General features: G+C 37.0%; 2 protein-coding genes and 1 pseudogene across 4 annotated transcripts; 2 read left to right on the top strand and 1 right to left on the bottom strand.

Annotated features, from left to right (window-relative positions):
- Window positions 1-36440: 36440 nt before the first annotated feature.
- Window positions 36441-60819, bottom strand: LOC105484325 (lysine demethylase 4D). 2 transcript variants are annotated; one of them, XM_011745841.3, is made up of 4 exons: window positions 60426-60819; window positions 58747-58841; window positions 39853-40002; window positions 36441-38929 (listed from the first exon to the last, which is right to left on the bottom strand). In XM_011745841.3, the coding sequence occupies exon 4, from the start codon at window positions 38581-38583 to the stop codon at window positions 37012-37014; it is 1572 nt and encodes a 523-aa protein (XP_011744143.1). In that variant the 5' UTR covers window positions 38584-38929; window positions 39853-40002; window positions 58747-58841; window positions 60426-60819; the 3' UTR covers window positions 36441-37011. The 2 variants fall into 2 exon arrangements, with proteins under 2 accessions (XP_011744143.1, XP_011744142.1); XM_011745840.2 differs by lacking the exon at window positions 39853-40002.
- On the top strand, window positions 39504-39655 carry LOC112427187 (U2 spliceosomal RNA; annotated as a pseudogene).
- Window positions 59706-71334, top strand: LOC105484324 (CWC15 spliceosome associated protein homolog). Of its 2 annotated transcripts, none has more exons than XM_071075486.1 (7): window positions 59706-59724; window positions 62329-62467; window positions 63355-63467; window positions 63777-63865; window positions 64738-64845; window positions 68430-68548; window positions 71165-71334. In XM_071075486.1, exons 2-7 carry the CDS (start codon window positions 62337-62339, stop codon window positions 71292-71294), a joined length of 690 nt encoding a protein of 229 aa, XP_070931587.1. In that variant the 5' UTR covers window positions 59706-59724; window positions 62329-62336; the 3' UTR covers window positions 71295-71334. The 2 variants fall into 2 exon arrangements, with proteins under 2 accessions (XP_070931587.1, XP_011744141.1); XM_011745839.3 differs by lacking the exon at window positions 59706-59724 and adding an exon at window positions 60853-60996.
- The last annotated feature ends 755 nt before the right edge of the window (window positions 71335-72089 follow it).

Raw genomic sequence — 72089 nt, 5'->3', positions numbered from 1 at the left:
GACCCTGGTCTTGGGGCACTGTGTACCAAGATAGGGTCTCCCTAAAGTGATGGTAGTTGATGTTATAAAGGTCCACATCTTCTGTGAGCTAAGAAAGGTGGTCTGCCACATGCCAAAGTACAAGTAGGGTGTGTTGACAGTTTCTTTGATGATAACCTTACATTCGTGCTCCAGAAAGTCCTAAATTCTTCCTATGTGTCCAGGATTCCATTGTTCACTGTTTTTATCAAATAGGGAGCTGAGGGTCTTCCAGTATTTTCTTCCCAAATCTTCAAACTTTGGGTGTGGTAGAGTCCAAAATACTTCAAAATATTGGAAAATAAATGTGTGATTAAACAAAATACTGAGGTAGCTTTAAGCCACCTTAGTAACTTCATTATGCCATGCAGGCTTCAACCACAGCTTCAACTGCACAAAGACCATTAGTTTTACCATCTAAGATGGACTGATTATGGCAAATTGCTATGGTGCGTTAATATCAGGATTTAAGGTCAAATCATAACATAGAGAAAGAGGAGTATCTAACTGAACTGAAAGAGAAAATCAGCAAGTTGAAAAAATGAATGAATTTAGCATTCAAATCAATAAACTGTACAAATTAAAAAGGAAAGAAAATATAGATATAAGCAGAAACAATTACAAAATAAAACATCCAGAGGCGTAATAACAAAAATAAAAAATCTGATTCTTTGAAAAGAGCTCTAGAAGTTAAAAATCACAGATGGAAACACAAAAGAGAGAAAGTGCAAATAAACTACATTGTGATAAAATAATAAAGCATGCAGCTAAAAACCTTGGACGGGTTTTTTAAAAATTGTAATTGAATCTTATGAAAAAACTTGGTATAATAATTTTCTCAAAAGTATAAATATCAGAAAGTAGTCCAACAGCACAATAAAATCTACTTTTCAAAAAAGGTTTCTAATTTTATTTTGGGAAAAGGTAACACCAAGAAAACATTTTAATTCAATGATAAAAACATGGTTACAGTAAAAAAAAATTCATACTCAAAAAGATGCACCGTAAGTTCTTACAAAGTTAAAACCATTTCTTCCATAACATTCTCCACATTTTAAGTTCTTATATATTGATTAGATTTGCCATTTATTAGAACAGGGAGGGAGAAAATGTGTGATTATCATCAGCTAGATGTGCTCACCGCATGCTCCATTGTTTACCTGCAAGGTTGTCAGGCATTTAACTGGACAGCCATTTGTTCTTCAGGACTGGGCTTCTTTCCCCAACAGCAATCAGAAGAGGAAACAGCTCAGCGCTCTGCATTACAACAGCCCACCTTAACAGCTAACCAGCATCACTCAGCTGCTATGCAGCCGGGCCTAGTGCACAAAAACAGAAGAAATTAGAACTGTGTTTGCCAAAAACCCAGTCTTTTCACCTGAAAAATCTTTACACATATTTGGATCATATTACCAGTTAGATTTAAAGGTAATAACATTACACATATACATTTATACCGCCTTTTGTAAGTTTCTAACTTTAAGTAATGAAGGCAATGTCGAGGCAATGTCGTGACAGCGTTGGGCTGTTTTTAGTGGCTGCACACATTTCTTAAGAGTCAGGTGGCCACAAATTAGGTTACCAACCTGTTCATTTCAAATAAAAAATGGCAGCACTATTGAATCAAATACAGGCCGGCGCAGGGGTTCACGCCTGCAATTGCAGCACTTTGGAAGGCCGCGGGGAGCAGATCACTTAAGCCCAGGAGTTCAAGACCAGCCTGGCCAACATGGCAAAACTCCGTCTGTACTAAAAATTCAAAAATTAGCCCGGCATGGTGGCGGACGCCGGTAATCCCAGCTACTTTGCGGGCTAAGGCAGGAGAATAGCTTGGACCCAGGAGGCGGAAGTTGCAGGAAGTGGAGATGGCGCCATTGCAGTCCAACCTGGGCAACAGAGCGAGACTTCATCTCAAAAACAACAACAAAAACACATATAAAATTTTCTCTCAAATATCCAAATCCAATCTAAAGTCTTTCACCTCATTAAATTACAAGAAAATGTGAATAACAACAAAATAGCACACAAAATGAATTTTGCCACCTGATGCAAAGCTTCAAACTGATAAAAAGGTAGACAAGTGTGACACAACCTTTTCCATAGGCAGTGCTACTTCCAGGGACTCTGCTTCTATGGACTGAGTATGTGGTCCTTTCCCCAAGTCCTCCATCACGTGTTAGCTGATGATCATTTTCCTAGGAGGACACTAGTCCTTGCCCTTCAGGAGACTTGGGAGGACTCTTGGATCGCGACCCGTACTTGGATTCCCTCTTGGATACTGGGGGAGGAGTCTTGGACGTGGGCGGGGACATGGACCGTGAGCGAGATCTGGAGACATTGGAGAACTTGGATCTTCGCGAGATCTCGATTTGGAGGTCGATGGAGAGCGAGAGCAAGTAGGGGACCCAGACTTGGAGTGAAGCTGGCCGTAGGGAGACCTGTTGCATGGAGACAAGCTGTAGGGAAATGGGCTGTAAGAAGATCGGATATAGCGAGATCAGCTGTAGCGAGATTACCTGTAGGGAGATCGGCTATAGCGAGATCGTCCGTGGGGAGGGCGTCTGTAGGGAGATCCCCTGTACTGAGACCAGCTGCCGGACCTGGAGCAGCTGGGACCCCAGGATCGGCTGCGGTGTAGCCGCCTGGGACTGCAGCTCTGCCGTCCATAGACGCCGCCCCGGACCTGCTGCGTGGCGCTCCCTGGCGGCTGCGGGGCAGGTCCCAGAGGCCATAGCTCACCACCTACACCCGCAGCTCCCGTCGGTCCAGCACCTCCCCATCCCTGGCGGTCTTGGCGTCTTGGGCTTAGCGCTGGTCGTGGAAGCGGACGAAGGCGAATAATTTTCAAAACAAACTTAACAACTGTGATCATTATAATCTGCAATAACCAATAACTAAATGGAAAATGCTTTTCAATATGTGGAACACAATTGCAAAAATTTCCCAGTGCAGGCCTACAAATAAATATCAATTAAAATTCCATAAGTTAATAAATTGAGCATAATCTTGACCTCACTGAAATAAAATTGAAGGTCAAAAATTTAAAAACTGAATCTGACCATATTTATTTGAAAATTAATATCCACATTTTCTAAAAATCTATTGTTTTTATGTTGAAATCCAGCAATTAGTAAAACAAAAAAAAAGCAAAAAACAAAAAAGGTAAAATGTTAATACAATGATAGAATTGTAAACAAACAAAAGGAAATCTAGACTAAGATGTTCAATAAAACTGCAATCTGATACTGTTAAAGAAAGTAAAGGAGTGGCAATACTGATAAAGAAATAAAGTTTCTAGACCTGTACAGGAAATATACACAAAGAGCCTAGAGCATCTTGGAGTGCTGGAAATTAAAGATATGGTAAGTACAAAACAAACAAAAGCAATGATAGGGTTATATCAGAGCACCGATGGGGTTATATTAGAAGAACACAAGAACCAATGAAAACAGCTCCCATTGGCCAAATCTTGAACAACAAAATGACTAAAGTACAATTGAATTATAATCCAAAGTATAAAATAAATACTTGTGAGTTCATGCTGTTATAAACAAATGACTAAATTTAACACATTGAAAAGAAGAGACAAAACCCTTCTGCAGAAGAATTCTAAGTAAATTTACTAAAATGTTGCTCATTTTGAAAATGTTATATAACCTTATATAAATAGAATTGTGCTTTATGCAACTTAATGGGTTTTTTAAATTTCCCTCATCTATGTTGTTCCATGTAGCTGTACTTAGTCCTGCTGCCTGCTGTAAGGTATCAATGGTATAAATGTTTGTGCTGTTGATGGACATTTGGGTTGTTTCAACTTTTGGCCTCTTAAACAGTGTTGCTCAGAACACGCTTGGACATGTATACTGGAACTCATGTGTCCTCTTATCTATGAATGGATCCCTTGTCATAGAATACAGGTAGCCTTCTGTAACCTCTGGGTTCAGCATCCGTGAATTCAACCAACTGTAGGTCAGAAATAGAAGAAAAGGAAAAAAAAACAACAACAAAAATAACAAAAAACAATACAGCAAACAACTATTTACATTGTATAGTATGTAATCTAGAGATGATTTAAAGTATATGGTAAGATATATACAGGTTAAATGCACACACCAGCCATTTTATATACAGGATTTGAAAATCCTCAGAATCCTCAGGGGTTTCTAAGAAACAAACCTCCTCTACCCCCAGGATATCAAGGGACAACTGTATGTAAATTCAAACGTTATCATGCCTGATTGTTTTTCAGCAGTTTTTACCAATTTACACACAGGACAGCTGTAAATGAGAGTGCTTAATGCTCTTCATTTTTGCAAATCTTTGGTGAATATCAGACTTTTTAGTTTTAGCCAATTAGGTGAGGGAGTTGTGGTGTTTCATTAAGATTTGCATTTCCTATGATTTGGTCCCCACACCACAGCCTGGGTGACACAGTGAGACCTTGTCACTTAAAACTTAAAAAAAAAAAAAAATCATTTCCTTGATTACAAATGAGAGTGGACAATTTTTTTATTTGTTTATTGGCCATTCAAATTTTCTCATTCATGAGGTGCCTATTATGTCTTTCATCCATTCCTCTACTGGGTTTGCAGTCTGTATACTTATATATGATGCATATTAGCTGTTTATTGCATATGAATAATACAATATCTCCTCACAATCCTTAGTTTCTTGCTTCCTTCTTTCTTCATATTTTTTGATGAACAGAAATCCCTCTTTATTTCTAACAGTAAGAATATTATTCTATTATTCAAGATAGCTGACATACATGGTGACTATCAAATGACAAACACTACTCAATTTATTCTGTTTAGAATAACTCATTTAATCTTCACAATATCCAGTAAGAGAAATCTTCACTCTACTTTTCAGATGACAAAACTGAGTCATGAGGACATTAAGTCATGTGATCAAGGTGATAGTCAGCGAGTGTTGGAGTCAGATATTCAAACAAGAATCTCCAAAGTGATTTCTTAAAAAAATTAAAAGAAAAATGACTTCTCCCCCGTCAAACCATGATGTTTGAGCTGAAATGAACAATACATCTAAGTACAGAATACAGAGACCAGACACAGATACAGGTACAGTTGACCCTTGAACAAAAAGGTGGTTGGGGTGCTGAACCCTTTTGCAGATGAAGCTCCTCATATAACTTTTGAATCCACACAAAACTTAACTAATAGCCCACTGTTGACTGGGAGACTTACCAATAACATAACTAGTTGATTAACATAGATTTCACATGTTACATGTATCATATAACCATATTCTTATAATAAAGTAAGCCAGAGGAAACAGAATGTTTTTAGAACATCATAAGAAAGAGAAAATGCATTTACAGTACTGTCCTGTACTTGTGGATTCCTTAAGTTTACTTCCTGCATTCACTAGATAAATAGTCTGTCTGAAATAGCAGGCAAGCATGCTATAGATCTCCATCTACAACATGCATCACGCAACTCAGGTTTTTCTCATCCTGCCATGACAATTTCTCTGCTTCTTGGGGACACTTCTAGCACCAGCAGTGGCATTTCCTATGCATCCTAAGGTGTTATTTAAGCTTTATGATATTGCACTAAACACGATGAAAAATACTCAAGAACCTGGAGAGTTCACTATTTACTACAATACACAACATACTGAAGAGAAAACTTGCTTATGTGGAGATTAGTGTCCCCCAGAGTTTTAAGTGGACACTGGCAACAGTTGAACTCACTGCAGTAGCAGCATGAGGTGGCTACAAAATTCTTAAGATAGTGCAGTGTGTACTAACATTAATTTATGTAGTTATGATTTAATACTGAATCTTTTTTTAATATTTATCTCAACTGTGAATGGCACCATGTATGGTCTCTGTGTGTGTAAGTGCTGATTAAGTTTTTACAACAGAGCTGTGTATATTTTATGGTAGTAAATGATAAAATACACTAGTATCTACATTTATCGTATGCATTCATAACATATCCTCATTTTTCTTAATTTTTCTATATTTCTAAGCCAAAAAATTCATCTGGGAGTTTTTTCAAATGGTTCTAAGTCTTTAGAAAATTTAGCAATATAGTTATGGGACAAAATCCATATATAAGTGGACCCATGTAGTTCAAACTTATGTTGTTTGAGGCTCAACTGTATATGTGGGAATCTGTACATAATGAACGTGGCATACCAATCCCATGAAAAGGAATTAACTATTCAATAAGGGATTTTGACAGTGAAACCCTTGGAAGAAAAAAGTAAAAATAGAGCGCTACCTCACACCACTTATGTGTGTAAGTAAACAATGAATTAAAGACGGAGTGTACAAAAGAGAACTTTAAGACTATTTGAGAATGTATTAAAGAATGCCTTTATGAGTTTAAGGTAGGAAAAAATGTCTTAAAGAAGAACCAAAGCACAAACAATGATGGAAATGTCTGATATATTTAACTGATTTCAATGTAATAATGACATAAACAATTAAGAGACAAGATACACCATAGAATAGTTTAATCATACTTAAAGAGATAAAGAATAAGTATCCTGGAAACTTGTACAGATCAATACAAAAATTAGTCAACCCAAAAGAAGTGGGCCAAACCTTAGAATAGGCAACTCAAAAAAAGGATATCCAAGTGGCTAATAAATATGAGGAGACATGCAAGATCATTAGTAACAGAGAAAATACAATAAGACATTTTTTATAAATTTAGGCAAAGTGAAAATGTCTCAGTATAAACATGCACCAAATATGGGGAAACCAGAACTGTCACACAGCTAATGAAGATAGAAATTGTAGGGCAATCTAACTGTTCCTAGAAAAAATGAAAATGAATATAGATATAACCAAGGAACTCTAGTTCTGTCTACACAGCTGTTCAATAAAGTGTTGTTTGAGGTAACAAAGATGTGGAAATAATCTACTTGTCCATCAGCAGGGGAATGAATGAAATGAAAAATTACACAGATCTGTTGACTGTTGTAGCCACTAGGATCTATATACATAACAATGTGTGTAGATCTCATAACATTTAGTTTATTTATTTATTTATTTATTTATTCATTTATTTATTGAGACAGAGTCTTGCTCTGTCACCCAGGCTGGATGGAGTGCAGTGGCACCATCTCGGCTTACTGCAACCTCCGCTTTTTGGGTTCAAGTGATTCTCCTGCTTCAGCCTCCCGAGTAGCTGGAATTACAGGCATCCACCACCACACCTGGCTAATTTTTGTATTTTTAGTTGAGACTGGAAATTTCACCGTGTTGGCCAGGCTGGTATTGAACTTCTGGCCTCAGGTGATCCGCCCGCCTTGGCCTCCCAAAGTGCTGGGATTACAGGCATGAGCCGCCACACTTGGCCAACATTGAGTTTTTAAATAGGTGTCAAGGGGAGGAGGATAATTTGATAAAACCACACCTGACATATTATCTTGGTTGTGTAGAATTCTCAATCTAAACTTGAAGAATATGCACTGAACCCATGATTGTTATTTCTTGAATTGAAGAGAAGCCTAGCAACAGAGGTCATGGGAGACCACAAAGATAGCTCTACACTTGACTTTGGAGAATTTTCATTATCAATGCTCCTTGACTTTCCAAAAGAGAGTACAGTGTACCAAAAGCTTTCACTGGATGTGGGCAAACAGCTGGATATCGGCACTTTTTACATAGAAGAGTGGTCCAAATTGACTGTGTCAAGTGAAGTAACATAGAATTCAAATTACAATTGAGGAAGCCTCCCACCACCACACGCAACTTCCTGAACATTCCAAAGACTGATTTAGAAAGAAGCTTAGCCAGACCATTGCTTGTCCTGATTTAGCAAGAATATGCAAAATATTGATGAAAGTAGCTGAGTAGAAAAAGGAGTGCAGTGGGAGCACTATTTTATGCAAATTATTTGTGTGCTTATGTTTCTTGCCTTTCACAACCCAAGATTTCTTTCTTTCTTTTTTTTTTTTTTTTAATTTTAAGTATCTCAGGAGGGTATCTATCTGCCTGGGAAGAGATTGTCATGTTGCTGAAGAATAGCAAGCAGAAATTCAGTTCTCACATTCTGAATTAGACTATGAGCCAAACTATCAGTCTTCAAAGGTTTTGTTGAAAACCTGTTGGAGAAGTGTAGTTCCTTGGGACAGCTCCTTCAAGTTTGCATCGGGATGCCTGCTTTCACCCACCCCAGTGAGACTTGCTCACTCTTATCTTCCAGGTAAGAATTGGCAATTCCTAAAATTCAGTGATGAGGTTGGATTGCAGATATGGAAGTGCAGAGAAATAAAGGAATTCTGGAAATCTCTGAATCATGGGTTCAGTGCATATTCTTCAAGTTTAGATTGAGAATTCTGCACAGCCAAGATAATATGTCAGGTGTGGTTTTATCAAATTATCCTCCTCCCTTTGATACCTATTTAAAAACTCAATGTTGGCTGGGTGTGGCGGCTCATGCCTGTAATCCTAGTACTTTGGGAGGCCAAGGCAGGCAGATCACCCTTTCTCCACATCTTCACCAGCATTTGTTACCTGGCTTTTGAATATAAGCCATTTTAATTGGGCTGAGATAATATCTCATTTAGGTTTGATTTGACTGTCTCTGATGATCTTGAGCATCTTCATATGCCTGTTTGCCATTTGTATGTCTTCCTCTGAGAAATGTCTGTTCAAATCTTTTGCCCATTTTGGATCAGATTATGAGATTTATTTCTATATTATTATTTGAGCTCCTTATATATTTTGGTTATTAATCTCTTGTCAGAAGGGTAGTTTGCAACTCTTCTCTCCCATTTTGTAGGTTGTCTCTTCACTTTGTTGATTGTTCCCTTTGCTGTACAGAAGCTTTTTAATGTGATGTGATTCTGTCTGTTTTTTTACTTCAGTTGCCTGTGGTTGTGGGGTGTTGCTCTAGAAATGTTTGCCTAGACCCATATCCTAGAGAGTTTCCCTCAGTGTTTTCCTGTAGTGCTTTCATAGTTTGAGGTCTCAGATTTATGTCTTTAAACCATTTTGATTTTTTCATATGGTGAGAGAATAGTAGAGTTTTATTCTTCTGTATATGGATATCCAGTTTTCCCAGCACCATTTATTGAAGAGACTGTCTTTTCCCAAAGACAGAGGTGTTCTTGGCACCTCTGTTGAAAATGAGTTCACTGTAGGTGTGTGGATTTGTTTTTGGGTTCTCTGGTCTGCTCCATTGGTCTATATATCTGTTCTTATGTTAGTACCTGCTCTTTTGGTTACAATAGCTCTGTTGTATAATTTGAAGTCAGGTAATGTGATTCCTCCAGTATTGCTGTTTTGCTTAAGACAGCTTTAGCTGGGTCTCTTGTGATTCCATATAAATTTAAGTATTGTTTTTTTCTATTTCTGTGAAGAATGTCACTGGTATTTTGATAGGAATTACATTGAATCTATAGATTTCATTGGATAATATAGGCATTTGAACAAAAATGATTTCTTCCAATCCATGAACTTGGAATATCTTTGCAGTTTTGCGTGTGTGTGTCCTCTTCAGTTTCTTTCACCGGTATTTTCTGGTTTTTATTATGGAGATCTTTCACTTCTTTGGTTAATTCCTAGGTATTTAATTTTATCTGTGGCTATTGTGAGTGGGATTACTTTTGTGATTTCTTTTTTAGATTGTTCACTGTTGGCATATAAAAATGCTACTACTTATTTTTGTATGTGAGTATTGTATCCTGCAACATTACTTAATTTGTTTATCAGTTCCAATAGTCTTTTGGTGGAGTCTTTAGTTTTATCCAAGTGTAAGATTATGTCATCTGCAAACCAGGATAATTTGACTTCTTTCCAGTTTGGATGCCCTTTATTTCTCTTGGGTGATTGCTCTAGCTAGGACTTCCACTACTATGTTGCATAAGAGTAGTGAAAGTGGCATCCTTGTCATGTTTCAGATCTTACAGGAAAGCCTTTCAGTTCTTTCCATTCAGTATGACACTAGCTTAGGGTCTGTCATCTATGGCCTTCACTATGTTGAGGTATGCTCTTTCTATACCCAGGTTTTAAATAGTTTTTATCATGAAAGGATGTTGAATTTTATTAAATGCTTTTTCATCATTAGTTGAGATGATCAAAAGGTTTTTATTCTTCATTCTATTGATATGATGTATCACATTGATTGATTTACATATGTTGAACCATCCTTGCATCCCAGGGATAAATCCTACTTGGTCATGATTAATGATCTTTCTAATGGATTCTTGAATTCTGTTTCCTACTACTTTGTTAAGGATTTTTGCATGAATATTCATCAGAGATATTGGGCTGCAGTTTTCTTTTTTGATGTGTCTTTGTCTGGTTTTGGTAGCAAGTTAATACTGTCCTCATAGAATGAGTTTGGAAATAATTCCTCTTCCTCTACTTTTCAGAATAGCTTTAGTAGGTTTAGTATGACTTCCTCAAATGTTTGGTGGAATTCAGCAGTGAAGCCATCGAGTCCTCACCCTTACTTTACTGGGAGATCTTTTATTACAGCTTCGATCTCATTATTTGTTATTGGTCTACTCAGATTTTGGATTTCCTCCTGGTTCAATCTTGGTAGTCTGTATGTGTCTAGTGACCTATGCATTCCTTCTAGCTTTTCCAATTTATTGCCACATAGTTGCTCATAGTAATTACTAATGATACTTTGAGTTTCTGCAGTATCTGTTGCAATGTCTCCCTTTTCTGATTTTCTTAATTTGGATCTTCTTTTTTTTTCTTAGTCTGACTAAAGGTTTGTCCATTTCATTTAACTTTTGATACCACAACTTTTTGTTTCATTGATCTTTTGCATTGTTTTACTCATTTCAATTTCATTAATGTCTGCTGTGATCTTTATTATTTCTATTCTTCTACTAATTTTGGATTATATTTGTTCTTGCCTTTTTACTTCTATAAAATGCATCATTAGGTTGTTTATTTGAAGTTTTTTCTGTTTTTTATGTAGGCACTTATAGCTCTAAAATTCCATCTTAGTACTGCTTTTACTGTATCCTATAGGTTTTAGTATATGGTGTTTCCATTATGATTTATTTCAGGAAATTCTTCAGTTTTCTTCTTAATTTCTTCACTAACCCACTGGACATTAAGGAGCATATTGGTTCATTTCCATGTGTTTGTATAATTTCCAAAATTCCTCTGGTTATTGATTTCTAGTTTTGTTCCACTGTGGCCAGAGAAGATGGTTGGTATTATTTGAATTTTTTGTATGTTTTCGGATGAATTTTCTGACCTAATATATGGTCTGGTCTTGAGAATGATCCATATGCTGAGGAAAAGAATGTGCATTTTACAGCTGTTGGTTGAAATGTCCTGTTAATATCTATTTGGTAATAAGGCAGACTAAATCTGATGTAGAACCTTATATTATACCATCTTGCTCTGCCAATTCCTCCAGTTTAAACAATTACATACACCCATGTAATCATCACTCTAAATGAGATGCAGAACATTCCCATATGCCCTGACATTCTCTCATGCCTGGAACTTTCCAGTCAATTCTTACTCGTACTAGAGACAACCATGATCTAAGTTCTATGACCACAGCTTAGTTTGGCCTTTTTTTTTTTTTTTTTGGAGTGAATATAAAATGAATCATTCCTTTTCCGGTTCATTCCTTTTTATAACTGAATATTATTTTAATAAGCTATAGTTTTTCCACTCATCTGTTCAGACATGTGGATTATTTACAGTTCCTGATTTTTTATTGATTGGGTAAATACCTAGGAAGAAAAATAGCTATGGATAGATGAGAGCTCAAGTTTACAGAACATTGACAAACAGCTTTTCAAAGGAGCTATATAATGTTACATTCCCACAAGCAATGTATGTGAGGGTAATTTGCTCTGAACATGGTACAGTTCACTAGAACCAGAGTACATCATCCTAAGAAGTCCAGCAGTAAAACAGAATGGTCCATCATGCTAATGTCAACATGTTTGCTTCTTGCCCTTGTGACTTCTGGTATTCAAAGGGACATGTTTTCACCAGGGGTCACAACAATAATTCCATAAAATAAAAGCTGAAATTCTCATGTGGCCATTTCTATCTCCTCACATCTCTAAATAACCAAAGAAAAACTATAATTTCAGCAGGGGAAAACAGTGTTTATTTTCTCAAGGAAATTATGTTTTCAAAACACAATGAAACCTGAAATAAAGTTGCAGGTCAGGCTTGTTATGGAACAGACTCTGAGACTTCCGTATCAAGATCTTTCTTAATGAGTGTGCTTGGGTTCCATATCTGAGAAAAGGAGAGGAAGGAAGCATGTTTGAGCATAGGGAAAATTGGAGCTGTGGATTAGCCCGAAGATACTTTCAGTGGATCCTGCAGGGAGATCTGGAGCTCAAATGGCCCTTTAGTGATGTCCTAAGTTGAGCAGAAATGGCCAAGCTTTATGCTCCAGTAGTGAGCAATCATGGGATGTGGACCAAATTGGGAAGAGGCATGGCCTTGGGTGAGGCAGCTCTCTGCAACTGAAGGCTGTCTGCTTGCTGAATTCCAGGGCCAATGAGGCTTTTACCTATCACATAAAAGTTTCTTCCTTGCTCATGCAAGATGTACTGAGGGTCCAGCAGTTCTCTTGGGCTACTCCCTTCTAGTGAATGCAGTGTGCTTTCATCTTTGGTTCCACCATGTCACTATTAGCTTAAACCCCTTTTCAGCCAGGCATCTCAGTCCATCCTCCTGTATGCCTGGAGACCCTATGTTGTCCGTCAGCTTGAATTTTCCAAAGAATAAACTTCTTGTTATGTTAAGAAAGACAAAGTTGCCTGAATGAATGGGAGAGACAGGATGATAAGAGTTTTTCTGCTCTTTATTGAGAACTTTAGATAAGCATCAGTTTTGATTACTCATGCTTCAAAATGTACAGCCTTCCTGAAATTCTGGATGGGAGTGGGGAAGTTAAGGAAGGGTGGTACTAAGGTGGGCAGTGGTTTGCTTCTCTGAATGTTTTCTTCTTCATCCAAACTGTCATTTTCAATGTTAAAAATATATTCTGAATTTTTCCATTTCTGTGCATTTGCAATACTAACATTTAGGTGTAAGCAACTGTCACTCTCACTTGTATTATAAATAGTCTAATTGCTTCTCCTACTCACACATTCTCCACAGAACAACTAAGCTGATTACTTAAATGTGTCGTTCACATCTTTTCCACTGCTGTTTTAATGCCTTCTCATTTCAAGTTGAAGGAACACCACATAATGCACCTGACATGAGACACAAGGCCCTCCATGCTCTGCCCCCTGCCTCTCTCCCTTCCTCTCTATGTCCCAAACACAAATAAGCTTCTTTTGTATTCCTGGAAACACAAACTCACCAAGTTCTATGTTAGGTCTGTTGTACTTGCTGGTCCCTGCAAGCAGGGAATTATTCTCCAGACCTCCCCGTTTTATAATTGGGTCCCCAAAGTCTCCTGCTCAGTGAATCCTTCTGAGACCGGCCACTCAGCCAGTCCCAGCTCATTCTGCTTTGTTGTCCAATCCTTCCTTAGTTTCTATACAGCACACATTCCTGATTGAAACCTTGTTCACTTATTTGGGAACAATATTGGGTTGAGTGAATGAGTTACCAGTGTGAAATATACAAATAACTTTGAAAAGGCAGTGGAGCCTGGGAGAGAAGATAGTCAGATGGCCCCTTCAGCCTAGGGCTGCTCATCTTTTCCAGCAATTTGGGTCCTGCTACTTAGCTGAGAACCAGGCTGGGCCTAAGGCCAGCCTCAAAGCATGACTGCAACCCAATGCTCCCACCTGGCCAGACAGCCAGAACCCCAAAACCATGCGCTGAGCTCAGCATCACCACACAATGTAACCAGCCCATAAAATACATTTTGCCTTAAAAGTTTTCAACTAATTATGAAGAAAAATGCATGGAGAATAACCTCCTTTCCAAGTTGTTTGAAACTACAATATTAGAAGAAAGTCAGATGTTACGTTTTAGTGACTTTTAATTCATTTGTGAACAAATACTGGTGACATCACATTTTGAATACCTCAATGACTCAGAAAGATAATACTTTTTCTCTAACTCTGTTGACCTAATTGGTCATAAGAGGCTAGTTTTGCTAGAAAGGGAGAGTTAGGGCAGGGGTAGGTAAGGGAAGAAGATTGAAGGGGAACCACATTGTGAATTCTTCAGAAGTGCAGCAGCCTCCATAGTTGTTCCAGCAATTGGGACGCTGGGATAGATGAGTTCCCAGCAAACCCAGGAAGACCTCGTTCTCAGAGACACTCATGTCCAATGGAAGAAATCTCAGCTGGTGACGCAGAAGTAGAAGTGTCAAGGTATTGAAAGGTCTGGGAGGATAAAAAATATATGGTGAATTTGGTAACGACCTTGGACTCCGCAGCACCCAGAATCCTCACCAGAGGGGCTAGCTCAGCACCAGGAGGCTCTTTAACTGTAACAGTCTGCAAATTTGCCCAAAGTTGTGAGATGTAAATTTGAGCAATATCAAGAAGCCATCACCGAGCAAAACAGCGACATATAAAAGCTGACCATGGGCTCAGGGGCAGGGTTCAGCAGCTCCTGGAATCCTTGGCAGGATGCTGGATCCTGGGCTCAGTAGTGCAGGCCTGTCCATCAATGCTCCATCTGTGGGCAGGGGCTGAGGCTCAGGGCCTGATACGTAGGGCCTGAAGCTATGTGCACTGTGACCATCAAGAGGCACCCCCTGGACAGAGCCTGGAGTATTGACTTTTTAGACCCTAGTTACAGACAGCAATGACAACCATATCTGTCAGTTGAGGGGTTCAGACCAGGCTGACAGAGCTAGGGTGAGCAGTGGGTCCAGGCTAAAATCCTGGGCTGGGAAGTATCACTGCATGCTATATGGACCATGGGAACACCCGGCACAAGGGCGAGGCAATGGGTATCACAGCAGGAGGCCATAGGCTAAATGGGTCACGGTCCTGGTGATCTGGGTGGTGTCTCAGGCTAGGGTAGTCCTCTTGGGCACTTGGATCTTCCACCAGGTGGGCCTCTCCAGGCTGGCATGTGCCCTGGACTCCATGGGGTCTGCAAATGCCCCAGCTTGCCTGTGTTTCTACATCTCATAGCACTTGGGTTATAGGATGCCCACAATGGCTTGCCTGCCACTGCACTGAGACATCACTTTGTCTGAACTGATCTATCAATGGTAGCAAAATTCATGACCTCCTAGAAGTTGAAGCCGTGGTTGAAGCCAGCATGGTGGCCATAAAGAAACCATTTTAGAAGTTTAGCCTCCTCCTTGAATTTTCCCCACATTCAGCCTTATCAACTGTAACCACAACAAAATAAATTTTGTCCCTTCCCTTCCATTAATTATACTTCTAAAAATATTTTCAGTGGTTAATTGGGCTAATTCCATAAATTATTGGCTGAAGTGCCTCAGATACCTCACATGAATGAAAATGGTGGCTTGGAGTTAAAGTATCTCACTATTAGATAGATTATATTTGTATTTTGTTTATTTATTTTTATTTTATTTATTTATGTATTTATGTATGTATGTATGTATGTATTTATTTATTTATTTTGAGATGGTGTCTTGCTCTGTTACCCAGGTTGGAGTGCAGTGGCATGATCTGGGTTCACTACAACCTCCTCTTCCCAGGTTCAAGCGATTCTTCTGCCTCAGCCTTTCGAGTAGCTGGGATTACAGGCATGTGCCACCATGCCTGGGTAATTTTTGTATTTTTAGTAGAGATGGGGTTTTGCCATGTTGGTCAGGCTGGTCTTGAACTCCTGACCTCAGGTGATCCACTCGCCTGAGCCTCCCAAAGTGCTAGGATTACAGGCATGAGCCACCATGCCCAGCCTTGTATTTTATTTTAAGAAAGAATCCATTGCGGCCGGGCGTGGTGGCTCAAGCCTGTAATCCCAGCACTTTAGGAGGCCGAGACGGGCGGATCATGAGGTCAGGAGATCGAGACCATCCTGACCATCCTGGCTAACACGGTGAAACCCCGTCTCTACTAAAAAATAAATAAATAAATAAATAAATAAATAAAATAAAATAAAATAAAATAAAATAAACTAGCCGGGCGAGGTGGCGGGCACCTGTAGTTCCAGCTACTCGGGAGGCTGAGGCAGGAGAATGGCGTGAACGTGGGAGGCGGAGCTTGCAGTGAGCTGAGATCCGGCCACTGCACTCCAGCCCGGGCTACAGAGCAAGACTCCGTCTCAAAAAAAAAAAAAAAAAAAAAAAGAATCCATTGCTTCCTTGTGGGTGTGTGTAAAACAAGACTGATTTGAATTTTATCAAATGGCTATCACCATTTATAAATGTGATCATATAACTTTTCTTCTGGATATATTTACTGGATAATTTATATTCCTAGATTTTCTTATTTTAAGCAATCCTTACCTTCCCGCAATAAACCCCATGTACTCATCATATGTTATTCTTCTAATATACTTAGATTCTCTTAGCTAATATTTAAGTTAAAATTTTTACATTGATGTTCATAAATAAGTTTTGTCCATCATTTCCTCTCATTTCCTCTCATTCTGCATGCAGTTCATCAGGATTTTCTATCAATAATGTGCTTACTTTAAAACATGAAATTTTTCTCATTTTAAAGGCCTACGTATGCTTAAACTGGAGATGTCACACAGTTCCTCTTTGAAATTGTCTAATCCTTGTCATTTTTGAATAGGTAGATCTTCTGCCATCTTTCCATATTTCATACACAGAAACATATATATCTTAAATGTTCTATTTAGTAATATATAGAAATGTATGTCTTAAATGTTCTATTTAGTAAGTTAATTTTTCAAAAAAATTCATATCATTGGAGCTTTTTGTTGACTTAGTATATTATTTTACAGTTAATCTGACTCATTAATTTCTGTGTATATGTATATCAATTCCTTCCTGCTACTTTCAGACTATCCTTTCCTAACTTGTACATCAGAAGCTTAATCCAGTTAATTTCATTCTTTGAATGTGATGCAGAAAATAATTAAGGCTGGAAATTTTTCTCAGCACTATTGTAAATGAATCTCATCTATTCCTTTATGTATTTTATTAAATTTTAGATCTAAAAACACTCCAGTAATGCTATTGTGTCCCAAGCATTGGTATTCACAAATTGCATTTATTAACTCATAGAACTGTCAACTAAACACACGAGGTACATAATATCTCCATTTTACATTGAGGAAACCAGTCATAAAGTTAAGTAATTTTCAGGGTCACACAAGCTGGTAAGAGAAGCTGGAAATCAAAATCAGGCTGTCTTCCTCCAGAGTTTATTATGCATGTAATAGATATTTACTGTTTCATGGAAGTTTGGCTTTTTTGGTTTGTATTTCCCTCAAATCTGAGGTTCATTCAATAAAAAATGTTTAACCTACTAGGAAAAGGACCTGTACATTTTCTGACTCTAAAAATATTTCTAGTCTGAATGCATGATAATTCAGAATGCTTCATTTTAAAATTATTTTTTAAAGAAAATATTGATATTTTCTATTCACCCTAATATATGGTCATATTTTGTGATTCATTCTTTGGCACCTGAAGAGAGGGAGCATTTTCTATCATCGGGCATACCAATTCTACCTTATTGTTAATGTAGTTTAAGTTTTCCATATCCTTAGATTTCTCCATTTTTTTCTCTTTGGATGAGAAAGGTGACTGTAATAGTCCATCCTCACATTGCTCACATAAAGAAATACCTGAGACTGGATAACTTAAAAACAAAATAGGTTTAATTGGCTCCCAGTTCTGCAGGCTGTACAGGAAGCACAGGAGCTTCTGCTTCAGGGCAGGCCTCAGGAAACTTACAATCATGGCAAAAGGTAAAGGGAAAGCAGGCACATCTTACCTGGTTGGAGCAGGAGAATTACAGAGAGGGTGCAGGTGCTGCACAGTTTTAAACAACCAGATCTTCTGGGAACTCTACCACAACAACAGCACTGGGAGAATAGTGCTTAACTATTCATAAGAAACACCCCTGTGATCCAACCATCTGGAAAATAAGGGTGTGGTAAATACAAAACAAATAATAGCATTGATGGGATTATGTTAGAGGGGCACAGAAACCAATGCAAACAGTTCCCGGTGGCCAAATATCAAAGAAATTGAGCAACAAAATAACCGAAGTAGAATTGAATTATAATCCAAAGTATAAAATAAATATAAGTTCATGATGTTATAGCTAAATGATTAAATAAATTAACAAATTGAGGAGAAGAGACAAAACTCCTCTGCAAAATTCTAAATAAATTAATTAAAATGTTTCTCATTTTGAAAGTGTTATATAAACTTATATAAATAGAATAATGCTTTTTTGTATTTTAATGTATTTTCATGTATTATTTCCCTCATCTATATTGTTCCGTGTACTGTACTTGGTCTTGTTGCCTTGCCATAATGTGTTCAATGGTATAAATGTTTCTGCTGTTGATGGGCATTTGGATTGTTTTCTCTTGGGCCTTTTAAAAACAGCGTTACTCAGAACATGCTCAGACATGTATACTGGAGCTCATGTGTCCTCTTATCTATAAATGGATACCTTGTTGTACAATACAGTCAGCCCTCTGTAACCTCTGTGTTCAGCATCAGTGAATTCAACCAACTGTGGGTTGAAAATATTCAGAAAATGAGGAAAAAAACAATAAAAATAACAAATAAAAAACATTTCAGTGAACAACTACATAATATTTGCATTGTAATAAGAATTATAAGTAATCTAGAGATGATTTAAAGTCTATGGGAGGACATGCATAGGTTACATGCACATACTAAGTTATTTTATATAAGGGACTTGTACATCCTGAGAACACTTAGGAGGACCTAAAATTCACCCCCTTCACCCCCCAGAATATCAAGGGACAACTGTATGTGAATTCAAACTTTACAATGGCAAATTGTTTTTCAACAGTTGTTACCAATTTACACACTTGCTAGCTGTGTATGAGGGTACTCATTGCTCTTCACTTTTGCAAATCTTTGGCAAATATCAGACTTTTTAGTTATAGCCAGTCAGGTGAGATTGTGGTGATGTCTCATTAAATTTGTATTTACTATCATTATACCCCTGAATTCCAGCCTGGGCGACAGAGTGAGACCCTGTAACTTTTTTTTTAAAAATGGTGACTCACACCTGTAATCCCAACATTTCAGGAGGTCATGATGGCCAGATTACTTGAGCCCAGTAGTTGGAGACCAACCTAGGCAACATGCAAAACCTCATCTCTATATAAAATAGAAAAGTCAGCTGGGTGTGGTAGTGCACGTCTGTAGTCCCAGCTACTTGGGAGGCTGAGGTGAGAGGATCACCTGAATCCAGAAGGTCGAGGTACAGTGAGCTGTGATCCTGATACTGCAGCCCAGCCTGGGCTGAGACCCAGAAAGAAAGAAAGAGAGAAAGGAAAGGAAAGGGAAAGGGAAAGGGAAAGAAAGAGAGAAAAGGAGAGAAGGAAGGAAGGAAGGAAGGAAGGAAGGAAGGAAGGAAGGAAGGAAGGAAGGAAGGGAGGGAGGGAGGGAGGGAGGGAGGGAGGGAGGAAGGAAAAGAAAGAGAAAGAGAAAGAAAGAAAGAGAGAGAGAGAGAAAGAAAAAAGAGAGAAGGAGAGAAGGAAGGAAGAAAGGAAGGGAAAGAAAGAGAAAGAGAGAGAGACAGAGAGAAAGAGAGAGAGAAAGAAAGAAAAAAGAGAGGGAAGGAGAGAAGGAAGGAAGGAAGGAAAGAAGGAAGGAAGGAAGGAAGGAAGGATTTCATTTTCCTGATTACAAATGAGAGTGAGCATTTTTTTCATATGTTTATTGGCCAGTGGGATATTCTCACTCATGAAGTGACTATTATGTATTTGTCCATTTCTCTACTGGGTTTGCTGTCTCTGTGCTAGCTCTTTATGTATACTGGATATTAGCTCTTTATTAGATATGAGTAATACAATATCTGTTCACACTCCTTGGTTGGTGTTTTCTCTCCTTCTCCATATGTTTTGATGAACAGAAATCCCTCTTAATCTCTAATAACAAAACTGTTCTTTAAAATAGCTAACATACACGGTGGCTATAAAATGCCAAACACTGTTCAATTTACTCTGCACAGAATAACTCATTTAATCTTCATAATAACCTATAAGAAAAATGTTATCTCTGTTTTTCAGATGACAAAACCCAGTCATGGGGACATTAAGCAGTTTGTTCAAGGTGATAAAGCTAGCGAGTGTTAGAGTCAGAGATTTAAGCAAGAATCTCCAAAATGATACCTAAAAAAAGGACAAATGACTTCTCCCTTACCAAACTGTGATAGTTGAGCTGAAATTAACAATACATCTAAGTACAGAACACAGAGGCCAGACATATGTGCATGTGCAGTTGACCCTTGAACAAGGAGAGGGTTAGGGACATTGAACTTCTGTGTAGTTGAAACTTCTTGAGTAACTTTTGACTTCCCTAAAAACTTAACTACTAATAGCCTATTGTTGACTGTAAGCCTTACTGATAATATAAATAGTTGATTAACACATATTTTGTATGTTACATGTATTATATACTGTATTTTTACAATAAAGTAAGCTAGAGAAAAGAAAATGTTTTTAAGAAAATCATAAGGAAGAGAAAATGCATTTAAAGTACTGTACTGTATTTCTGGATACCTTCAATTTACTTCATCTGTTTAGAAGATGAACAGTCTGTCTGAAATGGCTGGTAACGTCACTGCAGCCTCAGTCTACACTATGCATCAAGCAATGCAACTTTTTGTAATGTCATGACTTTTCTCTGCCTCTTGGGAATACTTCCAGGATCACTAGTGGTACTTCGTATGGGTTTCACGGTGTTATTCAAACTTTATGATATTGTACTAAATATGAAAAATGCTCAGGAACCTGCAATTGACTGAGTATATTTGCTCATGTGTAGATTATTAGCGTCCCACAGCGTTTTAAGAGGATACGCGCAACACCGGAGCTCTCCTCGATAGTGACAGGATGTGGCTACAAAATTCTTACAGTAGTACAAGGGGTACTACAGTTAATTCTATGCAGTTATGATTTAATACTAAATCTTTACATTTGTTTACATTTATCTCACCTGAAATTGGCACCATGTATGATCTGTGTGTAAGTAAGTTTTGATAAATTTTAACTTTTAAAAACAGATTTGTGTATGTTTTACAGTAATAAATGATAACATACACATTATATACATGTATTTAATGCATTCATAACATACATAATTACTTTCATTTTTCAATAGTTCTAAACCACAAGATTTGTCTCACAGATTTTTCAAATTGTTCTGAATGTCCAAGATATTTACCAATATAGTTATTGAAAAAAAATCCACGTATGAGTAGACACATGCAGTTCAAACCTATGTTGTTCAAGGCTCAACTGTGCAGGTGGGAATCTGTATATAATGAAAGTGCCATACCAATCCTGTGAAGAGGAATTAATTATTCAATAGGTGAAATGATAGTGGCCTTTTTGGGGGGAATAATAGAGCTCTACCTCACACTACTTAGATAAGTAAATTACTGATAGATTAAACACATGCTGTACAAAGGAAAACTTCAAGACTATTTGAAAATATATTGAAGAATGTGTTATCCATTCAAGGTAGGATAAAATGCCCTAAAGAAGAACCAAAAGCACAAACAATGATGGAAATGTCTGATATACTTAACCAATTTCGGTGTAATAATGACACAAAAAAATTAAGAGACAAGACACAGCATAGAATAGTTTTATCATACATAAAATATACAATAAATGAGTTTCCTGAAAACTTCTAGAGATCAATAAACAAAACAAGAGTCAACCCAAAAGAAGTGAGCAAAGGCTTAGAACAGGCAACCTGAACAAAGGAAATCCAAATGGCCAGTAAATATGAGGACATGTACAAGATCACTAGTAATTGAGAAAATGCAGTGATACTTTAAAAAGAAATCAATTTATATAAGAAAAAGGTGAAAGGATCTGACAATATAAAAATGGGCCAACATATGGGAAAACCAGAATGGTCACACTGCTCTAATGGAGATAGAAATTGTACACCAATATAGCTGTTCCTACAAAAATTGAAAATGAGTAGAAATATAACCAAGGAACTCAATTCTATGTACACAGCTGTTCAATAAAGCATTAAGGTAAGAAAGATGTGGAAATAATCTACTTATCCATCAGCAGGGAAATAAAATGAAAAATTACACAGATCGATTGACTCAGCTGGAGTCACTAGGATCTATATATATAGCAATGTATTCAGAACTTGTAACATTAAGTTTTTAAATGGGGGGCGGGGAGGAGGAGAAGTTGGTAAAGCCACACCTGACATATTATCTTGGCTGTGTAAAATTATGTGTATAAACGTGAAGAATGTTCAGAGAACACAAGATTATTATTTCTCAGAAATGAAGTGAAGCCTAGCAATGGAGGTCACGGGAGAGGGCAAAGATGACTCTACACTTGCCTTTAGTTTTCATTATCAATGTTTCTTGATTTTCCAAAATAGAATACAGCATGGCAAAAGGTTAATATTGAACATGGGCAAACAGCTGAATATGGGCACCATCTGTCAAGAAGAGCAGTCCAAACTGAATGTGTCAAAATAAAGTAACATAGAATTCTAACTACAATTGCTTGAAGAAGCCCTCCACAACCACAAGCAACTTCCTGAATTTTCTAAAGGCTAATTTAGGAACTACTTTAGCTGTACCATTGCTTGCTTTTGTTTGGCAAAATAATGCAAAATACTGACAAAGTAGCTGAGTAGAAACAGGAGTGCAATAGGAGCAATATTTTCTAAAAATTCTCTACGTGCCTATGTTTCTTGTCTTCACAACTCAATATATATTTTTTAAATTTTAGGTGTCCCAGGGCATCTATCTGCCTGGAAAGAGACTGAGATATCATTGAAGGATAACAAGCAGATGTTCAATTCTAACATTCCAAATTAGAATGTGAGCTAAGCTATCAATCATCTGAGATTTTTCAGAACTTCTTTATTTCTCTCCATTTCCTTAGCCACAACCCAACATTATCACCTAATTTTAATTGCCAATTATTCACCTCAATATAAGAGTGAGAAAGTCTCACTTTCCACTGGGGTGGGTGGAAGCAGGCATCCAGATGCTAACTTGATGGAGCTGACCCAAGAAACTGACACTTCTCCAACAGATTTCCAGCCCAACCTCTGTTTAGCCTCACTTTTATTCCCAACTCCAGGAGTACCTGGTGTCACAAAATCTTCATTCCTTTTGGTTCTGCACTGGGGATTATGTTGCTCTCCAGCTTTTTTTCCCTGCCAACCTAGAATTTAGCTTTCCAGAGTTTCTTAAGATGGTTCCCACTTTTCCAGCTCCCCTATGTTGGCTCCTATTCAGTTTTCTCCAGTTTAAAACACATGCAATAAAACTTATAGATCTTAGATCTCCACATCGGTGAGTTTTAACAATTATATAAACCCATGTAATCATTACCCAAAACAAGATGTAGGTCATTCCCACAGCCTGGAACTTTCCAGTTAATTCCCACCGTAGGTAATCATGTTCTAAATTCTATGACCACAGCTTAGGTTGGCTTATTTTTTAAATGAATATAAATGCAATTGTACAGTATGTTTTCCATTCGATCTGGTTTTTCTTTTTCCCAAATCATATGTTTGTAAGATCCATCTATCCTGTTGCATGTGCCAGAGTTCATTACTTTTTACTGCTGAATAATATTTTAATACGCTACAGTTTTTCTATTTACCTGTTCAAAGACATATGCATTTTTCATAGTTCTTGATTCTTATGAATTGGGTAGATAATTAGGGGAAGACCTTCTAGGCATAGATGTCTGCTTAGGTTTATGGAAGACTGACACACAGTTTTCAAAGCAGCTGTATGATGTCACATTTCCAGTCGCAATGCATGTGAGAGCCCATTGCTCTGGACGTAGGGCCGTTCCTCTCAGAGCCAGAGAGCGTGGTTCCAGTAAATCTGGGTGAAAAACTGGGAATGATCCATCATGCCTGCCAAAGGCAAAATGTTTGCTTTTTGTCTTTGTGACTTCGGGTGTTCAAAGGGACATATTTTCATTGGCAGCGGGGGAGGGTCACAGCAATAATTCCATAAATTGGAAGTTGAGATTCTCATGTGGCCATTTCTATCTCTTCACATCACTGAATAACCATGCAAAGAAGAACTATAATTTCAGCAGGGGGCATTGATCTTTATTCTCTCATGGAAATTATGTTCTTTGAAACACAAACAAACCTAAAGTACAGTTGCAGTCAGGTTCACTACAGAGCACACTCTAAGACTTCAGCACAAAGATCTTTCTTAAAGAGTGCCCTTAGGATCCATATCTGAGAAAGAAAGAGGAAGGAAGCAGTTTTGAGCTCAGGGAAAAGTTTATCTGTGGCTCAGGGCCAAAGATAGTCTCAGCGGATCCTGCAGGCAGCTCTGGAGCTCAAATGGCCCTTCCGGGGCGTCCTGAATTCAGCAGAGTTGGCCAAGCTTTATGCTGCAGCGCTGAGCAGTCACTGGATGTGGGCCAAACTGGGAAGAGGCATGGCCTTGAGTGAGGCAGCTCTCTGCAGCTGTAGGCTGCCTGCCTACTGCAGTACAGGGACAATGAGGCTTTTACCTATCGCATAAAAGTTTATTCCTTGGTCATGCAAGATGTACTGTGGGTGGAGCAGCTCTCTAGGGCTACTCCCTTCCACTGAATGCAGTGTGCCCTCATCTTGTGTTTGTTTCCACCATCTCAGTATTAGCTGAGTATTATTCCCCTTTTCAGCCAGGCCGCTCACTCTCATCCTCATTTGTGCCTGGAGTCCCTGAGTTCAGGCTCTCAGCTTCAATTTTCCTAAGAATAAACTTCCATCTCTTGTTACACTGGGAATGACAAAGCCACCTAACTGAATGAGAGAGACAGAAAGATGTGGGTTTTTCTGTTCTTTATTAAAAACTTTAGATAAGCACCAATTTTTTTTTATTACTTTGGCCTTCAAATTTACAGGTGCTTCAAAATTGAGAGCCTTACTAAAAGTCTGTGGGGAGCAATTAAGGAAGGCTAGTATTAAGGGGAGAGATGGCTTGCTGTAATTTTAATTTACAAAATATATGTGAGTTTGTCCATTTCTGTGCATTTTCTTTTTTTGTTTTTTCTGAGACAGAGTCTTGCTCTGTCGCCCAGGTTGGAGTGCAGTGGCGTGATCTCAGCATGGCCATATTCATTTCTTTAACTGATACTTGACTATTTAGTATGTGTAACATCCTACCAGGGCCAGGGAAGTAATGGTAAACAAGGTAGATGTAGTTTCTTCCATCATGCAGTGTCACAGAAGATCTAGATGTACACATGTATGCAGTACACGTCAGAATATTAATAATTTTTAAGTGCTATGAAGAAAAGGATTATTCATTCCCTGTGTTCTGTGTTAGTATCGGCAAATAGATGAATGGTTGAATTGAACTCATGTCAGCCATTTTTGTTGTCATTTATCTGGTACCAGACATAGTGCTAGTATCACAGGTTAATGTTTGAAAATGGATAAATTCTGCTAGTGATACATCTTTTTATATGATATAAAGAAGCTAAGTATATCGGGGTATTAATAAACATGAAAGGGATTGCATTATGAGGAAACATGTTTCTAAAATTATGAAATGGGCTTCATTTACAAAATGCTGATATAAAACAGTTCAAAATTGCTCACTTTGGTGGGATATGATGGCTTATATCTGTAATCCCTGAATTTGGGGAGGCTGATGCAGGAGGATTGCTACATAGTGAGACTCCATTTCTACAAATTTTAAAAATTAGCTGGGTGTGATGGGAGTAGTCCCAGCTACTCAGGAGGCTGAGGTGGGAGGATCACTTGAGCCCAGGAAGTTGAGGCTACAGTGAGCTATGATTGTGTCACTGTACTCTAGCCTGGGTTGACAGAGCAAGATGCCCCCCCCAAAAAAAAGAAAGAAAGAAAAAAATAAAAAACAACTCACTAAGTTGTCACTAGAAACTAAAGTTACTAAGAGTTAAAATTCTGATTAACGTTGGGAAGCCAAGGCGGGTGGAGCACTTGAGGTCAGGAGTTCAAGACCAGCCTGGCCAACATGGTGAAACCCTGTCTCTATTAAGAATACAGAAAAAAAAAAAATTAGCTGGGCATGGTGGCACATGCCTGTAATCCCAGCTACTTGGGCAGCTGAGGCAGGAAAATCGCTTGAACTCAGGAGGCGGAGGTTGCAGTGAGCCGAAACTGCATCACTGCACTCCAGCCTGGGTGAGAGAGTGAGATTCTGTCTCAAAAAAAAAAAAAAATATATATATATATATAAATTATATATATATAAATATATATATAAATTATATATATATAAATATATATATATAAATTATATATATATAAATATATATATATAAATTATATATATATAAATATATATATATAAACTAACATATGGTAATTAGAACTAGAAATAATAATTCCTTATTTGAAGAAAGTAAGACATGTTTTTGGTAAGTGAAGCTATAAGTCATAAAAGATGTGTTCTTGTCAAGGAAAAGAGTAATTATGTCTAGTTTGGAAGTTGTTTAAAGCTGATTTCAGAATGAATAAAGGAAGGAAGGAAAGATATAGATAAAATTGATGCATAAGAAAGCTGGAGAAGATGAATCTTGTGAAAGGAATTTTATAAGTAATCAAGCTGGCTACAATTAGAAGGGAATTATTTATAAGTTTTTCTAATAATTGAGCATTATCATCAAAAGTACATCAGTGAAAAACTGGAATTTGGTCCCTGTGTTAAAGTTTTCATCAGCATATTGAGCTGCTCTAAATAAAAAATTGTGAGAGGTTTCATTTACATTTTGGGAAACTGGCCTAGGTAAACAAAAATTCTACGTTTACCAAGATAATTTCTTCTGATTCATGTTATTTGGTTTTCAGTCACTTAAGAAGACAGTTTTCTTTTAACAGAGCTGAGATTTTTCTGTGACTGTATAGCCTTCTGTATTTGTCTTTGAAATATTTTGTAATTTTTGTTAAAAAAATGACTAGTATTATTCACAGTGACCTGTGTCTTCATTTTTATCAAGTGTTTTAAACTTTGATATTTTTGACAAACTTTCCAAAATTAAATTTTTAATTATAAGTCTTTCGACTTTGAATTGACTTTGTTGCATTCCAGAAGGGCCCCTGAAATATCTGAAAGGGATATATTAAACTAATTAGGATTATTTGATATATTAAACTGTATGGAAAGCATTTTCAAATAGTAAGTGATGCTAGACCTTCTTTGAGCTATATTTGTATGGATGTGTTATTCATATGTATTTCAGAAATAGTATAAAATTTATATAAATCTGATCATCCTGGTGTAATGCTGTCCATCATAATTCCAGTTATTATCTTAAGATGTTGTATACAACAGAAGTAATGGAATTTCCATGTCAATTGCATCATGATTGTAATGAACTCTCATCAGATCTTTATGGACATTTCAAGTCTTGTCATGCACAAATGGTTACTTATTTACTATGGCCTGAAGTGTTTCATCTTCAGGGAATTTTGTGGAAAGAATTCTGACAAGTACAGAATTCCGGTAACTTCGAAAATATGCCATGGCACTAGGTAAGAATTCCAGGAACTTTTATGAACAAACTAAGTGTTTCATAAGATTGCTAGTCGAATACGAGGCAGAACAGAAGTTGATTGAAACCAGGGAAATACTTTAACAGATTTTCATGCTGGGTCAGCCAGTGCTGAAATTATAAAGATATGCAATTTGAATGAACTTCTTAAGACAGATTCAAATCAAATTGCCTATAGTAGCCTGTTTAATGGACAGTGCTATGTACCTGAGTTGGAGGAACAAGACTGATATTTGAAGGGAAGTAAAATCAATGTAAATTCAATGTGTATGGACTCATGGAGGGCCTGGACAGCCACCTGGTCTTTCCCAGGTCTTTAAAGTTTCCATTGCTGAAGGTTCTGCCCTCCATAACCCATCATGGAGCAGACAAAATAATACAAATTTTTAAAAGTATTGGCATGGTGACTCTTCTAAAATTGCTAAAATTGTTTATAACCAGTGTTTGGTTGTCAAGCCCATAATCCTAGGGAGACAATCAAAACTTCAGGTGGCATACTCCTGCTATCTGATGAACCACTTGAACATTTACAGAGAAATTTTGATTGCTAGTTTTAATGAAATATGAATATGTTCTTCCAGTAGTCTGTGTTCCAGTTTTGTAGAAGTTTCCGTATGCAGAAGGGCGAATACTAGAGCAGTAGGTGAAAGGTCATTTAAAAATGTGTTTCCTGGCCAGGTGCAGTGGCTCATGCCTATAATCTCAGCAATTTAGGAGACCCAGGCAAGCGGATCACGAGGTCAGGAGATAGAGACCATCTTGGCTGACACAGTGAAACCCTGTCTCTACTAAAAATACAGAAAATCAGCCAGGCATGGTGGCACACACCTGTAATCCAGCTACTTGGGAGCCTGAGAGGAGAATCGCTTGAACCCAGGAGGCGGAGGTTGCAGTGAGCCGAGATCATGCCACTGCACTCCAGCCTGGGTGACAGAGCAAGACTCTGTCTCAAAAAAAAAAAAAAAAAAAAAAAAATGTATTTACTTTATGTGGCATTCTTGGAGGGGTCTCCAGTGATGGAGGTGTTTGTTTTACTGGACAAAAGTTGTGGGACGGTTAAATAAGGTATTACAAACATAATGGCAGTTAAGAGAATCAACTGATGAAGTTAACTGAATCAATGGAAGTTAACTGAATCAGTTGACTGAATCAATTGGATTACTTTGGCCAAAGGCACTCTTATTGGCTTTAATAGCGATCAGACCCACTCCACTGGAAAGCATGGATTGGTCCTTTGTGGAATGGTTGCTGGAGGGCCTATGCACTAGTGATGAAACTTCACTTCATATATCTTCAATTCTCTTAAACTCTCATATGAATAAATACTGCAAGGTTTCAATGCATTGTCCCAAAGAATATTTTCACCAGGTAAAGCAAGCCCTTCATGACTTATCAACTGAAGATAATTAGATCTTTCATGATCTAGAAATCTGATTACTGGGTCTTCTGGAAATGATATCAGAAAAGGACTTCTTTTGAACCACATTGGAGGGAATTATGCCAGATTCTTCTCATTGCCCACACTACTGTGGATCTTTGTTGCCTCAAGTCTTTGGTCTTCATCTCACAACTCAGGAGAATCCTTCCAGACTTCTTGAACTGTATACTTGTTGGAGACTTTAAGGTAAAGCTGACTAGGGACAAGCTTCCCCAGAAGTAGACAGCATCTTAGATGTGAACAGCCTTTCCCAAAATGCAAGAACAAGACTAATCATAATGAGACTCTTACCTTTCTTATCTTTGCTATGGCTACCTCTTTCCCTGCATAGGATAATACTGTAATCAGACTTCGAGACTCACTTGTTCTCATTCTGTTTTAATTTAACCAAGACATGGGATGCTAGAATACCTACTAGCTGAACAAGGAGGATTTTAACTAGTCACTAATACTTTTTGTTGCATGTGAATAAATACATTGAGCATTGTAGGGACTCAGTTACCAAAATTATCAATGAACAGGCTATTAAGCTAAAATGAATAGACTAATCTGGTTCACTCTTTGGGTAATCCATTTGAATTGACTTGGTTCATGAGGACCCTGGCTAAGGCGCATACTTCAAATTCTTGGTATTATTCTCCTAAAAGTCATAATAGTCTCCCTCATGAACGGTATTTTCTCAAAAAGTCTCAAATGTCTACACGCAGCCATCTGATGAATGCTAAATGGTTTCCCTTCAGCCTGAAATGACAAAAACTTAAATAAATGTATGATTATGGGGACACCATAACCTATGAATGACATGTTGAGACCAGAAACCCAACACAATGGTGACTGAGAGTAGCACCAATTTCCCTAATTTTGGTCACACTTTAGTTGCTAAGAGCATGACCAAAAGAGGGTAATTGTTAAGCAAAATTGTAAAAGGCCATTGATTTAGACTTGGCTCCTGCACTCAGCTCAACACTCCAAAGCAATATAGAGTTTAATCATAGTCGCTGTACTTCAATTAATTGCAGGAGGTTCTGTAACCAATAAACCAATGAAGCTGTGACTAATTAAGTTGTCCCTAGACCTCAATACCATTTTTTATAAATGCTGCTGGATCACCTTGTTGGATAGAGTACCCTGAACCTGTTTTGGCTCTGGGGACTGCCTGACTCAAGGGTTGTTTTTTGCTTTGTTCAAATAAACTATGTTAAATTTAAAAGTCTAAGGCTTTTTCCTTTTAACACCTGGTAGTGGGATTGCTGGCAGTTCTATTTATTAAAATTTTTTATCTATATTTAAGATATACAACATGCTTCTACAGAACATATAGGTAGCAAAAAGGTTACGACAGTGAAGCAAATCAACATATCCATCATCTCACATGCCCATTGTTTCATTGTTTTGTGTCTTTGTGACTAGAGTAGTTGAAATATATTCATTTAGCATTAATCTAGTACTATTTATTTATTTATTTTGCAGGGAGGGGAGCTCAATTATGTTGCCCAAGCAGGTCTTGAACTCCTGGGCTCAAACGATCCTTCTGCCTTGACCTCCCAAAGTGCTGGGATTACAGGCATGTGCAACCACATCTGGCAAGACAATTTTATTACCTATAATCTTCATGTGGTACATGAAATCTCTCAACCTGTTCATCCTATATCTATGTTATCTTTTATCCTCTGACCATTTCCTCATTTTTCCTCCATCCCACACTCCTGCTGTTGGTAACCACTATTCTATTCTCTATCTCTGTATATTTGAATTTTTCTCTTTTCTTTTTTTAACATTCCACAAATGAGATCATGCAATATTTTTCTTTCTGTGTCTGGCTTATGTCACTTAGTATAACATCCTCCAGGCTCATCCACATTGTGGCAAATGGCAAGATTTTATTCATTTTTAGGACTCAAAAATATTCCATTGTGTATATGTATCAGGATTTCTTGGCTGAGCATGTGGCTCACACCTGTAACCCCAGCACTTTGGTAGGCTGAGGCAGGCCGATCACTTGAGGTCAGAAGTTCCAGACCAGCCTGGCCAACATGGTGAAACCCCGTCTCTACTAAAAATAGAAAAATTAACTGGGCATGGTGGCACATGCCTATAATCCCAGCTACTCAGGAGGCTGAGGCTGGAGGATCCCTTGAGCATGGGAAGCAGAGGTTGCAGTGAGCTGAGATGGTGACACTGCACTCCAGCCAGGGTGACAGAGCGAGACTCCATCTCAAAAAAAAAATAAATAAAAATTTAAAAAACTTTATCCATTCATCAGTTGACAGACAGGCTGTTTCTGTATCTTGGCTACTGTGAATAGTACTGCAATGAACATAGAAATGCAGATATCTTTACAAGGTGATGATTTCATTTACCTTGGGTATATGCCCAGGAGAGGGATTCATGGGTCATATGATAGGTTTATTTTTAATTTCTTTTGGAAATCTTCATACTTTTTGTGTAATGACTGTACCAATCTATATTCCCACCAACAGTGTATAAGAGTTCCCTTTTCTCCATACCGTTGTCAACATTTGCTGTCTTTTTTGACTTTTTGATAATAGCCATCCTAACAGGTGTGAAGTGGTATCTCAAAGTAGTTTGATTTGCATTTCCCTGATTAATGATGCTGGGCACCTTTTAATATACTTGTTGGCTATTTTAATGTTTTCTTTGAACAAACATCTATTCAGGTCTTACATGTGCACATTTATAGCAGCACAAATTGCAGTTGCAATGTGGAACCAACCCAAATGCCCATCAATCAATAAGTGGATAAACAAATGGTGGTATATATATACATAACGGAATACTACTCACCCATAAAAAGGAATGAGTTAACAGCATTCACAACAACCTGGATGGGATTAGAGACTATTATTCTAAGTGAATAACTCAGGAATGGGAAACCAAGCATCATATGTTCTCACTCATAAGTGAGAGCTAAGCTGTGAGAATGCAAAGGCACAAGAATGACACAATGGATGTTGGGGACTCAAGGGGAAAGGGTGGGAAGGGGGTGAGGAATAAAAGACTACAAATTGGGTGCAGTGTATACTGCTTGAGTGATGGGTGCACCAAAATCTCACAAATCACCACTAAAGAACTTACTCATGTAACCAACCACCACCTGTTCCCCAATTACCTATGGAAATTAAAAATTTAAAAATATAAATAAATCAAATAAAAAATCTGTACCACACCAAAAAAGGACGTTTTTTCCCTGTTTTCTTCTAGTAGTTTTACAGCTTCTGGTATTATGTTTTAATTCTTTTAACTATTTAGGGTTGATATTTGTATATGGTGTGAGATGAGGATTTAATTTCATTCTTCCCCATGTGGATTATCCAGTTTTCCTAGAATCATTTACTGAAGAGATTGTCCTTTCCCCATTGTGTGTTCTTGGTATCTTTAACAAAGATCAAGTGACCATAAATGCATGGGTTTACTTCTTGGCTCATTATGCTGTTCCACTGGTCTATGTGTCTGTTTATATGCCACTGCCATGCTGTTTTGATACTACAGATTTGTAGTAGACTTTGCAGTAAGGTACTGTGATGCCTCCAGCTTTGTGTTTTTTGGCTCCAGATTTCTTTGGCTATTTAGAGTCTTTTGTGTTTCCATGCAAATGTAAAGATGTATTTCTCTATTTCTATAAAAAATGCCACTGTAATTTTGATAGGGATTGCATTGAATCCATAGATTACTTGGTTAATATAGAACTTTTAACAATATTAATTTTTCTAACATATGAAAACAGGATACATTTCCATTAATTTGTGTTCTTTAATTTCTTCAATGTTTTACAGTTTTCACTGTCTAGATCTTTTTCCTCCTTAAATTTATTCCTAGTTATGTTTTAGTCTTTAATGCTATTATAAATGAAATTGTTTCTTTTTTTGCATTGTTGGTTCTAAGTGTGTAGAAATGCTACTGATTTTTGTATGTTGATTTTGGTAAGATCCAACAGATACAATTTCATTACTTCCTTTCCAGTCTGGATGCCTTTTCTTTCTTTTTTAACTAAGAATTGGTAAGAGTGGGAATCCTTGTCTTGTTCCTTATCTTATAGAAAAAGCTTTTAGCTTTTCACCTTTGAGTATGATATGAGCTTGGACTTATCATATATTATTAACTGTAATGGATTAAATTCCCCAATGAATAGACACTGAGTGGCTAAATAGGTTTTAAACAAATGGGATCCAATTATATGCTGCCTACAAGAGACTCACTTTACCTTTAAGGATCTACATAGGCTGAAAGTGCAGAGGCTTTACCTTTAAGGATCTACATAGGCTGAAAGTGCAGAGATGAAGAAAAGATACTCCATGCAAGCAGTAACTAAAAGAGAGCAGAGGTAGCTACACTTACATCAGATAAAATAGAACTTAAGAAAACTATCACAAGAGACAAAGAAGGTCATTATATAATGACAAAGTAGTCAATTCATCAGGAAAATATAACAATTGTAAATACATGTGTGCCCAATATCAGAGCACCTACTTTATATATATATACATATATAAAGCAAATATTAACAGAACTGAGGGATATAACAATTGTACATATATATGCACCCAACATCAGAGCACCTACTTTATATATATAAAGCAAATATATGTATATATGCATATATATAGCAACACAATAATATATATATCCCACAGTTCTTTTAATATTTACTATTTATACATACATATGTGTATATACATGTATATAGCAATACAATAATAATATTAGGGGACTTAATTACCCCAATTTCAACCAAAGATATATCACCCAAACATAATCAATAAGGAAGCAGAGGACCTGAACAGCACTATAGACCAAATGGACCTGTCAAACATATACAAAACATTTCATCTAACAGCAAGGAACATTTTCCAGGATAGATCACGTTAGGCCACATAACAAATCTTAACAAATGTAAGAAGATTAAATCATGTCAAGCATCTTTTCTGACCACAATGATATAAACTTAGAAAGAAGTAACAGAAAGAAAATTGGAAATTTTAAAATTATGTGAAAATTAAACAACACAGTCTTGAACAGGTCAAAGAATAAATCAAAGGAAATTCAAAAAATATCTTGAGAGAAATGAAAATGAACATATAACATACAAAACTTAGGAGTTACAGCAAAAGCAGTTCTAAGAGAGAAGGTTAATTGATAAACACCTACATTAGGAAAAGTGCAAGATCTCTAATAATCTAATGTTATACCTCAAGGAACTAGGAAAAAAAAACTAAGCTTAAAGTCATCAGATTAAAAAACTAATAAAGATCAGAGCAGAAGTAAATGAAATAAAGACTAGAAAATCAATAGAAAAGATCAATGAAATTAAGAGCTGGTTTTTTTAAAAGACAACACAATTGACAAACCTTCAGCCAGATACAGAAAAAAAGAGAGAAGAGGCAAAAATGAAATTATAAATAAGGGTCATTACAACTGACACCACAGAAATACAAAGGATAATAAACTACCATGAACAATTATATAACAAATTGGGTAACTTAGAAGAAATGCATAAATTCCTAGAAACATACAACCTATTAAAACTGAATCATGAAGACACAAAATATGTGAACAGACCAATAACTAATAAGTAAATTAAATGAGTAATAAAAAAGTTTCCTATTGAATAAAAGCATATTACCTAATGTCTTCAATGATAACTTCTTCCTAAGTTTTAAAGAATAATTAAGAAAAATTCTCCTCAAACACTTCCAAACAATTTAAGAGAATACTTTCAAACTCATTTTACAAGACCAGCACCACCACGATATCAAAGCCAGACAAGGATGCAACAAGAAAAGAAAATCACAGGCTAATATTCCTGATGAACATAGATGCAATAATGCCAAACTGAATTTCACAGAACATTAAATGAATCAACATACGCAAATCAATGTGATATACTATATGTTAATTGATACACTATATGATACACAGTGTGCTACACTATATATTATATTGGGATCATATGATCACAATACATGCAGAAAAAGCATTTGACAAAATTCAACACTTTTTCATGATTAAAAACTGTCAACATATTAGGTATTAAAAAAGCACCTCAATGTGATAAAAGCCATTTACAAGTTAACTTGTGTACATTTTCAATATGGAAACAGAAGTCTAAGTAACCATCACTGTCACTTGTATTATTACTTAGATGGCCTAACTGCTTCTCTTGTCTATACATTCTCCACAGAACTAAGCTGATTATTTAATGTGTAAGTCACATTTTATCAACTGCTGTTTTAAACTTCCAGTGCCTTCTCAAGTTGAAGAATATCAAATAATGTATTTAACGTGAGACACAAGGCCCTACATGCTTTGCCCCCGCCTCTCTCCTTCCTCTCTATGCCCCAGAAACAAATGAGCTTATCTTGCATTCCTGGAAAAACAAGACCCCCAAGTTCCAAGGTAGGTCTATTGCACTTACTGTTCCCTACAGGTGGAAAACTCTGCTCTGGATCTTCTCATTTTGTCAATTGGGTCTCAGAAAGGTCTCCACCTCTGTGAAGCCTTCTGGGACCAGCAACTGGGCCAGCACCTACTCATTCTGCTCTGCCATTCAATTCTGCTTTAATTTCTACACAGTACACATTACTAGTTGAAATGGTCTTGTTCACTTGTTTGGAGACTTGTTTACTGGGCTGAGTAGGTGAGTTACCAGTGTGAAATATACACACAGCTTTGAAAAGGCAGTGGAGCCTGTGAGAAAAACTAGTTAGATAATGGTACTTTTATCTTAGGGCTGCTCATCTTTCCCAGAAACTTGGGTCCTGCTATTTAGCTAAGCACCAGGTTGACCCTATCAAGCCATCTTACATGGTTTGGGTTTGTGTCCCAACAAAATCACATGTCAAATTGTAATCCCCAGTGCTGGAGGTGAGGCCTGGTTGGAGGTACATGGATCATGGGATTGGGTTTCTCATGAATGGTTTAGCATCATCCCTCTTGGTACTATCCTTGCAATAGTGAGTGAGGTCTCATGAGATCTGGTCATTTAAAGTGTGTGGCACCATCCCCCTCTCTCTTTCTCCTGCTCCAACCACATGAAATGCCTGCTTCCCCTTCACCCATGATTCTAAGTTTCCTAAGGCTTCCCTAGAAGCTGAGCAGATGCCAGCATCATGCTTCCTGTATAGCCTGTGAAACTGTGAGGGAATTAAACCTCTTTTATTTATAAATTACCCAGTTTCAGGTGTTCCTTTATAGCAATGCAAGAACGGACTAATCCACCATCCTTGAAGCATGAATGCAAACCAGCCCCGCTACTCAGCTGGACAGCCATAATGCGACAACCATCCCCTGAGCTCATTCACCACCACACAATGACATGTCTTCAAATAATCATGAAGTACATAAAGAATTATCTACACACACACACACGTACACACACAGGTTGAAAACACGATATTTGAAATAAAATCAGATTTTAACATTTTGATTACCTTTAATATATTTGGGAACAAATACTGGTGACAACATATTTTAAGTACATAAATAACTCAGAAAAGTCATATCTTTTATTCTGGAACTCTACTGACCTTATCTGTAAAAAGAACCTAGTTTTATAAGGAAAAGGGGGTAGGGGAGGGGAAGAGACAAATGGGTAGACTGAAAAGGAATCAAAGCTCAGGATTCTTCACAAGTGCAGCAGCTTCCACTGTTGGCCCAGAGGATGGTAGTTGCATATACCAGGTTATGCTAACCTCAACAAGATCTAGTTCTCAGACACAAATGTGTCCAGTGGATAAAACCTCAGCTGCAGAAATAGATTTTAGCAATATCCAAACACATTCCAGGGTCCAGTAGGAAGAACAAAGTATTGCAAAATTGAAAACTATCATGGACTTGGCAGCATCCAAGGGCATCACCAGAGGGGCTCTTTCATGCATGACCAGAGTCCTGCAAACTCAAAGTTTTGGGATGTAAATGTAACCAGTTTCATCAAACTGCCACACAGCAGGGCAGTGGGATATAAAGGCAGCCCGTGGGCTTAGGGCACAGGGGCCCAGCTGCACCTAGAAGCCTTTACAGGATGCTGGAGCCCTGGATTCAGTGGTACAGGCTTGTCCATCAAAGCCCCACCCTCAGGTAGGGGCTCAGGTTCTGGGCCTGAAACTGTGCATGTTGTGCCCGCTAAGAGGAGCCTCTTGGCTGGAGTCTGGAGGGTCAGCTCCTGAGCTCTCAGTTTCTGAGGACGGCGACCACGTCCACGTCTGCCATTTGATGGGTGGATAATCTGTGCAGATGGACCAGGGGTGGATGATGGAGTTGAGCTGGGCTTCCTAGAGCTGTGGACGGCAGCAGCCCGGGGCTGCGTAGCAGTGCCACTAACTGCAGATCGGCGTGGGAGTGAAGAGTACACAAGGGTGTGGCAGCGCGTCCCACTGCGGGCAGCCAGAGGCCAAGGGGAATGCCGGGCCCAGTGAGGAGGGAGTTGTCTCAGGCCCAGCGCTGCTCTCCTGGGCAACTGGACCTCCTTCTGGGTGCTCAGCTCTTGGCTGGCTGGTACCCTGGGCTCCATGTGGTCCACAACTGCCCGGTCTTGCCCACGTTTCCACAGCTCATAGCGCTCAGGTTGCAGGATGCGCACGAAGGCGTCCATGGAAAAGGTCACCCTGGCCTCCCCACAGCTACACTGGGAGGCCATTTTGCCATAATCAATCCATCGTGGAGTGGCAAAATTGATGGCCTCCGCACAGTTGAAACCATGGTTGAAGCCAGCATGGTAGCCATAGGGAAAGGTCACCATAAACTCTCCAGCCTCCTGAGTTATGCGATTGAAGGGAATCCCATTTTCCTTGAGAACTGTAGGCGAGATGAGGGCCACCTTGTGCCGCAGGAAGGCCCCACAGCCCCGGGAACTGCCTGGGAAGAGCTCCCTGGCCAGGCGTTCCAGGCGCTGGCCATGCTCTGGGGGCACCACATACCAAGTTTTGGGCTCCCCAAGGTGCAGGTAGTTGATGCTGTAAAGGTCCATGTCCTCCGTGTGCCAAGCAAATGTGGTCTTCCACATGCCAAAGTACAAGTAGGGTGTGTTAACGCCTTCTATGACAACCCCACATTCCTTTTCCAACAGGTCCTGAATTGTTCCCAGGTGCCCAAGATTCCACTGTTTAGTGTTTTCATCAAACAAGGAGCCACTGATGTCAGCACCATAAATTGGTGAATTATAGATGCGGTTCTTCCAGTATTTTCGCTCCAAATCTTCGAAATTCTGGTGTGGTGGAGTTTGATATTTTTTACTGTTTGCCAAGTGGCGATACTCCCCCACGGTCATGGCTTTCTTTTTTTTATGGTATTGAGTAAACACCCCTGCCCGCCCAGAGGCCACCTGTTGGAGGGGAGTGGCTATTAAGATTTCACTGATGTTATCATAGGTCTCTCTGGCTTTCCATTCTTTGGGTGGAACTATCTTAGCCAAGCCAGCTCTGTGTGCACCTTGGGATTCCATGTAAGCAATATATTTATCAAAATCATTAAACTCTTCTTTGGTTGGATGAAATATCATTATGTTACAATTTGGATTCTGGCCATAGTTGGCCTTAGACTTCATAGTTTCCATTTAATAAGCAGTAAACTCCCAGTGTTTAGGTATGTTCCAGATAGTTGACAATGTAGGAAAATGCTACTTTTAAAAAAATTGGGTTGGTGTATCTATGAGGTAGGAGGGTCTACCAGCCTACTTTTTTTTGCAAATGAGATGATAATTTTTCTCGGGCTTGTTTATTCACTAGTGAGATTCCACTCTGGGCAACAGCTTTGCCCAGGCATTAATGTTAGCTGACCCTGCAACTCTGTTATGTTTCAGTTGCTGCCGGGCTCTGTCTTCTTAAAGTCTATTAAATTACTTAGAGCTGGGGGTGTGACCCAAATGTAGCAGAGTATGTCTTCAGTGTTTAGAACGAAATCTAAAAGAAAGAATACACAGAGATTAAAAATTTATATTTGGAAAAAAGTATTAGGCACCCACAAATTAAATACCCAAATAGAATACTAATATTAAAAAGAGAGGCTAAAATTTTATAAGATTGATAAATCAAGTGGTGGTGTGGATGTGGAACAGTGGGAATTGTCATACCCTACTACAGAGAATATGAAGCACTATAATCACTTTGGAAAACTGTTTGAACAGTATCTTCTAAAACTGAACGTACACATGTGCTGTGATCCAACTGTTCCACATGCTTAGGAAATGTGTATGGTTGTGAGCTGAAAGTCACATCCAATAATATTCATAACAACATTGTTTTTGGTAGCCAAACAGTGTAAACAATCCAAATGTCCATCAGCATGGAATGAATAGGTAGACTGCAGTATATTCACACAACAGAATACCATCTAGCAATGAAGATAAACAAAAGTCACATGAAAATGCAGTTTTAAAGATCAATATTGAGTAAAATTATCAAGACTCAAAAGAATACCTATTACATAATTCCATTTATATAAAGATGAAAAGGAGGCAAAGTAATCTGTGTTTGAATTGCTTCTTGGCCTTTTGGCTAAGATCAAGTGTAGTAATCTATATTTCTTAAAATTTCCTATTTATGTTCAGGGCTTCCGTTAGTACCACGCAGTTTCCCTTTAAACATGTTATTTATTGTCATAGCTTTCTCCAGTAACTGACTCTCTCCTAAGCTTCTGCTTTCCTTCTCCATCTTGGATGGCCCACTGAGCCCATGAAAGTCAACTGGTTTAATACAAATTGATGATCTTTCTCCTGAAACTAAGTTACTCCTTTATATGTCTTTATTTCTACCAAGGGCAATATTGTGCTACATAGTCACCATTGAATATAACATCTCCCTTTTCCCAGACATATGGTCAGTACCTGTCAGAGGGTCCAATGATAGTCTACAGTGAAGCCCCAAGGACATCTAGACACCACAGGGTGTGCTCTCTTTATCTTCCTTATAGAAGAACCCAAGGATCCAGCTTGTCTTCCTCTCCTACTTAAAGTTGTCACTACTCAAGCGAGACACTGAGGATGTACAAGTGACAAGATTACCTGTATCATATGATAGTCTCCCAATCTCATCCCAATTTTTTTTTTTTTTTTTTTGAGACGGAGTCTCGCTCTGTCGCCCAGGCTAGAGTGCAGTGGCGCGATCTGGGCTCACTGCAAGCTCCACCTCCCGCGTTCCCGCCATTCTCCTGCCTCAGCCTCCCGAGTAGCTGGGACTACAGGCGCCCGCCACCTCACCCGGCTAGTTTTTTGTATTTTTTGGTAGAGACGGGGTTTCACCAGGTAGCCAGGATGGTCTCGATCTTTGGACCTCGTGATCCACCCGCCTCAGCCTCCCAAAGTGCTGGGATTACAGGCTTGAGCCACCGCACCCGGCCCCAATTTTTTAATCTTAAAAATTATTCGACAATGATTTTATTATGAATTCTTTATATTTTTGGAATATAAAATAAAATATTTCATTCTTTCTATTAGAAAACTTGCTCTAAAGAAATGAAAAGAGAAAAGTGAGACAATGTAGAAGGATAATTAAATATCAGAAACTTAAATACCATGCTGAGGGTCTCTCCCTCAAGAAATAACAAAATGCTGACTATGAAAAATCACACAAATCCGTATTTCTTTTTGAATATACAAGTAAAATAAGCTTTGGATCGAGCACTTTGTATCTGTTTTATAAACTACATTATTTCTTTTCTACATTTCTAAGGATTCTAGGAAGAATGATGCAATGTCTTCTTATACATAGAGTCTTCAGATGTTGCATATCAAAAGGAAATACTACAATGTGTAAGTGTGACTGTGCTCCAAAAAAAAAAATAACTGCTTAGAATTTGCCGGGTACAATGACAGAGTGATCCTTCAGTGTTCTAGCCAAATGAGTCACTTCTCTATGAGTCTTCAGTGGTTGCTTTTGTTGTGAGACTACTTCTTGCTTCTTTCAACTGGAGCCATAGCTACCAGTAGAGAATAATTACACTGTCACTTGATACTCTTCCATTTTGCCCTTACCCACAGTAATCACAATAAGGCAGAATTCATCATCTAAGAAAACTTGACAGTTCTGACAACCAAAGAAAAGTATTTTCTTCTTATCAGAATAATTTAAAAAATAATACTTGATCCCTTAAAATTAATGGATTTCTGGAAATTAGAAAGTCTTTCTTTGGGTCTTTTGGAAATAATGCCTCCTAAGCTTCTTGCTGTGTGTGTGTGTTGGGGGGTGTTAAACTGGGGAAGTTAAGAAGTGAAGCTGAGTAAGTTTAAAGTCCTTTTCACTACAGCCCTTTCCCAAACTGTAGGACAATAGGAGAGCCTGTTTGTCTTTCTTGCTGCTTATGTATTTCAAATCTATTACTTCAAGTGGGGGATTGTTGACCAAATGCCTCAGATATCAGCCATTGTTTCTTCTGATAGTCAATATCTAAATGCTATGTTTAATCGAATTTTTGTCTCAGTTAGAAAATCTACTACTTATTTAAAATAATTTATAAGCATAATATATTTGATAACTGAAAACATTCTACTCTATATAGACAAGTGATTAAACTTTTCCTCTATTATTGGACAGCTATTTTGTTTTCACTTTTCCACGATTATTACGAATCACTTTTACTTAAATATGTAGTCCGTATTTCAGTATCTAAAACATAAAAATTTGGAGAAATGAAAAAGACAAAGAGAAAAGAAGTTTAGAAATTCATTTCTCCTGTAAAATATTGGTTGAATGAAATTTCTTAGATTAAGATACTTAAAAATGAAATTACCTTATTATAAAATTTAAATATTTTAAGATCTTTAATACATGTTGCCAAAACTTTAAAGAAAAAACATATTTTACATCCTGAACACTGGCCAACTTTACTTAGAAAAAATATATATTTTACTAATTTTGGTAGTTAAAAAGTTAGATCAACTTTTAATTTACATTCCTTGGACTACCACTAAGGTTGATTTTGATTTTTTTCATAAATATTAGTCTTTTGGATTTCATCTTATGTATTGGTTCACAACCTTTGACCGTTTTTTTCTAATCGGGTCCCAGGGTATTTTCTTACCTACTTATATAAACATTTTACATATTAATTACATCAATATTTTACATATTAAACCCTTTTGTTAGATATGTTATTTTTTGCCAGTTTGTCATTTAACTTGTATTTCTTTAAATTTATTTAACAAAAATGTTTTTGACATACAATGTTTCATTTCCCTTTGTAATATTTTTCGTGCTTTTCATGTTTAGAAAGTTATAATATTCCTTCATCTAGATGGAGATATTATCATAGTTTTTTTCTTTGTATATGCTAATTGCACCTTTAATTCTGACTTTAATTATACTTTTAATCTGTATTTTGGAGAGAATAGTTATTAACTTTTGAAATTATTGTGTGGGTATTGGTGTGAGCATGAGTATGAAGAGGATATGAATATGATTCTTGGTTCTTTACAGATGACCTGTTCATTGTGTGTGTTGTTTATTTTAGGTTGTTTCTCTCTCTCTATCAACGTTTATAGAAGCTTTTTTTGAACCCATATTCTTAAATTTTATCAGTCTCAAAAATGAAGTTCTTTAATTTCAGGATTTTTTTTTTTTTTTTTAGTTCTTTCTTTGATTTCCTCTACTCCTTTTCATCTGTATATTAACTCCTCTTATTTGGATATTGAACCTCTCATGAATTAGACCTTTAATTTTTACTTCTTTGTTTTCCCCTCCCCGAAATTTTCTATTGCTTTATCACTGCATTTTATTTTCTAAAAAATTTCTTCATCTGTATCTCTAAACTTCCTTTCTCTTTGTCTTTTTCATTTCTCCAAATTTTTAATTTCCAGAGATCATTTCTGTTACCTGAGAGTTTCTGCATGTATGTACATTCCTTTCTTTCTTACTGTCTTATTCTTGCTTCATGGGAGCATTTCTTCTTTTATCTCTCAATACTAAAATCTCAATGGTTTTTGAAATTCTATTTTGTTTTTCTCCCTGCATGGTCTGTTTCTTTGAAATTGCCTTTTGTCCATTTTATCTTTCTTTTTTTTGCTTTCACCTAAGGCTTTCCTCAATGTCTGCTGACCTTTAGTAATTGCCTTATATATAAAAGTACAGCACAAAAAAAGGCAGATTAGAAGCTCAGGGTACATGAATGGTTTTATTGATTATGCTTCCCTGCATGATATTCTAACTGGGCTGTTTCCTAGGTGAACTCATAACACTGGTATTTCTAGAGCTGGTCATACTCAACACAAAAGATGCTTCAATCTTTCTCCTGGAGGGTACAGGTCTGACTTTCCTACCAAATGGCAAAAGAGGCTACACATTTCTAAAAGTACCCTACTTGTACAGTTCACTTTATCAACTTATTTTCCCTATGACAACCACACTCTCAAAAGTATCTGGAAATTCCCACTCCAGAGGCCACCTTTTTTTCCTACTCTAGAAAATGAAGCTCAGTCTTCTGCCAGGGTGTAAGAGACACAGTTTATCCAGCTGCTTAGAGGAGGGTGGGAACCTAGGGCTCTATTTTGTTAGACAGACTTTCAACAAATTCTCCTTAGCCTCATTTTAACTGTCACTCCCAGAGGTACCCAATGCCATGACATCCTAAGCCTTTTGGATTCTGTAGAGACAATTGTGTTGTTTCTTGGCTTTCCTCGTTGCCAATTTAGGACTCAACTTTCTGGTGTTTGATAAATCAGTTTATACTTGTCCATCTGCTTTCCAATTTCCAAAACTGGCCACTACCTGTTTTCCTTTACCATTTTCTGTCTTTGTAAGTTCACTTCTTAAAACAAAAACCCTGTTACTGTCACTTTAGTGAGGTTTGGAAAGGAACAAAGTAAATGATTGTGTTTAAACCACATCTTTATTGCTTCTTGTTTCCCAAATTTATCTCAATTTTCTTATAGAAACTTAGTTCTAATCAAATACTCCTAATCCTTGTTCTTGACTCTATGCTTTTCTTCCCTTGCTTCACTTATCTCTTCCTTCTCTTTTCTAAGTTATAAACTCTGCCTTCCAGACCAATCTGAGGCTCTCCACATCAGGGATCTTTCTATACCAACCTCAGACCTTGGTGAGAATTCTATCTTCTATACTCCACGAGTGCTACATTTATTTGGTGCTTAATACAAGCTGTTGAGGTGGCAGCTCTCCAGAATGTGTCTTACTTGACAAGCAGCTGTCATCTCTAATGGGCACTTGTCTTTAGGGAATAAGTCTCTTCCATGAGATGTGCTTGCTTCTCTCTCCAAAATATCTATATGTCTCTGACTCAAATGCTTTGATAGACCCTTCTTGATAAGCTGCATGAGAAAAGGAAGGTAAAGGTGGGCGTGGTAGCTCACGCCTGTAATCCCAGCACTTTGGGAGGCCAAGGTGGGCAGGATACCTGAGGTGAGGAGTTCAAGATCAGTCTGGCCAACATGGTGAAATCCTGTCTACTTAAAATACAAAAATTAGCCAGACGTGGTGGTGGCCTGTAATCCCAGCTACTCGGGAGGCTGAGGCAGGAGAATCACTTGAACCTGGGAGGTAGAGGCTGCAGTGAGCCGAGATCGCACCATTGCACTCCAGCCTGGGCAAGAAGAGTGAAACTCAGTCCAAAAAAAAAAAAAAGGAAGAAAGGGAAGGAAGGAAGGGAGGGAGGGAGTGAAGGAGGGAGGGAGGAAAAGGAGAGGAAAGGAAGAAAAAGATGGTTAAAGGCAACTTTCCCTATACCTTTTGTGCCTACAAATGCCAGTATTTGGTGTGGACTTCTTTTTATGAACATCTAGAGGAGTCTGGATATAAAGGAGAAAGACACACGGCAGCAAGTATCAGGCACGGACTGCATAGATTAAATTGTGACCTAAAACCCAAAGTTTGGGACTTGGCCTTTAAATCCAGTATCTTAAGGGCAGCTTTATTATTTCATTGTGACATATAATAAATTGAACATGGGATTATTAGCCTCATTCAGATCATCTTTATTTTCATCTATTGCATGGATACTGCAGCAGTAACAGTGCTATCTGGCAGCAGAGAGAGGCAGGAGCCAGAAGTCTTCCTGAATCCATCTACAAGGACACACCACTCTATTGAGTTTTAAGGATTATCTAATATATGCTTCTTTGGACTGTCAATACATTTTAAATACATGTCTTGAGTAGCATGTAAGTTTGGACTTACATGGACTCTCCCAGAGATTCTGTAAACTAGTCAGTAACTTTTTTAACTTTTTAAAAAAACCCCCTTTGGCTTAAAGTGAATTCTATATATGTGTATAAATTTTTATTTATCCAGTAGTTAATAATTGTCTCATTCTTTCATTTGCTTGGCTTTACACTTTATATTAATTCATTCCCAGATTCATTTCCAGAAAGGTAAATCTCTTCTAAATGCATAAAATACATCTGGTACTGAATCAGATTTCTTTTCTCAGAAATATTCTTACTGGAGCCCTCAGATGCTTACTTCAGTCTAGGCTGATTCTTGTCTTCAGGTTGTTGCATGACCTGCATCTTGAGGTTTCTAGTCATTGTAATCCTAGGGGTTCCCTTTCCCTCTCTATTATGTTAAATCCTGACTCCCCCCATCTCAAGTCTCCTTTCTGGTTTACTCCTTTGTGTTGGTAAAGCATATCTACCAGAAGGATCCTTAGAAGCTTCATTAGAGATTATTAAGTAGCTCACAGAATCTTCAGCAGGACCAGAGACTAAGGATTGGAGCCTGTGTATCCAGGAACAATATCCAGATTACTCAACAAACAATAGTTAGGCATTCCTATACATCCTCTGGTCAAAGGCACCAAAGACTCTGGGCAAGGGACATTTCCAATTAGAGTCTAAGCTACTGCTGCCTCTGAAAGGTCACCGTCTGTCACTACCCTTCTCCAGGAACAGATCTGTCATGAAATCTACTTCCTCATATTTCTTTACATTATAGTCCTCCATGGGAATGTCTGATTGGAAGAGTCTAGGTCATATCTCTATGTCTTCACTGCAATAGATTCTGGATAATTGAGTTCTGGCTCTGACCTTGGTGAGGCAGGGATCATAAAGTTGGAGGTTTACCGAAAAATAAAAAGGGAATTTAAAGTTATTGGATGGCCACAAATATCACATATCTCTCCCAAAGTATGCATGTCTGAGTCTGAAAATGTCTTTGTTCTATCCTCGTGCTTTTCTTTCAGGATTTTCAAGACATTGTTCTGCTGAATTCCACCTTCCAAAAATCCAAAACCTGTTTTCTGTTCCTTTTTGTAATCTGTCTTTACTCTCTGAACACTATTAGGGTATTCTTCTGTTCCTTGTTTTCTAAGATTTCATTAAGATATAATTGGTAAGTCTTCTTTGTCAATTATTGTGCTATAATTTTCAATATAGAAACTCATGTTGTTCCTTGATGTGAAATTGTCTTACATCATTCCTTTGACATTCCTTTCTACATTTTCACTTTTCTTCTTCTCTGGAAATACCATTAGACAGCAAATACCGTTAGACAGCAACCTCTCAATTGATTCTCTAATTTTCTTTACCCTCCATTTCCTAATGCTTTTTCTTTTGTTATTATCTTCCAAACCTTCTGAAAATTATTTTTAATTTCCAGTAATTTTTTTTGTTCTCTGAATATTCCTTTCATTATATATTTCTGAAAATTTCCATGGCTGCAGATTTTCTCTTCTCTAAGTATTATAAGAATTTTTAAGTTTTATTTGCTCTCTACATTGTGTCTGTTTCCTCTGAGTTCACCCTTCCACGATGTCTTGGTTTCTGTCTTTCATGTTAAACGTTTTCCTCGTATGTCTAGTTATTCTTGGCTTGTATTTGAGTCAGGTACTAAAGAGTTGCGTTTGCTACATATGACTGGTAGGCATCACTGAGAGTGCTCCGACAAGAACCTATTCATTTCCTTTGAAAATGGGGGCACCTGTCAGTAGTTGAACGTAAGACTATAATGAAAAGACTCTACATTTATATGTTCATCTCCTTTCATATTGGGGCCTGAATTTGTGGTGTCTGAGTTTTTGTTTTGAGAAACAAAAACCTGCATTCCAACCAGCCAGAACTGAAACCTTAATATTTTATCAAATTTGCTTCAAGTAGTTTTTAAACAACTTTATTGAGATATAATTTACACAACACGAAATTCATCAATTTTAAGTGTACACTTCAATGGTTTTTAGTATATTTACAGTGCTGTGTGACCATAACCAAAACCTAGTTTTAGAATACTTCTATCACTTCAAAAACAAACCTTGTTCCATTTGCAGTCACAGCCCATTTCCACCCCTAACTCCAGGCAACCACTAATCTACTTTCTATCTATATAGATTTGCCCACTCTGGACATTTAATATAAATGGAATATAACATGCAATATTTTGTGTCTGGCTTCTTTCATGCAACATGTTTTTGAGGTTCAACCATGCTGTAGTATGTATCAGTATTTTGTTTCTTATGACCAAATAATAATCTATGGTATGGATATACTGCATTTTACTTATCCATTCATCATTTGATGGATAATTGGGTTGTTTTCATTTGGGGACTATTATGAATAATACTATCATGAACATTCATGTACAAGTTTATGTGTGAATGTGTTTTTATCTTGGGTAGATACCTAGGAGTATAATTGCTGAACCATGTGATAACTGCATATTTCACGTTTTAAGAAGTTGCTACACAGTTTTTCAAAGTAAATGTAACATTTATAACCAGCAATATATGAGGGTTCCAATTTCTGAACATCCACATCAATACTTACGTCTTTTTCATTATAGCAATTCTAGCAGGTAAAAAGTAGTAATTTTGTGGATTTTAATTTTTAGTTTTTTAAGACAGGGTCTCACTCTGTTGCCCAGGTTGGAGTGCAGTGGCATGATCACAGCTCACTGCAGCCTCAACCTCCTAGGTTCAGGTAATCCTCCTGCCTCAGTTTCCCAACTGGCTGGAACTAACAGGCACACATCACCATGCCTAACTTTTTATTAATTTTTTTGTGGAGACAGGGTCTCACTATGTTACCCAGGCTGCTCTTGAACTCCTGGGCTTAAGCAATCCTCTCACCTTGGCCTCCCAAAATGTTGGGATTACAGGTGCGAGCCACCATGCCTGGCCTCATTGTGGTTTTCATTTGCCTTTCCTTAATGACTCATGATATTGCACATCTTTTCTTAAGCTTATTGGCCATTCATATATCTATTTGGAGAAATTTCTATTCAAATCCTTTGCTTATTCTTTATTTGTTTTCTTATTACTGAGTTGCAAGAGTTCATTATGTGTTCTGGTTACAAGTCCTTTATTGAATATATGATTTGAAAATGTGGTCTCCAGGTCTGTAGGTTTTCTTTTCACTTTCTTGACTATGTCTTTCAAAGTGCACAGGTATTGAATTTTGATGAAGCCCATCTTATCAATTTTTGTTGTTGTTTGTGCTTTTGGCTTTGTGTCTAAGAAATTATTGCCCAGTGAAAGATCACAAAGATTTATCCTGTTTTCTTCTAGGTGTTTTACAGTTTTAGCTCATATTCAGGCTCACGATCAATCTTAATTTTTGTGTATGCTGAGAGGTAGGAATCCTAGTTCATTCTTTTGTATGGGGATATCGAGTTGTTCCAGCACCATTTGTTATTCTTTCTCCATTGAACTGTCTTGAAACTTTTGTTGAAAATCAACTAACCATAAACCTAAGAGTTTAGTTTGGACTTTCAATTCTATTCCATTGAAGCATGTTTATCCTTATAGCAATGTCTATTAGAGCTCTGTAGTAAGGTCTGAAACAGAAAAGTGTGAGCCCTCCAAATTCTTTTTTTTTTTTTCAAGATTGTCTTGGCTATACTGGTTCCTTTATATTTCTATATGAATTTTAGGATCGATTTTTAATTTCTGGAGGAAAAAAGCCAGCAGGAATTATGGTAGGATTGCATCAATCTGGAGTTCAATTTGTAGAGCATTACCGTCTTAAAAATATTAAGTTTTCTGATCCATTGACATGGAATGTCTTTCCATTTAGCTTAACAATATTTTCCAGTTCCCAGTATATGTCTTGCACTTCTTTTGTTAAAATTATTCCTAAGTATTTTAATCTTTTTGACACTATTGTGAATGGAACTGTTTTCTAAATTTTGTTTTCATATTGTTCACTGCTAATGCACAGAAATCAATTTATGTATATTCATCTTGTATCCTGCAACCTTGCTGGACTTCTTTTTCAGTTTTAGTGCTTTTTAGCAAGTTACCTAGGACTTTCTATATATAAGATCATGCAATCTGTCAATAAAGATAGTTTTAGTTCTTCCTTTTCAATCTGAATATCTTCTTTTTCTTGCCTAATTACCCTGGCAGTGTAATGCTGAATAAAGTAGTAACAACAGATATCCCTTAAAAATCTTGCTCCCGCTTCAAGTATTTTTAAGTAGAATAAATATTTCAGATGAAGTGGGATTCCCTCTCTGATCCAAATCTTAAATCCTGTTATCTCTACCCCTGCCTATAAGCAACTAGTCATGAATTGGCTACCCATCTTTGGGTATCTTTTTGTGTGTATATGTGTTGTGTATCCATCAATAATACTGTTTTGTATATCTGCTATTTTTTTCTTTTTTTGAGACGGAGTCTTGCCGTGTTGCCCAGGCTGGAGTGCAATGGCATGATCTCAGATCACTGCAACCTCCGCCTCCTGGGTTCAAGTGATTCTCCTGCCTCAACTTTCCGAGTAGCTGGGATTACAGGTGCCTGCCATCAAACCTGGCTAATTATTTTTTTATTTTTTTAGTAGAGATGGGGTTTCACCATGTTGGTCAGGCTGGTCTCGAACTCCTGACCTCAGGTGATCTGCCCGCCTTGGCTTCCCAAAGTGCTGGGATTAGAGGTGTGAGCCACCATGTCTGGCCTGCTATTTTTATTTTATATAAATAATTTTATGCTAAATATGCTCATTTTCTACAATTTTTATTTTTATTCATTAATTCTGAGAAAGGAACTGGTTCTGTTGCCCAGGGTGGAGTGCAGTGGTGCAGTCTTGGCTCACCACAACCTCAGTGTGCAGTGGTGCAGTCTTGGCTCACTGCAACCTCCCTTTCCAAGGCTCAAGCCACCCTCCCACCTCAGCCTCTTGAGTAGCTTGGACCATAGACGCAGGCTACCATGCCCAGTTAATTTTTCTATTTTTTGTAGAGACAGGGATTTGCCATGTTGCCCAGGCTGGTCTCAAACTCCTGAGCTCAAGCAATCTGCCAGCTTCAGACTCCCAAAGTGCTGGGATTACAGGCATAAGCCACCACGCCTGGCCTCATTTTCTGCAATTTTTAAATTCAACATTAACGGTTTCAAGATATATTCATATATACATACACACATATGCATAGATACACATATGTATATATACATATACACATATGCATAGATACACATATGTATATATACATACACACATACATACACTATATACGGTCTGTTATAAAAATATATTTTATTAAAGCACTTTCCTATTGGTGGGTATTTACATAACTTCCAGTGTTTCCTATAACTTACAGTGCTGTGTGTGTTCTCTTTCTTATATGTGACAATTTATCTAGGCTAGATACTTTGAATTATCATTTCTAAATGATAAAGAAACAACATTTTATATTTTACTAGGCAATGTCAAATTGCTCTACCTAGTGGCTATCCTAATTAACCTATGTACTAACAGGAGTTTCTGTTTCTCCACACCTCCAGGTGCATTAGATAATGTCAACTTTTCAGTTGTTGGCAATTTGGTAAAATGATTTATCTCCTTTTATTTTATTATTGCAGTTGTTGTTGTTGTTGTTGTTATTGTATGACCTGTTTACTGGTGAAGTCAAGTACTTTTTCACTGATTTATTTCTTTTGTAGGTTTCAGTTTTCTGAATTACCGTTATATCTTTTGCCCATTGTTTTCAGTTAGATTGTTTTCTTTTTCTACCGATTTTTAAAAGTTCTTTAAATGTTTGGTATAATTATATGTCGATTGTATTGTTGCAAATAACTTATTTCAGCACACTACCTCCATTTATTGTTTATGTTTCTTTAATATTTGAAAAAAATTAAATGTAATCAAATTTATTGATCTTTTCCATTATAATTTGTGCCTTTATGTACTATTTAAGTAATTCATGTATTCTTTGGGGTCAAAAAGATCATATTTTCTTATCATTGTTTTCTTTACTTTTCACTTTTATTTGTTTTGGCCATTTAGAATATTGTGTTGTTATTGTAAGACAGAGAACTTTTTTAAAAAAGAAATCCACTTGTTTGCCACCATTTTCCCCATTCAGTTGGAATCCTTTTCTCACATATGCTAAGTTACAATGTAAGGACAGATGTCTTTCTAAACTCTTCATCTGGTCCATTTATTTATTTGTACATTTCTATGCCAATGTTAGATTGTTTTAATTACTAAAGCTTTACACTTAGGATAATTACTAAGGCAAGTCTCCGTGTACTTATTCAACTTTTTTCAAAATTATCTTGGGTATATTTATAGAGTGAAACTTCAGTATTCATTGTAGAATAAATCTGTCAGGTTCTGTCAAATACTGTTAATTTAAATTGGGAATGCATTGAAATTAAAGGAAAATTAGAGGTATATTTTCATAGCTCCTGCATTGATCATTCCCACCTATTTACTGGTATATTTATCCATTTATTCAGATCTTGTTGTGTGTATATCAATGAAGCTTCAGATTTGCATCAAAAAGATAATGAATCTGTTTTCTTAAATAAAACCTTAGGAACTTTATAATTTTTTGAGTGTACTGTAAATGGAAATTTTTTTTTCTAGTAAGTTTTCTTATTATTTATTGATCTTACATCCCTTTTCAAACCTTGTACCTCTTATTTCCTATTAGTTCTATTAGCTTGGCCATCAATTCTAGAATTTTCCATGTAGATAATATTTTCTAGGGAAAAAATCATTAAAATTATATCTCTTCTTTTTTAATAGTCACATATCTTACTTTTTTTTTTTTTTTTTTTAGAAATAGGGAAGTCTTAAGTAACGATCTCTAGCAAAATGTTCAATGTTGACTGAGTTGGTAGAAATTCTATACTCATTTAAGATTTTTAATAAGAGTGGCTCTAAACTTTGACATTAATTATATCCTACCATTTACCATCTAAGCTGAGACACTTGTGAGAGTAAAAGAGACCCAAGGATGACAGGCATAAACCAGGACCCTACTGATTAAGCAGTTAAAAAGCAACAGACATATAAAACTCAGTACTCCCAAGCTGCAGAATATATATTTTTCCAAGTTCTATAAAAAAATTTACAAAATTGACCATAACTGTGGCCATGAAACAAGTTCTAACAAATGTCAGTCAAGAACAGTCAGAATATGTTATTTGACCACAAACAATGAAGTGAGAAATATCAAAAAGATAACTAAAAAGTTCCCAAATTTATAAAATAAGAAGTGTATTTCTAAATAAACCTTTAATGAGAATAAAATAAAAAATAGAAATTAGAAAATACTTTGAACTAAATGAAAATACTACATTTCAAATCTTGTAGGATGCAGCTAAATAGCATTAAAAGGAAAATTTATAAATTTAAATAAATATTTAAGAAAGGGAAAAAGGTTAAAAAAACTAAATGAGCTAAGCATCCATCTGAGGAAGTCAGAAAAAAGTAATGCAAAGAAGGAAAAAGAAGAGAAATAATAAAAGACCGGAAACTGATGAAATATAAAGCCAATATAAAATATGATGAACAAAACCAAAAGTTGGGCTTTTCAAAAAAAGTCTAGTAAAATTTAAAAGACTTGTGAAAATGGGAAAGAACAAAAATAGAAGGCACAACTAACCAATATCAACAAAGATAAAGAAGTCATCACTACAGATGCTGCAGACATAAAAGAGACAACAAAGAAGTATGAACAACTTTATGCCAATACAGTTTAACATTTCAATGAAGTAAATAAATTCTTAGAAAAATGCAACAGTGATACTGACAAAAGAATAAACAGAACAATAAATATATCCATAACCCTCAAGGACACTGAAGCAATAGGTAAAACTCTTCCCAGAAAATATACTCTAGGCCCAGATGGCCACACCAAGAAATTTTAGTAAACATTCAAGAAAGATATACTTCCAATCTTAGATAAATTTTCTCAGAGAATAGAAAAAGAAAGAATACTTCCCAACTCATTTTATGGTACAAATTCCCAACGAGGATACTATCAGAAAAGTAAATAGGTCAATCTCGTTTATGAACATAGATGAAAAAATCCTAAATAAAATCTGAGCAAATTGATTCCAGCAATATATACATCATAACCTAGATGGGTTTATTCCAGTAATCAAAGGATGAAACTTTAAAAAATAATAGTATAATAGCACATATTAACAAACTGAAGAGAATCTCATTAGATGCAGAGAAAGTATTTGATAAAATTCATCAATTCATCATCCTTTCAGCAAATTAAAAATAGTAGGCAAAAATCTTAATATAATAAAGTGCATCTATCCAAAACCTTCAGCCAAATCATACTTAATAATGAAAGTTATAAGTTTCCCCTTGCAGATCAGGAAAAAGACAAGGATGCTTGCTATCAGCATTTTTATTCAACATTGTCTTGGAAGTCCTAACCAACATAAGGAGGCAAGGAAAACAGAAAAGGAAGAAACAAAGCTGTCATTATTGGCAGATGACATGATTGTACACACGACAAAATCCAAAAGATCTCTGAATAGACCATTTGAATTAATAAGAGAGCTTAGCAAGTTCTCTGAATTTAAAATAGCTACATATAAAAAATCAATAATATTTCTATACACCAGCAACAATGAGACAACCAAAATTTAAGGAAGATGCCATTTATAATAGCATAAGCATTAAGTAACAAGACTAATGCTAACAAAAATTTGCAAAATTTCTATGAAGACAACAATATGAATGTACTTAGAGAAGCATATTAATATAAACTAAAGACATCCTAAACAAATGGAAAGATATAACCTGTTAATAGATTTGAAGACTTAGTATTGTAAAAATGTCATTATATTTTTAAGAATGTCTTCTTAATCTGTAAATTAAATGTTATCACAATTAAAATTCCAAAAGTATTGTTGTGGAACTTGACAATTGGCTCCTGAATTTTATAGTAAAGTCCAAAGGGCCAAGAATAGCAAAGTCACTCTTACAAAAGAGGAACAAGGTAAGAATATCTGCTCCATCGGATTTCAAGGCCTCTTTTCCAGCATGCCATGCACAAAAATGAATTTCATGTGAAGCTATGAAACCTTTAGAAGATAATACCTGAGAATATAATTATGACTTCCGGAGTGGGGACATTCATAATCAAGAAATACCATGCATTAAGCAAAAAGGAAAAGAATGATAATCTGAACCACTCTAAAATTAAAGATTGTTGTATATCAAAATACACCCAAAAGAGAAGCAGAGAAGTGGCGAATTGTATATGCAGCACAAGTAAGTGACAGAGAACTATGCCTAAATTTAAGAAATCATAGAAATCCATAAAGAAAAGATGATTCAATAGAAAGATTTAAACAGATACCTCACAGACGAAGAAATCCAAATGGACAATTAACATGTGAATAAATAATCAGAGAAATGCAAACTGAGACCTCACTGATATATCACTATACATCCACCAAATGAGTTAAAATTGAAAAGCTGGACAATATCAAGTGTGGTGAGATTATAGAACAAGAACTCTCATCCTGTTGATGAAATATATATATATGAAAAATGCACACACATGCATCTCTGCACATTTACAAAAATGTTCATTGTGGCATTATTTGCAATATCACTACAATGAAAAGATAATTACTAGAACTAACAAGTTATAGTGTGTATTTTTATACAATGAAACTCTAAATAGTATATCAGAGCTACAGATAGCACACATTAAGTGGGAGGAATAAAGCAAAAACACAAAGGAATACATATTCATTTACATAAACACTTTGAATGTTTATATAAAATTCAAAAATTGACAAGACTATTATCATTTAGAAATGCACACATTGGGCCAGGTGGAGTGGCTCACACCTTTAATCTGAGCACTTTGGAAGGCCGAGGCAGGTGGATCACTTGAGGTCAGGAGTTCGAGACCAGCCTGGCCAACATGGTGAAACTCCGTCTTTACTAAAAATACAAAAATTAGCCAGGCATGGTGGCACACACCTATAATCCCAGCTACTCGGTTAGCTGACGGAGGAGAATCCATTGAGCCTGGGAGAAGGAGGTTGCAGTGAGCTGAGACTGCGCCACTGCACTCCAGCCTGGGCAATAGAGTGAGACTCCATCTCAAAATAAATAAATAAATAAAAATAAAAAAGAAATGCATACATTGGCATTTGTTGAAATTTTTGGGGGGCTTTATACATCATTACTTTTTGTAAATATTCAATGTTTATTGAAAATAATATATAATCTGCTCTGATTACAGTGAACTTTTTACATGCACATATAAATAAGCATACATATATAATGTACATATATATGTATACACATATATAGTAGATCAATGTTGTTGTTTGCTTGATCTACTAATCTGAGAGAAATTTATCTTAAAAAATTCCCACCATGATTGTAGATTTGTCACTTTTCCCTTTTGCTTCATATTTTCTCAAGTTATGTTGTCAGCTGCATACGTGTCCCTGATAGTAATTTTCCCAGTGTATTTTTCTTCGTAACGTAATAAATGCACTTCTTTGTCCCCATTAGTGTTATTCAACCTAAAGAATACTTTTGCTAACTAATTTTGCTACATCAAGGTTTCTAAATTAGAATTTGCCTGGCATGTCTTTTTCTATTTCTTTATTTTCTGTATTTTAGTTTTTTAGTTTTAACTATTTTTGATACATTTGTTTTTAATTGTCTTCCTAGTAGTACACTGGTCAGCGGGTGAAGTATTTATGTGATTAGATTAGATGAGAGGTGGTTAACTTATGATATTATCCAGTAACCTGGCCTGGACCATCAGCAAGTGATATTTCATTTTGAGGCTGTCTCCAGGAAACGATCTAAGCCTTAGAATGTCTTCACTTAAAAATGAAGATTTTGTTGGTAGAGGGCTAGCTACTTTATTTTTATATTCTCACTTGTCAAAACATCAAAGAAAGCATTTCATATTAGAAAATGTGTCATTTTCAGGTTAAAAATTTAAAGTAGATTTCATTATTTATATTACTTTATTTTAAAATGTAATTTCTGACATGTGGGCATTGGTTTTTTTCGTATTCCTATTTAAAAGCCACAAATAAACATTTTTAAGCAAAATGTTCACATTTTGTGGGCTAATAACGTGGTGAATGAGAGTTTAGTAGAATTGGAGAGAGTGATTCAATTAGAAGAGATGGAGAGAGCTGGATTAGAGTTGTGATTGGATTAGGGCTGATTTAATTAGGATTTTGATGGTACATATAAAGCCTGATCTCATATGATTTTTTCATTTAGAGATTCTCTCCCGAAAGAAAAGCGTATTTCTGGGTCTTATCATATCTTCATTTGAAATCAAGATTTCAGACTAGTGCAATGTAAGTTATTTTTTTCCTTTAAAATATAAAATAGATTAAGGCAATAACTTTTTACAACAGAACATAATTTTTTCCTCTTAAAACTAATTCATTCATTTGCTCATCCATTCATTCTTTCTTTTATTCACTCATATGGAAACTGTTTATTGGGTAGCTATCGGTGCCAGGCATTGTTTTAATGCTTGGCCTATATTACTGAGCAAAACAAAGATCTGTGCCCTTTTAGAACTTACATTCTACATGGAAGAAGTAGAGAAAGAGACAATAAATGTCACATAACTAAATTATTTTGGGTCATGGAAGATGATACATGGCATGTTATTATGTATAATATAATTTTTAAAAATAAAAAGAAAGCAGGGGAAGGGAGATATGGAGTACAGAATGTTAGGGGACAGAGAGGGAGAACAGTTGCAATTTTAAGTAGAGATGCCCAAGGTCGGTTGGCCTCCATTTGAACAAAGACTTGAATAAGACAGGGAAGAATAGCCTTGGCAGGAGAAAATAGCTAGTGTGAGGGCCCTAAGGCAGGAGCAGCTGTGTGTGTGTCCAAGCAACAATAGGAAGGAGGTAGCCATGAAAAGCATGAGCAAGTTATGAGGTCAAAGAGGCAGGGGAAAGGATAGACCACAGAAAACTTTGGAAACCATTGTGAACACCTTGGCTTTTACTATGAGGGTAATGGGGGACCAATGTCCCCCGCTGTCTGACTGGATCCCCTTTTCTCTCAATCCCATCCAACTATGTCATTTAATTTTTTAATTGTTGCCAATCTGATGCTGTAACGTGATAATCCATTTTTAGTTTACTTTCATTTTCCTCATTAAAAGGTTGAGTGTCTTTCATGTTTATTGACTATTGTCTATTTGAAATTGCTTTTTCAGAATGGCCTGTTTATATCTTTTGTCCATTTTTTAATTGGGTAGTTTGTGATTTTTATGTGTATCATTAGTAGTAGCAGTAATCCTTTATATGTTATAGGAATTACAAAATTTGCTAATCTAGCATTTATTGACTTGTTTTTGGCATCTTCTGCTATAAAATTAATTTTTGGATAGATGAATTTTTAAAAGTATTTCTTTTAAAGCTCTTAAGGTGTTCTGCTTTGATTGAAAGGTCTTTCCAAATTTTAGGTTCTATAAATAGTTTCTTAAACTTTCTTCTTAGGTTTTTATGGCTTCTATTTTCCCTTTTAGGTGTCGATTTTTGTTTAAGCTTGAAACTGAAACTCCTGTGTTACTCCTGCCATAAGAATATACGTTTTGCAATAAAGGGCCAAACTACATCCCTTTCACATTTAATTAAATGCTGTCTTTGGCATATTAAAATGAAAGAGCCTTTTTTAAGGTTAAGATATACTATACCATGTCGAAAAGCTGATAAAAATGATCTGAAAGGGATGGTCTCATAGATCATAAGAAACAGAAAATATAGAGCAAAATGCCAGTCACTAAGAAATCTGGAGGAATTAGGGCCCAGAGCACAAGGGACAATGTGGGTCACCTCATCTCCATGGGAATCTGAGGAAACAGGAATAGCCAAAGGCAGCTCAATAGATCTGCAGAAAGAGGAGATAAGAAGTCTTTGTTTAAGAGCTTCTATTTTCTCAGAGAACTGAGATCTACTACCAGGAAAGAGAATGGGGAGGGAAAAGGAGTAAAAGAGGCATGTAGACTTGAAGAAAGGGGAATGTGGGAAATTATATTATTGCAGAGGGGGAAAATAAACAATTAGGAGAGGGTAAGAGGAATGGCAGGCAGAATTAAGAGCCATACTAGATTTTGTGGTAACAGGTTTAAAATAAGAATTCTTGGGAGGTTATAAGATTTTTGCCAGCTAGGTTAACTGATTGGATGAATTTCAAGATTTTAGTAAACTTAAGTTTCCTTTTCTTAATACTTTCAAACCATTTAAGTCAAAAGCTTTAGTTTCATTTTCTTATTAGCACTTTCAGACCATTTAAGTCAAAAGCTTTTAATTTTGTGGATTGACTATACTGTATATTGGTGTTAATGAAATTATAGGGTGGTTATTTGATCACCACTGGCAACCAAAAGATTGAGTTAGTGGGCTGGGAGTTAAATCCATTAAGGTGATTCACTCCAGGCTAATGAGGACAGTTAGAACATAAAAACTGTGGGTATTTCCTATAATTGTGTCACCATCTCACCATTGTTACTTCATTCCTCTACTTGATAGTGCATCATTCATTCATTCATTCATTCATTCAACAGATACTTACTCAGCACCTATTATGTGCCAGGCACTGTTCTATATGCAGAGGATACACCCAGTGAACAAGAGAGACAAGGTTCCTGCTTTCCTGGAACTTATGTTCTAATATAGGAAGATAGACAATAATAATAAAAATAATATTAATAACCATAATAGCTAACATTTATTTAGCAAGTACTATTTGCTGAGACAGTTCTAAGCACTTTACAAGTATTAATTCACTTAATCCTTAGACTAGTATTATAAGTTAGGTACTAGAATTACGCCCATTTTACAGATGAGGAAACTGAGGGCACAGAAAGGGAAAATGACTTGCCTAAGGTTAGAGCTAGGAAAGGGCAGAATTGGAATTTAGAAGAAAAATGGGCAGGCTGAAAATCCTTTTCTCTTAATGACTTTCCTATGCTGTCTCTCAGACAAGAAACACGGAAGTAAAAAATGAATAGATTAGATTCTGGTAATGTTCAGTGGTATGAAAAAATGAAACAGGGTGATGTGATAGTGTACAAACACAAGTGTTGGAGGGGTGGGGGTAGGAAAACTTCACTGTGATACCTGAGACATGAAGGATGGTGATACAGTTATCTTGGGGCACAGGCAACAGAGAAAAGCTAGTGCAAAGGCCCTAAAATAGAAGGAATCTTGCCCTGTTTCGTAAAACAGAAATGTCCAGTTGGCTGTGTCTAGAGCTTAGTGTGTAAGCGAGTGACTGATTGGAAGTGAAGTCTGGAAGTTAGGCAGGAGCCAGACTCCGTGGCGTCTCAGGTCACATTAAGAAATGTGATTTTTATCCTAAGTGCAGTGAAATTTTACACAGGATAGTAACACCATTTGATTAATTTTAAAAGATCACTCTCTTGGCTATATGCAGCATTGACTGTAGGATAAAAGATGACGCAGGAAGATACAATAGGAAACAATTACAATCCAGGTAGGAGATGGTGTTGGCCAGGACAAGGGTAATGGCAGTAGAATAAAATTTCGGGTAAGTTTTAAAAGTAGAATTGGTAAGACCTGTAAATGAACCGTATGTGAAAAGTGAAAGAAGAGGAATTTAAGTAGGCACTCTGGGATTTTGGTTTGAGTAACTAGTATGATGATCGTGTCCTTTAGTGAGACGTTTAAGACTGGAGGAGGGATACCTTTAGTAAGAAAAATCAAGATTTTCATCTTGAACTCTATGAGTGAAAGGGCTTTTTCTGCTTTTCTTTCTTCATTTAAAAGTTTTAAAGAATTTAGAGGTAAGAAAGCATTTAAATATTCAACTTTGTGAGTTCCTTATATTTTAAACTAAGTTGGGGAAGTTGAATTTTCATTTGTTTAACAAATATTAATTGAGCAGCTACTATATGTCAAGGTCTATGTGATGAGATACTAAGATTAGCTAAACAATCAAGATCTCTGTTCTCAGGATTTTTTTTTTATGGAAGGGAGGAGACAGGATTGGTGGGTTTTTGGTTTTTGGGTTTTCTCCTTTTCGTTGTCTTATTAAAACTTAACACTTAAGTAGCCATCTTAGTAATTACATCTTGTGCTCCTGGCAGTTGGGCCCACCGTTCTAAACGCTGTCGTAAATATTGACATCTCCCCTCCCACTAAAACTAACGTTTTTTAAATAAAAAATTTTAGCAAACATTACGAATACAACCTTTGCTTTGAAGTGTTAATATTTTTGCAGGAATGTACCTTTGTAAAGATCGTGGTTGCCCCGTACATATTTGTTCTTTCTTCATATCCAATTAAATGAAAACACTAGTTTTTCCGAAGCCCAACTCTCTAGGTTTGTTGGTTCTAGCTCAGGAGAAAGGATGGAAGCAGGAGTCGTTGGATTTAAACAGTTTGGTGTAATCCTTTTCCACGCTCTCTCCCGCTAGCCGGGGACGTGGTGTCGGCTACCCGGGGCTTTCCGTCCACGCAGTACCGGAATGAAGGAGTCTGGGAGGGGGTCGGGGACGGAAAAGACGGAAGAGACATTAAGTAATTGGTTCTTGAAGGTATAAAATGATGTTTAGGGTCTACTCTAAGGCACTGATTTCAAACGCCCGCCCCCTGGGCCGTTTCGGCCCCGCCCCTTAGTGCCGTTACGCCGACTTCCACTTCGGCCACTGCGGATTGGTCGTTGCTTCCGCCTCCGAAGCGCTTGGATTTTGCTTCCGGGTCGTAGGCGCTAGCCCTGGGCGCAGAGGTTTCTGGGAGCCCGGAGTCGTAATGGCGTCTGTATGATCATCGGAGATTGCTTTATCTGACCTCGGCCAATGTGAGCGGCAGGAGGATAGGTTTTCTTCCTCATCCCGGTGGGACGGGAAAGGGCAGTTGGGGTCGGAGTCGGCGGCAGAGTGCAGAGTGCGGGCGGTGGAGGACCTAGAGCAGCGGGCTAGGGGCGAAACGGAGTGCCTGTCAGGCGCGTCCGGAGCTCTCGGGCCCGCAGAGGAGATCGCAGCATAAAAGGCAGCGAGCCTACCGCGTAAAGCGAACCCCAGGTCCTCCCTTCACTACCCCTCGCACCCCTGCGGCGCTGGGCACGGGTTAAGGGGCAACGAGTTTCTCGTTATAGCCAAAGACTAGCTCACGAGAGGCCGGAGTGATAATTCCGTTAGTGTGTGGGAAGGGGCGGACTCCCAGCTCCAGATAACCCCGTTTCTTCTTTGTATACATGTCTCTTACTCTTTTTGAAAATTAGGAGAAAGCACTCCCCCCCCCCCAAAAAAAATCCTCCCAGTTCGCCCACCCTCCCCACACACTTGCTTTTCCGACACTAACAGGGTTTTAATGACTGCATCTGCTAGGCAGTATTCTTGTGACTGCTCCAAGCAGAAAGTAACTTAGGGAATGGGTCCCTGATTTTTGTCATCAGAATCCTCTGGGGCTGAGGTTCCTGTTTTTTTGTTTTTGTTTTTGTTTTTTTTGAACAGTCCTTAAGTTATAACCCACAAACGATCTGATTTATAATATGATGCCTGTTGTAGGAGAAAATTGGCTCAACAAAAGGTTAAGAATTTTTTTCTATGTACCTGTCATTGAAGTTTAACACACTTTCCTTAGTAACTTTTTTCTCAGACACTTAGTAACTTTGTCAGTGATATTTTTTGTTTGTTTTTAGCTTTTGTTTCTACTAGCCTATTTGCTATTGTGTGAAGTTTAGATAAAATGCAAACCTTAGAGAGTCTGGTAGAGTAAGGTTGAGTTGGAAATTTTTAAAACTTAGTCATGGTAGTACTGTATTTTTCAAGGCTTTTGACATGTCAAGTGTCATAATTCTTATAGTAATCCTATGAGGAATATCTCCATTCCACGGATGACAGAAGGTTAAGCCAGGTGACTTGCTCAAGCCCATATAGTCAGAAGGAGAATAGGGATGCAAACTCAGATCTTCATGACAGAATTTTTTGTACTAAGACAAGCCTGAGAAGCCATATTCGTTGTACGGCCTAAGCCTCATAATTTGTTTTCCTGAAAACTTTTGTTTAAGAAGATTAAGCAGGTTTAGGGGAATGAGTTTTAGAATTTATTTCACTAGTATGGATATTAATACTCTGTAAAATGAGTGTTTGTATTGTTGTAAATAACTTGATTATATTTTTCTTCAAAGCATAAAAGATGACAACAGCAGCCAGGCCAACCTTTGAACCTGCAAGAGGTGGAAGGGGAAAAGGAGAAGGTGATTTGAGCCAACTTTCAAAGCAGTATTCAAGCAGAGACCTACCCTCTCACACAAAGATAAAATACAGGTAGTAAGACTTTCTTTTTTTTCTTTCTTTTTTTTTTTTTGTTGAGACAGAGTCTCGCTTTGTCGCCCAGACTGGAGTGCAGTGGCCGGATCTCAGCCCACTGCAAGCTCCGCCTCCCGGGTTCACGCCATTCTCCTGCCTCAGCCTCCCGAGTAGCTGGGACTACAGACGCCCGCCACCTCGCCCGGCTAGGTTTTTGTATTTTTTAGTAGAGACGGGGTTTCACCGTGTTAGCCAGGATGGTCTCGATCTCCTGACCTTGTGATCTGCCCATCTCGGCCTCCCAAAGTGCTGGGATTACAGGCTTGAGCCACCGCGCCCGGCCTCTTTTTTTTCTTGTTCACAAAACAAGACCAAATCTGTTAAATGGCATGGTCATGATATAGTAGTATGTTCGAGTTATGTCATTTATCTATTATCATAGGATTAGAATGCAATAGGATGTTTAACACTAAAATTCTGCCCTGTGGTTTTACAATGCAAAATTCCTACTAACCAGAAATTTTCGTATGTAGATACAACAATAAATAACAGAAATAATAATGCCTCAGAGAGATTATGCACTATCAGCACCAGTCAATATATTAAAAATATTACTGTTAAGTTCTGAGTTGATAATACCAATAAAAATTAAAGACATTTTAATCACGTAAAGCCTTATTATAGGAAAATGCGTGATTGAATTTGGACTTCTTGAAATATTGGGAACATCACAAGAGTGGCTGTTAGTAACTTTCAGATTAGATTATGATCTTATCTACTTCCCTTTTTTATGCTTGAAGGACAAAGTCTCATTCCTGAATTGTCTTCCATTACCACAGTCGTGTGTGTGTGTATGTGTGTGTGTGTTTAAGTAACATTTTTGCCCTGGTTTGTTTCTACTTTAGACAAACTACTCAGGATGCCCCTGAAGAGGTTCGTAACCGTGACTTCAGGAGAGAGTTGGAAGAAAGAGAGAGAGCTGCTGCAAGAGAGAAAAACAGAGATCGTCCAACCCGAGGTACCAACACTATCCAAGACATTTATCTCTAAAATTATGTTGTTGATAGTTTTTCTTTTATGTAGCAACTGGAAAATATTAACCATTTGTTTGCTTTTACAGATTGATGTGAGCTGTAATACTTTCTTAAGTCATTAGAGATAACAATAACAAATATTTACCAAAGGCTTATTTGCCCAGGCACTGTGGATGTGATTTCACTGTGGATAATGCTTTCAGTGTGGGCTCCTCGTGCCCACAGGTCCCTAAAACATTTTAAGAAATGCAGTATTTGTTTTACTAAGTTAAGTGATTTTTGTTTCCCCTCAGAACATACAACCTCCTCTTCAGTGTCAAAAAAGCCACGGTTAGACCAGATTCCTGCTGCCAACCTTGATGCAGATGACCCTCTAACAGATGTATGTTTTGTTTTCTCCTTTCATCTCTAATAATTGATTTACCATGTTTTTCTGAAATACTTGTTATGCCTTTGGCTTTAAGAAGTGACATATATTTGCTTGCTGTTATTCAAATATAACCCTGACCTCAGTGCTAAACTTTATAGTTGATTTTAAAACAAAAAGTATTATTTTGTGGGACTTTTAAGAACAAGTTTGGTCTCTAGAGAACCAAATATGGAAGGAATCTTAAAAGACATGCTTTCCCGCAAAATAATGTCCTATACTAAACTGCTGCACTATGGTGTGTTACACACCTCTACAGGGCACTCTTCACACTGGGTTTCCTATAAACAGTGCCCTCTAGAGTTGTACCTGGAGGCCTTTCCACATTAGATATGCCCCTTTCTATAAGTGGAGTACACTTAATGGTTCCCTCTGTGCTTAGTGAGGGAAGTAATCTAAGCAGAAGGTTTTTAAGGATTAGCACATCAGTTAATGATAAAATTCTGTGGGACCCTAGAGCCTATAATCAGTTTGCAGTTTTCTACATACAGGACAGTGAAAAACCTGAGTGGCATCCAATGAGTAATATCTACCTGTGTATACATATCAGCAGTTAATTCTAGAGTTAAATGATGGAGTTACTCATAATAGTTAAAACAAGAAACCTAATTTCAAGTGAAATTTAATGATTATTCATTTGAAATTATTTTCTTCTGAGAAATTAGCAGTTTTTTGCACTTTTGATTATCTTTACTTGCTAGCTTAAAGTTGTTTTGAGCTACATAAAATTGTTTTGACTTTCTTAGGGTGATATATTGTACATATGTACTGTGTTTTGGTAATGTATATTTTCCCTCCAATCTTCTGGGCTCTCACTGTTCTTTTAGGAAGAAGATGAAGATTTTGAAGAAGAAAGTGATGATGATGATACTGCAGCTCTTCTTGCAGAACTGGAAAAAATTAAAAAGGAAAGAGCTGAAGAGCAGGCCAGGAAGGTAAAACCAAAGTGTTAAATATTTACATCTCTCCTCTCACATATACTAAAGTAGAAATTTTTTTGAATATAAGTAATACCTTCTTATATTAGAAATCTCCCTTACCGTGTCTAAATATTATAGCACTTGTAGATCTATAAATCTTATTATTTTTGTGACATCCTAGGTATCCTGGTTATGTTAAAAATTCTTTCCCAATAGTTCAGATACATTGAGTAATATTCAGCAGCTTGCTAGTCATTCACTAGTTTATTCATTTGTTCAACATTTAGTCAATATCTGTTAATTGACAGGAGAATCAAAGATGATCAAGATATAGTCATGGTCTACAAAGATTATCTCTCTGTCTCCTGCCTAGGTACTATTAAGGCAATTAGTCAGTAGATATTATATAACCTAGGTCAAGCTACCTAACTTTGCTGAGCCCCCACAGTCTCTCCGTTTACACAATATGAGGAAAAAATATAAAACTCAAAGCTAGTTAAAACTCTTAATGAATTACCCAGAGTGATAATAAGAGGTGAAACTGAGGAGGCAAGCACAAGTCAGAGCATTAGAGATTTGCAAAACAATGCTGAAGGAGTCTAGATTTTTTTCTAAAGGACATGAGGAGCTGGTTGATTTAAGCAGGAGATTGATAAAATTGGATATGCATTTTAGAGAGATTACTCTGGCAAAAATACGCAGGATGGATTGGAAAAAAACTGAGTTAGGAGGCTGTTTCAGTAATCTTACCAATTAAGAGACTCTTAACTTGTATGATAGGAGTTGGAATTAAGATAAGTAATTAGATGCTGATAGAACTGATTATCAAGGAGGTCAAAGTGGGAAGGGGAGCAGGAAAAAATAAAAAATAAAAGAGGTAGAGTTGACAAAGTGACTGATTGATTGTGGCAGCAGAGAGGACCCTCACTTTGTAGGTAAATGTTGGTGCTGTACATCAATACAGGGAATGCAAAAGAATTGCCATATTTATACAGAGAGAAGAGGTAGTTGATGAGATCTGTTTTGAACATACTGAATTTGACACATTATAAGACATTCAGGTAGGGATGTTTTCAACCAGAGCAGCACAGCTTTTTTGTAGATTTCTGTGTAAAATTTTATTTGATGCAAGAATTGTTCTGTTTTTAAAAAAGAAAGTAAGAAAATATACTACATGGTCAATACCAGGAATCTAGGGAAGTGAGTTCATGTGAATCAGGAGGGCCAGGGAAGAATTCAGAAAAGAGGTAGAATTTGGGATGGACTTTGATGACTTAGAATTCAGATTGGAAGAAGGAAGGCATTTTAAAATACAATTCTCATCAAAGTTTTGTATTATAAGACAGCATAATTCCTATAACAGCTTATAGTTTTTACATGTAGTTTTTAAGTCGAAGAATTATAAAAACATTCCCAATCCCACTTGCATACCACTAGAGGGCAATTGTTCCAAATTCTTTTAGCTTGCCTAATAGTTCTGGACACATAAAGAGATGAGCAATTTAAATGCTTTTGGTTGACCTTGAGGGACGATAAGCATTTTAGACAGAAGGCCTTGCAGTTTTGTGAGTTTCATGTAATAAAACGTGTTGATATTTCTTGGAGTTGAATGATAGTTTAGTTTCTTTTAGCCCTGTTTCCCTTTCTATTGGCTGGTTTTTGCCACGTCCCAAATTTAAGATTTTTCAAACCATTTAACCCTTGTCAGGGGTCAGCACACTTTCTGTAAAGGGCCAGGTAGTAAATATTTTAGGCTGGCTGGTCATGGAGCCTCTGTCGCACCTACTCACCTCCACTGTTGTAGCATAAAAACATCCACAGAGTACATAAACGAATGAGTGTGGAAATGTTCCAATAAAATATCTACAAAAACAGGTAGTTAGGATTTGACCTACATGCCATCTGACAACTAGCTTATATTATGAAACATAGTATGCCTGCTGTTTGAATGTTGAAAGAGTTTATGCCTTTTTTCCCAGGGCTGTGTGTGACAATCATTCAGTAACTCCAAAGGAAATAATATTCCAAACATAAAATGTCCATGACCTTTGTATGTCATACACATTATATTATAAGTTTGGATATATTGTATACCTAAGCTCCTATTTTTCTAGTATTTCAGAGAAATATCTTTTCCCTTTAAGCATCAGTATAATTTGTTACAAATAAATATATAGCTTTTAGAGAGCTACTTGTACTTAATCTGTGATGGATAGTTCCTGATTTTATTTAAATTCTGACCAGTGATGTAAAGGAATTTTCCTATTTCCTTACAAGTTAGATCTTCTCACCTCCTATTTTCATTTTTATTTTTCTCCATAAAAATGAAATTCATTGTTTACATTTGAATATTGAAATGAATATCAGTAATCTGTATGAAAAATTAGGTTATTAAAATAATTTTTTAAAAAATGATTTCCACACCATCTCTTTTTCCTTGATCTATTAAGTCATCGATTTCTGTCATCCCCAAAACACAGCAAAATGGGATTTATATTTAGCTTAAGATAGCATGTTAACAGGTAGATCTAGAAGTGATAGCTAAGGATTTTAGACATTTTATATTCCAAATTCTGAGAAGGAAACTCAGGATGATTTGACTTTGAAGAAGTTGATGCTAAAATAAAAGTGAAGAAAGACAGTGTTGTAACTGATAAAGGATGGGAGGTATAAAAATAGAAACTGAGGCCGGGCGCGGTGGCTCACGCCTGTAATCTCAGCACTTTGGGAGGCTGAGGTGAATGGATCATGAGGTCAGGAGTTCGAGACCAGCCTGGTCAACATGGTGAAATGACATCTCTACTAAAAATACAAAAATTAGCCGGGCATGGTGGCGCATGCTAGAGGCTGAGGCGGGAGAATCAATTGAACCTGGGAGGTGTAGGTTGCAGTAAGCCAAGATCATGCCACTGCACTCCAGCCTAGGCAACAGAGCGAGACTCCGTCTGAAAAAAAAAAGAAAAAGAAAAGAAACTCAATAATAAGTCAATAAAAACAAAATAGATCAGCCTCAGGTAAATTAGTAGAAATTCATGTTAACTGGATATAATTTTGTACATGGTAGTTTGTCCTATTTTAGGAGTTTTCTTCATTAATAACTTCTCACCAAACCTAGAGACGCAAGTTTACATTATTAGTAATTCAAAATAAGATTAAATTAAATCACAGTTATGTATGACCCTTTAAAATTGAGGTAATAGTTTTGCTAAATGTGTCTTTTTGATATTTAATATGTTCTTAAATTATTAGAATATGCTTATTGATATACGCTTAAAATTTAAAGCTATTAATTTTACATGTACTTCAAGAAAGAAAATAGATTTAAATATGAATCTCTAACATTTCACAGTTGGAAGAGACTGATATCAACCATGAAATATTTATAATAAAAATGCCAACTTATTTTATTTTGATGAGGGAGACTTTTCTAGTATGCCTCAAAAACCAAAAAAAAAAAAAAAAAAAAAAAAAGCCTGCCTTGATGCTTTTCTTGCCGTAAAATCCCAATGATCTGTTTTTTTTTTTCAGTGAGCTAATATAAAAAAAATTGAACCCAGAGTTAAAATAAGTAAATACTAATCTTCCTTTATCATTGACAGGAACAAGAACAAAAAGCTGAAGAAGAGAGGATTCGTATGGAAAACATTCTGAGCGGAAACCCTCTCCTTAATCTCACTGGCCCATCGCAGCCTCAGGCCAACTTCAAAGTTAAAAGAAGGTACTATACAGTAACGGAGTAATGAAGTGTGTGTGTGTGTGTGTGTGTGTGTCTGTCTGTATGCACAGGCATGCAGATTATAAGTTGGATAGCAAGGTGCATTATATGAAGCTTCTAAAAGTCCACCGTTCGTTCACGGATACTCTTCTCTGTTCAATTAGGAATAATGGAAGAAGCTAAATGAAAGAAAATTAACTTATTTTCAGTAGATAGTTGCAATAACCAGCTGTGTACCAGATAATGATGTAAGCACTAGGGACAGAGTAATAAACTGAGGCCCTTACATTTTAGGTATGCATATCAAGGGTCCCCAAGATGGCCTCTCACATTCAGACACTCACTGGAAGAACTCAGGGGACTTGGCATATAGTTACATGCTTGGCTAAGGTAATAAAGACACACAGCTAGATTATAAAGGGAAAAGACACACATGGAGAATGGATGAATCCATGTGCAGGTTTCACTATGCTCTATCCCTTCCATGAGTGGTCACACAGCACATTGTTTCCCCCAGTGCAGCAACGTGTGCAGTGCTGCTGCCCAGGGAAGCCCATTAAAGATCCCATGCCCAGGGTTTTTACTGGGCGTGGCTAGTCATGTACGCAGCTTTTGCTTAGCACATAGCAAAATCCAGACTCTTAAAAGGACAGTAGGTGTTCAGCATAAACCACATTATTTGTAAATTGTAGGCACAGTGACAGTGAGAAGATTTCTTAAATCCAAATTTTCAAATGCCAGCCAGGGGCCAACCTTGGAAGCAGGCATTTCTAAGGATTGTGGTCCCAGGCCTGCTTTTTAAATTCTTTCTGTACAGTGTGTGTGTTTGGAGGGGTAAAAAGGAGGGCTGAAAAGGGAGGAAGTATAAATTGTAAATACTGTAAATCCTTCAGATGGTGATATGTAAAATAAAACAGAAAAGCTTACAGGAAATGTTGAGGAAGGAAGAATGGTTGTTATTTTATATGCATTCATCAAGGAAACACAGTGCTTAACTTTTAAACCATATTCGTTATTTTTCACCACCTCTACTGCTATTATTTGCCATCTAGAGTGATGCAGTACTGCTACCCGCCCTCCCCTCTGGAGTGATGCAGTACTACTGACCGCTTTCCCCTCTGGAGTAATGTAGTACCGCTGATACAGTTCTGGAATTAGTCCAAGCTGGAGATAGTAGATTTGGAAGTTATCAGCTCAGATAAACTTTATAAAGCCATAACACAGGATGAAATCACCTAGGGAAGGATATAGCTAGAGAGGAGAAGTCAGAACTGAGCTTAGTATAATGTTTAGAGGTTAGGTAGATGATTAGTTACCAATACCTGTTCTAATCATCTACCCAACCTCTAAACATTATACAGGTGCCTGATAAATATTGATTGAATGAATTTTGAATGAAAAAGTCTAGGCTGACAAGGAGCAGCCAGTTGGGAAGGGAGGAGAACTGAAAGAAGTGAAACCAGGTGTTTCAGGAGGAGAGGAGTGATCATCGAGGACAAATACTAATGTCAGGAAAGAGCATTTTGGTGTTGGGAAGGAGGGACTAAAAGCCTGTTTGGAGTTGAGGAAAGACTGGATACAGAAAAAACTACTGATTATATATAAAAATAAAGCTATATAGTTTGTTTTTTTGCTTTTTTTGAATGCAAATGGAATTGGAGACAGAAACATGTCTTATATCCCAGTCATATTGATCTGCTCAGCTTCTTATGCTTCTCTGTATACTGCATCAGTGATGACTTTACTGCACTATTTTCCAAAGGTGCCCACGTTTGTTGCTCGTTGTGCAGTTTCCCACATTTGTTCCCATGTGCAGTTTCTCCTGGCATGTAAGCGCATACACACATACACACACGCATGATATGGGTTTGTGTTTTATGTATATTTGTGAGGGTATCTTATGTATATGGGCAGCTGTTTTATATGCTAGATGATATTCTGAAATCATGCTCTTTATTTTCTATAACACATGTATTTTATAACTTACTTATGGATTTTTTTTTCACACTTATACCTTATGGAATCCAACCAGAGTTCTGCCCTGAGTTCTTTGGCTGGTACTTCTCCGTGGTTAATGTACATGTGCGCCATATCTGAGCCTTAATTATTACACCCCAATGATTGCTTCTCCTTTTGTTGGCCTGTAATGCAAATATTACAGTAGATGATTACTAAACATTAACTGATAAAAGAGGAATATCTACAATCCTCAAAACCACATAATCTAAACTACATTAAATTGATTGGCTACTATCATCTACAAATGCCTATACTAATATTAGGGTAGTCCTAGGTGCAGCCTCTTTGTATTAGACCTAAAAACATTAAATATTTATGCAATTAAAATCTATGTATTTCTATTTTTTAACTCAAAAGTTTCTTTTACTGGAGAAATAGTAAGAATGTTTTACATGTTCTAAGTAGGAATTGCCATTCTTGCTATAAGAAGCAAGATTATGTATTAAGGATGACATTATTCTTTTGAGTGTAATTGCTGCATCAAATGATACACATGTTGAGCGTCTTTCTGTGTAACTGACTAAGCCTTGCAGAGCACATAGTATTCTTGTCTCCTGATACAAACATTTTAAGACATTTTGTTTGCTTTTTCTTCCTCAGGTGGGATGATGATGTTGTCTTCAAGAACTGTGCAAAAGGTGTAGATGACCAGAAGAAAGACAAAAGATTTGTAAATGACACACTGCGATCTGAATTTCACAAAAAGTTCATGGAGAAATATATTAAGTAGTACAGTTTTATGTGCTTCATTAAAGACTGTAAAACATAAAGGATCATTCTGACTTATTTTTATGAGTTTTTTCTTTTCCCTGTCTAAATTGTGTGTGGGCTTCCCCAATTTTAAACTCCTATCTTTTTCTTTAGTGACACCTTACTTGATAATGGACTTGGGAATAGGTTTAACCCAATTTGCATTCTCCGAATGTTTCCAGTGATACGTTTTCTTGTGAAAAGCAAACCTGCCTGTAATAAATATTTTTAATCTAAATAACCAAATCTGGGTGCCCAACTTTTTGTTGGAATTTATACTGCTAGTAATACATTCCATAATTTCTTTTGAAAAGAAAAATTACCATTGTGTATTGTGGTTGTGCATTAACTTGCGCTTTTCCCCGTTTCTCTCACATTTATTTAAGATGAGTTAATTCGTAATATTTTCTCCACACTTTTTAAGAGTATAATGAAAGATGAGAGGGATTCCATTTTGGACTACATGTTGGTGTGGAGGAGTGTCATCGACAGTAAGCACCGTAAGCGTGTGTCTGGGAGAGCACTGGGTATTGCTCACTTCTGCAGGCACTTGTTTTTTTCTCATGGCCCAAGAGGAGAGCTCTATAAGCATTCTTTTAAATTATACGGTACTCACTTATGTTCTCCTGGATGCTCAACCGCCATGTTTCTTTTGAAAGAGATTGAATATGCACACTGATGTGCACTTAGTGCAAAGCCTGAGAAAGCTTCAAACAATATATAAAATAAAACCTTTGGAAATAATGTTTTGTTATCTTGGAGGATATATCTGTGG

The sequence above is a fragment of the Macaca nemestrina genome, chromosome 12 (genome assembly GCF_043159975.1).
Source record: "Macaca nemestrina isolate mMacNem1 chromosome 12, mMacNem.hap1, whole genome shotgun sequence".
In the NCBI taxonomy this organism is placed as follows: domain Eukaryota; kingdom Metazoa; phylum Chordata; class Mammalia; order Primates; family Cercopithecidae; genus Macaca; species Macaca nemestrina.
The sequence above is the reverse complement of the archived record's forward strand: the minus strand, read 5'-3'. Positions and strand labels throughout refer to the sequence as shown.

Coding starts and splice junctions, on each gene's coding strand:
- LOC105484325 (XM_011745841.3), bottom strand. CDS start 38,583: ATGGAAACTATGAAGTCTAAGGCCAACTATGGCCAGAATCCAAATTGT.
- LOC105484324 (XM_071075486.1), top strand. CDS start 62,337: ATGACAACAGCAGCCAGGCCAACCTTTGAACCTGCAAGAGGTGGAAGG. Junction 63,468..63,776: donor CAGAGATCGTCCAACCCGAG/GTACCAACACTA, acceptor GTTTCCCCTCAG/AACATACAACCTCCTCTTCA. Junction 68,549..71,164: donor AACTTCAAAGTTAAAAGAAG/GTACTATACAGT, acceptor TTTCTTCCTCAG/GTGGGATGATGATGTTGTCT.